The 72,089-nt window shown below is 37.7% G+C and overlaps 1 protein-coding gene across 2 annotated transcripts; it reads right to left on the bottom strand.

The window, feature by feature from the left end:
- Positions 1-16,837: 16,837 nt before the first annotated feature.
- On the bottom strand, positions 16,838-56,728 carry sh3pxd2aa (SH3 and PX domains 2Aa). 2 transcript variants are annotated; one of them, XM_073841881.1, is made up of 9 exons: positions 56,683-56,728; positions 51,303-51,431; positions 36,523-36,636; positions 34,824-34,907; positions 29,831-29,948; positions 28,457-28,836; positions 27,183-27,232; positions 26,971-27,090; positions 16,838-26,434 (listed from the first exon to the last, which is right to left on the bottom strand). In XM_073841881.1, the coding sequence occupies exons 1-9, from the start codon at positions 56,723-56,725 to the stop codon at positions 24,482-24,484; spliced, it is 2,991 nt and encodes a 996-aa protein (XP_073697982.1). In that variant the 5' UTR covers positions 56,726-56,728; the 3' UTR covers positions 16,838-24,481. The 2 variants fall into 2 exon arrangements, with proteins under 2 accessions (XP_073697982.1, XP_073697981.1); XM_073841880.1 differs by lacking the exon at positions 56,683-56,728 and having other exon boundaries at positions 51,303-52,008.
- Positions 56,729-72,089: the final 15,361 nt, after the last annotated feature.

Raw genomic sequence — 72,089 nt, 5'->3', positions numbered from 1 at the left:
ATTTTTTAAAACTACTTTTTAATCTATAACAGTTCACTGAATAGTGTCAATATATAATGCAATATTTATGAGATATAGGATTTTTTAATAACATAGCTATGTCACATTTATTCAACCCCTATTTAACATTGCTGTTTTTAAGCCACTTATTTTTATGGTAGGAAGCAAAAGTGTCTTAAAACTCAGTTAAGCCTTAGAGACACCATTAGAAAACTGAATTAGCTTGAGCCATCACAAACACATAAACTAGACCAAGTATGTGCTAAAGTTGAGTAGCAAATATGGCAAAGTCAACTGTGCTCTCACAGAAGTTTTACTACATTAGAAAGTCTAAGGTTACATGAAGATTTCCAAGTCACTAAAGTTCCTAAATACACTAGCTGGCAGCCTTATTCCTAGCTTAAAAAGTGTTGTACCAGAGAAACTTTGTTGAAGAAAAAGTCAAATTTTAGAGCAACTGAGAAAAACGTGCAATGTATTGCCAAAGACTTGCAAGATGACCTAATGAAAGAAGAACAAAACATTTCAATGCAGAATATAAGAAGAACACTAGAGAATACGGCCTTCATGTTACCCTTACCAAATGCCACCCTTAACCAAGAAGAACATAAAAAGCTGACATGAATATGCAAAAAAACCTCAAATTAATCTAAAATAAGCAGCATGTCTGGTGCACGCTGATGAGCAGAAGAGCACCATCTCCATGGTCAAAGATGGAGGTGGACCAGTCTTATTACAGGGGTGCTCGACTGTATAAGTGACATGGATTCTTTAAAATATCAGGCCATTTTGGCAAAGAATTGTGATGCTTTCAGTGCAGAAACTGAAGCTGCATTATCAATGGACTTTCCTGCAGGAAAATTAAAAATATACATCCAAATCTACTGAAGCTTGGTTCAGGAATTAGTCATAGAATGTTCTTGACTGGCTCTTTTCAGTCTTAAGATTTAAATCTCATTGAAAGGACTTTGAAAATCAAAGATTATCAGTGATCTGGAATCTTTTTCAAGTGAGAAATAGGCTGAGATTGCAGTGACAGAAACTTCTAAGCAGTTGCTAGCAGTTTTTTTTTTAGGTTATACAGAATAAATTATTCTTCCAAATGTGACTTTTGGGGGTGAATAATCATATATTCATCAACTTTACATTCTTAGAATCACTCAAATGTGTATTATTAAACTTTTCTAATAGTTTACTGGTGTCTTTGTTGAATTGTTGTCATAAAATTTTGCTCTGCAGCAAAAATGTCTTTCAGGTCAATTTTGATTAATTTCGACTGCAACTGTATAACAATGAGGTTGTATAAGATCTGAACATGTATGCAGTAAAATATAACAAATTACAGAACTAGTAGCTGTTACAGCTGTATATAAGATATGCGTTTGTATAAGATATAAAAGTGAACAAATAATGAAATTTAATATGGACAATTGTAGACAGCAACAACATACCAATCTTTCCAAATGCCCCCAAAATCAGTTTATTTAGGTTTCTTTAGATTTGAGCAACTTTCACAAACTATTTACTGGTAAATTACCATTAAGAGATTATGTGTAAACAGGACCTTTTCAAAAATACCAACAAATTTGTTCTGGCAATTTACCAGTAAGGGAAGTTACCGGCAAATTACCCTTATTATGCTGTGTGTAAACGCAGAATGAAGATTACCGGTATGAGCATGTGCGAGTTCAGAGTTCATCTAATGCAGTTGACGCAATTACTGTGTTTGAAGTTGTGTAATACAATGTCCCTGGGCTAAAAGCACTGCATGTGAACGTTTCACACAAAAGTGAAAACATCAACAAAAGCAGTAATTGTTTACCACTGCATTTGTACAAAAACAACACTGGGAGGCACAGCCCTTATAAGGTCATTTCTGGTTAATGATATCATAGAATTAATTAGTATTTTAAAATGGTGCTTTACCAACAAAAAGGCATGTGAACAGAGCATTATTGTATTTACCGTTAAAGTTGTTTCTGTAATTTTACAGCAATCTGCTGGTATTACTGTATAAAAAAGGCTTTTTAAATTGCAATGCAAAATCCAAACAATTAACCACTTCAGACTTTACGGTCAACACAGACATTGCAGACAAAAATTGTGCCTGTGAAAAAGATGTTATTGATTTTTCTAGCAATATAATACAAATGATTACAGCTCAAACTTTTATCACTCAAATGTCATTCTGAACCCAGCCAAGTGGAAAAGGCATCAAGCGCTTCTTTGTATAAATATATCATAACATTTTTAACCGACAGAGTTCTCCAAACTGGCTATGCAGCAATACAGTCTCAAATGCCCAGTCACCACTCTTAATCTGCAGATTTATATATTTGGCACAAGTTTTTCTTTTTAAAACCCTCCTGTGGTCTCTCCGTTGACCTTTGCATGGCAGACACCATCATTAGTGGCAGGCCTGTCCTCACCCAGACACGGCTCGGCCACACGGAGAGCCTGCCTCACTGCCTCAGGTGCTAATGACATCACGGCTCTCTGCTGTCCAGCGAAAGGTCACGGATGATGTGCATTTCACTGCAGCCCTTTCAGAGGATCCCTGGCCAAGCACATTCTCACTCGCACACACCATGCTTCCAGTTTTATTGCACACAGCATTGGAAGCCCTTAGACAGACTCTCAGAATACTCTTGCAGAAAGTCTGATGCAAAATGGCTGAATAAATAGAAAACGACAAGATTGTTCAGTATTTGCCATACGCTTGTTTGATTTAAATTATGGTGGGCTTAAGGAAGCCTGTATGGCTTTGTCATTTAAGTAAAATCAAGTAAATATATCATACCGAATATAATTAGATACACACAGGTAATCCTGAGTGCATGACTGAGAGTCTGACCCAGTTCTTAGAGAGCATGAGCCACACAGTGTGCCGCCAGATGATTATGACTCCTTAGAGAAAGGATGAAAGAGAAAGTGACTGTTTACAAATTAGGCCAATCTTCAAGAATGATAAGTTAAAGTTAAGGTAAAGTTGGCCAGGTGAATATTCTTTCTTTCTTTCTTTCTTTCTTTCTTTCTTTCTTTCTTTCTTTCTTTCTTTCTTTCTTTCTTTCTTTCTTTTAAGCTCCTGAAATATAAATAATCGTTTTTCTTTGGTCAAAGCCAGTTGATCAGTATGGATGCCCGTTTCCGCCACTGAATAAAAAATTAAAAAGGTAATTGCAACTCTGACTTTTTTCTCAAAAATACTAACTCACAATTCTGACTTTTTGTCACACAGCTGCAAGTTTACATTTCACAGTGCTGAAATTTTTTTATCAGAATTGTGAGATATGAACTTGCAATTGCAAGTTTTTAAGTCAGAATTATAAGATATAAACTCACAGTTCTGACTTTTTTCTCTGAATTGATTAATATAAAAAAAGTCAGAACTGCATGATATAAACCCGCAATTGCAAGTTATAAAGTCAGAATTGCGAGATACAATGTTTTTCTTGCAATTAAGAGCTTATATATTGCAATTCTGAATTTTTTCTCAGAATTGTGACCTAGACTCGGAGTTGCAAGTTATAATGTCCAATTCTGAGGGGAAAAAAGACTGATATTTTCTCAGAATTGCGAGTTCTGCGATTCTAAATTTATAACTTACAATTGCAAGTTTATATCTCAGATATATATGATCATTATTATTATTTTTTTTACAAAACATTTTTAAAAAATTAATGGAAAATCTGAGAAAATCCCCCACCCCAACACCTTTTGCTAATAAATGCTGTATTTTTTTCCTTTAATATTTTAAGATAGTACATTTAATGCATTTAGGCACAAAAACACTACATCAAAAAAAAGGAAGTACTGCCTATAATGTGATCTTTACCTCCGTCCATCAAGAAAGAGTACAGAAACACACAAAGCCTGCCAATTTGCCTGACAATTTCCTGAATACAAAGGTGGCAATTTGTCTGCGCTATTTTTGAAAACAGTCGCAAGAACGTTCCCACACCTTTAAAGTTGCCAAGGCACCAGCCTCCACATCGAGAGTTGCTTGACAAGGTAATCAGTAGCCGGCTCAGCCGCAAATAAGCCTGACCGCACTCTGTTAATGCTGCCAGAGACATGTTCAAGGTTATTACTGCTGATACAAACGGCTCTCTGCTTTATTCGCCTCTGAGAGGTAAAGCAGGTATATGAGAGTGAGAGATAGAAAGACTTGAGAATCATTGTTTCATTCCCTTCCCTTCACTTCTTCAGAGTAATCCATTGTCATCAAATAATAAAACAGGCAGGGACATTGGAATCAAACCTATAACGGTGGGATTTTCTGTTCTATCCTTTCAGTGGGATTGCCGTGAAACTTGGAAATGTCAGCAGCACTTTTCTGAAATGCATGTCATATAGGCAACATTTCAGCCTCAAAATATTGATCCTCCATATGTCAGTCAATCCATGGGTGACTTTATTAAAGCCAGAACAAGGACACTAATGAACAAGTTATAGGGTCACTGCATGAAACAGAGGCCTTTTTCAGTTTGATAGTCTTCTTTAGACTTTCTACTAACTATAACTTACTACATGCCAAGATTCCAGTCAGTATTAGTGATCTCTCTGCCTAATATCTACAAACACTTTATTTTGATGGTTCCCCAACACTCTACTTTTCTTCTGAAGAATTCTAATGCCAAAAGCAAAATGTGTAATAATTAACAGTTTTAAAGCTTCATGTATCATACATTATAAGAACAAATGTGTGGACTTAATCTTACTAATTACATATGTCTGTGGTTTCTCCTGGCCAGCAGGCACAATTGGCCAGTATGGCCTTTGAAAAAAGTCAAAATGTACCAATTAGGTACAAGCTAATTGCTCTATTTATATTAATGACCCAAGGACTATCCTATTTTAAATATGCCCTGAGCCATTAAATACAAGTGTATTTATAATTTCTCAATTATGGTTTTAATAAGACTTTGAACTGGGCTTGTAAAGATCTTGGAGGAAAAAAGCCAGCCACTTAAAACAACTACTTTAAGTCCAAGAAGAAGCCTCTGCCAACCCGTTGCATCAGCAGTTTAGGGTCACCTAATTAATATTCATTATCTATGCAAAAACTCTCTTCAGATAATTTCAACACCCTTGCATTTCTAAGTTTTAAAGTGCATATTATGACATATTTTAAAAACTCTTAGTTTTTTACTAAAATAATTGTGGAACAATGTTTTCTCCTAAGAACATAATGGCCCTAAATGTTCCAAACAATCCAAACATAATATCCAAACAACCTGTGATCAGCTGCTTTCCACTAATCGGCCCTCACCAAGAGACCTCAAGAAGGATAAAATTACTGTCTAAGTCACTGAGCCACAAGGAGGAGAAATTTATATGTGTTTTTAATTGAGATGGAGAAATAAATGTCGCATTATATCACAGTTAGTAAAGCTCGCCCACTTGAAAAATTTTCATATTCCAGGAATTCATAAATCACTACTTTGGAATCGGTTAGCTTTTATTTGTCATGTGAATTCTAGTCAGCATGAAATGAAAATTCACCTCATCTATTTTGCAAATGCTTGTAATTGATTGTTTAGTTAAAATATAATTCAGTCTTCCAGTGAAATGATAAACCTCTCTCTGGTGATGTATGCCTTCTTCAGCCACTTGGTTCATTCAAAGGAGTAGTTCATGACTGTATTCAACAATTTCTTCTTCTCCCTTTCAGTTTCAGACAGTTCATTGGAGTACCACGACGCATAAAGAAAAAAGTATTCTCATAGCTTCATAAAATTAAGTTTGAAGCACTAATGTCGCATGGATTGTTTTATCAATGTCCTTACTACATTTCTGCGCCTTGAATGTTTCAGTTGTTTTGCTGTCTATACAGGGTCAGAAAGCTCTCAGATATCATTGAAAATATCTTAATTTGTGTTACGAAGATGAACAAAGGTCTTACGGGTTTGCAATGACATGAGGGTGAATAAATAATGGGTTAGTTCAGCCAAAAATGAAAATTAGCCCATTATTTACTCACCCTCCTGGCATCCTAGGTGTATATGACTTTCTTCTTTCAGACGAATCTAATCAGAGTTATATTAAAAATTATCCTGCCACTTCCAAGCTCTATCATTGCAATGAGCGGGTGTTTCTCTTCATCAGTCCAAAACAAGTCCAATAAAGTGCATCCATCCATAATAAAAAGTGCCATACACACTGCTGGTCCTTTGCTGGTTTATGCTGGTCCTTAGCTGGTTTAAGATGGTCCTGGGCCAGCACATGACCAGCATAAACCAGCAAAGGACCAGCATAAACCAGCACAGGACCAGCATAAACCAGCTAAGGACCAGCATAAACCAGCACAGGACCAGCATAAACCAGCTAAGGACCAGCATAAACCAGCAAAGGACCAGCATAAGCCAGCTAAGGACCAGCATAAACCAGCACAGGACCAGCATAAACCAAAAAAGTCCAGCATAGACCAGCTAAGTACCAGCATAGACCAGCTAAGGACCAGTATAAACCACCTAAGGAACAGTATAAACCAGCTAAGGACCAGCATAAACCAGCAAAGGACCAGCATAGACCAGCTAAGGACCAGCATAAACCAGCAAAGGACCAGCATAAACCAGCTAAGGACCAGTATAAACCAGCTAAGGACCAGCAAAAACAGCTAAGGACCAGCATAAACCAGCACAGGACCAGCATAAACCAAAAAAGGTCCAGCTTAAACCAAAGGACCAGCATAAACCAGCAAAGGACCAGCATAAAGCAGCTAAGGACCAGCATAAACCAGCGCAGGACCAGCATAAACCAAAAAAGTCCAGCATAAGCCAGCTAAGGACCAGCATAAACCAGCAAAGGACCAGCATAAACCAGCTAAGGACCAGTATAAACCACCTAAGGAACAGTATAAACCAGCTAAGAACCAGCATAAACCAGCAAAGGACCAGCATAAACCAGCTAAGGACCAGTATAAACCAGCAAAGGACCAGCATAAACCAGCAAAGGACCAGCATAAACCAGCTAAGGACCAGCATAAACCAGCAAAGGACCAGCATAAACCAGCTAAGGACCAGTATAAACCAGCTAAGGACCAGCAAGAACAGCTAAGGACCAGCATAAACCAGCACAGGACCAGCATAAACCAAAAAAGGTCCAGCTTAAACCAGCAAAGGACCAGCATAAAGCAGCAAAGGACCAGCACAAACCAACAAAGGACCAGCATAAACCAGCAAAGGACCAGCATAAACCAAAAAAGGTCCAGCTTAAACCAGCAAAGGACCAGCATAAACCAGCAAAGGACCAGCATAAACCAGCTAAGGACCAGCATAAACCAGCTAAGGACCAGCATAAACCAGCGCAGGACCAGCATAAACCAGCGCAGGACCAGCATAAACCAAAAAAGTCCAGCATAAGCCAGCTAAGGACCAGCATAAACCAGCAAAGGACCAGCATAAACCAGCTAAGGACCAGTATAAACCACCTAAGGAACAGTATAAACCAGCTAAGAACCAGCATAAACCAGCAAAGGACCAGCATAAACCAAAAAAGGTCCAGCTTAAACCAGCAAAGGACCAGCATAAACCAGCAAAGGATCAGCATAAACCAGCAAAGGACCAGCATAAACCCAGCATCAAAACCTACCTTACCAGCATATGCTGTTTTTTCAACAGGGATTAGAAGTACAAACGAGGATTTGTAAAGAAAAATGTTGGAGGATTTCGATATAAGCCAAGAGAAGACTGGCTTTCCTTTGCTAAAGTAAGGAAACTTTGCTTCCTTTGCTCCTGTAAACAAACACAGTTTTTTTATGAGACTCACAAGCGCATGCGCAACACCAACATCCTACGTCATCTGCCCGGATCAGCTTCCATGTACAACAGTTGGCGCAATCTAGATTAAAAAATGCATTGATTTACTAGAGGAGGCCTTTATTCATCCCCTGGAGCTGTGTGAGGCACTTTTTATTATGGATGGATGCACCTTATTGGACTTGCTTTGGACTGATGAAACACCCGCCTATTGCCATAATAGAGCTTGGATGTGCCAGTATAACTTTTTAATATAACTCTGATTGGATTAGTTTGAAAGAAGGAAATCATACACACCTAGGATGCCTGGAGGATGAGTAAAAAATGGGCTAATTTTCATTTTTGGATGAACTATCCCCTTAAACCCCGCCAGTGACTGCCAGTTGTCCAGAATCAATGATAGAACCAAGATACATGCAGAAGTACACACAGTTCTCTTACAAGAGGGAACGAGTACTGCGTAAGAAGTATCTTACGCTAGGGGAAAATCCTTTTCTGCGAGATATTGAAGCCAAAAATTATCCTTAATTTTGAAATAATGTAAAGCGCGTTGCAGCAGCATACAGACATAGGCGAAACAGCTTGCGCGCCTATTGGCTGCTCTGCGGCAACTGCAGCAGCCTATTAGAGCGAGGCCTGACGCGACGCCAGATCCAATGGGGGCATTTTGCGCCCTTTGCGTCGCTTCGCGCCCTTTTCGTAGCTTCCCGCCTAAAAGGGCGTGGTCTAGACCTATAAATATCGCTCATAGGCAGCTATTATCTGATTTTTCATCCTTCAAGCGAAGCACACGCATCGCTGGAGCCGGATAAGAAGCCGCCGTTTGACTGCAAGCATCTCAGCGGGACGAGCCACTGAAGCTGCTGGCCACGCCGCCTTCCGTGCATTCCTGCTGCGCTTTCCGGCGCCTATATCCTTTATAATCTACAGTGTGTGTCGCCGCTGCGATACACACTGTTTCTCTAAAAAGAGCAAAGCGTCTTTTTAAAGATGCCTTCATACGGCTCGTGCAGATGCCAATGGTGACTCTGAGGACTTGCCTTGCCTTCTTCACTGAGACTGCTCCCCCGCCCGCCGCGGTGTAGCGCCGTAAAAAGCGCCGTGCCCAGCGGGCCCCGGACACTTCCCCCAGCCGACAAAGCTCGCCGGTTCGCCCGCATGCTTCATCGACCTCGTCAGCCTCTGTTCCGGACATAAAGCGGCCGCTGTCTGCCACCGCTTCCATCGACGCCGCTGACGAGGGGGGCCATGAAGGAGGAAGAGGTTTCTGATTCTGATTTCCGTTTCCCGCCAAAGCAGGAACGCGCATGCTGCTCAGAAGAGGCGATAGCAGCCCACTTATGTCTGCCCTCCGCTGGACGGCGTGCTAAGTCGGCCCTCCCCTCTAAAGCTTGCCGTCAGACGTCAAACCTGCTTCGCCGCCGCCTAGCCGCGTCAGCGCTGCGTAACATGGTCTCTCACCGTTGCTGAGAGGCACCCGTGGTTAACGCTTTCTGACGTTTTTCTCGTCTGGCCGCCGCCCCGCCGGACGCGGCCCGCGGCCCAGGATTGAGTTGAAACCTGAGCCTCCGAAATCGTCCTAGCACAACTGGGAAAACGACGGTGTACGAGTCCCGCTGTTGCCGGACCCCCACCAAAGTTATTCGCTCGTCCAGTTCCAGGAAATGTGACTGTTCCAGTGTTTTCTGCAGCCAACAAACCGGCTCCGTCGCCCGTTTGCCTGCACACAAAAGTCGTTCCCACGGCTACACAGATAAACCCCCAATAAAGTGTATTGTCTGGTGTCCCGGCCACGGCCGATGGTGTTTCATGTGTCGTAAGAATGCCCACTAACCAGTGCTCATCTCTAACGTTACACACAAGCACAGCGCACATAAAATCGACACAGATCGATTGCGCTTCACAACCGGCCACGGCCGATGGTGTTTCACGTGTAAGAATGCCCACTGCAGTGCTCATCTCTACACACAAGCACAGCGCACTTAAAATCGACACAGATCGATTGCGCTTCACAACCGGCCACGGCCGATGGTGTTTCACGTGTAAGAATGCCCACTGCAGTGCTCATCTCTACACACAAGCACAGCGCACTTAAAATCGACACAGATCGATTGCGCTTCACAACCGGCCACGGCCGATGGTGTTTCACGTGTAAGAATGCCCACTAGCAGTGCTCATCTCTACACACAAGCACAGCGCACATAAAATCGACTCAGATCGATTGCGCTTCACACGTGGTAAATATGCCCGCTTCACAGTGGCCACAGACACCACATTATGCACGTCAAACGGTTTCTGTGAAAACGAAACCAAAAGTGCATTCGCTCTACGCAGGCGAACGTTGTTTGGAGTGTGTTAAATGTGCCCGCTGCCCCACAGCCACATCCACACACAGACATAATAGTTCCCGCTATCAGCGTGCCCCATGCCTCAAATATCACGAGCACGTTTTGCATGAAATCAGCGTGCATTCGCTCCATGCAAGCGAACGATGTTTGGAGTGTGTTAAATGTGACTGTTCCAGTGTTTGCTGCAGCCAACAAGCCGGTTCTGTCGCCCGCTTGCCTGCACACAAAGGTTGTTTTCACGGCTACCCAGATAAACCCCCAATAGAGTGTATTTTCTGGAGTCCCGGCCACGGCCGATGGTGTTTCACGTGTAGTCAAAAATGCCCACTCCTCCAGTGCTCATTTCTACACACAAGCACAACCTGTCATACAGACCCTGCGAACATAAAATCGGCTCAGATCGATTGCGCTTCACATGTGGTAAACGTGTCCACTTAACAGTGCTCACAGACATCACATTATGCACGTCAAAAGGTTTCTGTACAAACGAAACTAACGTGTATGCAGGCGAACGGTGTTTGCAGTGTGTTAAATGTGCCTGTTGCCACACATCCACATACACACACAGACATAATAGTTCCCGCTATCAGCGTGCCCCACGCCCCGAATGTCACGAGCACGTCTCTGGTGCCACAGCATACCGAAACCACTCCGTTAATGAAAGAACGGAGCGCGCTTCGTATTCAGCCTCTAGCTATTCATGCAAACGCATTGGAAAAGCTTCCAGGGGTCTCGAAATGGGTGCTGGACATTATAAAAGGAGGCTATTCGCTACAGTTTCACCGACGCCCGCGCCGCTATACAGCGCGCGTCGAGACCACAATGCAGACAGAAGCAGCACACCTGCTTCGAGCCGAAGTGGCGAAACTATTGAGCAAAGGGGTCATAGAGCCCCTTTCTCAAGCTCAAAGCGAAGGGAGGCTGTACAGCAGATATTTCCTGGTACCGAAAAAAGACGGGGGTCACAGACCCATATTAGATCTAAGGCAACTGAACAAAGCGTTGGTGAAGCGTCGGTTCAGGATGCTCACGACCAGAAAAATCCTCGCGCAAGTTCGCCAAGGAGACTGGTTCGTGTCAATGGATCTGAAAGACGCGTATTTTCAAATACAGATAGCGTCACGTCACAGGCGATTTTTGAGACTCGCCTTCGAGGGCCAGGCATATCAGTACACAGTCCTGCCGTTCGGTTTGTCCCAGGCACCCCGTACATTACGAAGTGCATGGACTCAGCGCTCGTTCCTCTCAGACTGAAAGGCGTGCGCATACTGAACTATTTGGACGATTGGCTGATTCTAGCGCAGTCTCGCTCAGTGCTTGTACAGCATACGACCATGTTACTCGATCACCTCGAGAATTTGGGTCTCAGAGTCAATTGGGCGAAGAGCTCACTATCCCCCAGTCAGAAAACTTCCTTCCTGGGCACAGAATTGGACTCGCTGTCAATGATAGCGCGGCTGTCACCACAGCGCGCAGCAGACATTCAGCGCACAGCGGGCTCGTTCCGCTGCGGCGCGTCTGTCCCGCTCAAAAAATTTCAGAAAATGCTGGGTCTCATGGCCTCAGCGTCATCAGTTCTGCAGCTGGGTCTGCTATGTATGCGCCCACTGCAGTTCTGGCAGAAAGCGCGCGTCCCGCGTCAAGCGTGGGCGCCCGGTCGGCTTCGTATCACGGTCAATCAGTAATGTGTCACAGCCCTGAATCCGTGGAGAGCAATCGACTGGTACCAGTTAGGTGTAAGCCTGGGGACTTCCTCGAGAATAAAAGTGGTGTCTACGGACGCGTCCACCTCGGGATGGGGGGCTCTGCTCGAGGGCAGACCGTCTTTTGGCCAGTGGTCAGAACGGGAAAAGCTCCTGCATATCAACTGCCTCGAAATGTTGGCAGTACAGAACGCGCTGATGCGCTTCTGTCCCCAAATAAAAGGAAACCATGTATTAGTCCGCTCGGACAACATGTCAGTGGTTTCCTATATAAATCGCCAGGGCGGTCTCAGGTCCAAAAACCTATACAGACTTGCAGAACGCCTCCTGGTATGGGCTCAGCGCAACCTGCGCTCGCTGAAAGCAGCGCATGTGCCGGGGCTTCTAAACATAGGGCCAGACAGACTGTCCAGGAACAATGTTCCAGCAGGCGAATGGTCTCTACACCCACAGACAGTACAACTACTGTGGAAGAAATTCGGCAGAGCGGAAGTAGACCTGTTTGCGTCTCCGAACAACGCTCACTGTCTGGAATTTTACTCAAAAAGCAGAGACGCGCTGGCCCACGAATGGCCCCGCCGTCATCTCTATGCTTTTCCCCCCGTCTCTCTCCTACCTCAGGTGATAGAGAGGGTCAGCGAAAAAGGATGTTCAATACTGCTGATAACGCCGTTTTGGGAAAACCAGCCCTGGTTCCCAGCGCTGATGCAGCTGACGAGCACTGTCCCGTGGCCGATACCAGTGAGGAGAGTCCTTCTCTCTCAGGCCAGCGGCTCGATTTGGCATCCTCACCCAGAGCTGTGGTCCCTTCATGTCTGGGCCACCAGCGAATATATGATGAACTCCCTAAAGGACTATTAAACACGATCACGCAGGCTAGAGCCCCGTCTACGAGACGGCTCTATTCCTCAAAATGGTCAGTGTTTTCGGGCTGGTGCGCAGCTCGCGGCTCGTCACCCACTAACTGTGGTGTGATGGAGGTGCTTTCCTTTCTACAAGAGCTGCTGGACAAGGGCAGAACCCCGTCCACGCTCAAAGTCTATGTGGCGGCCATAACAGCGTTCTCGAGCACAACGCTAGGTCAGTCAATAGGAAGGAACGATTTAGTTATTCGCTTCCTGAAGGGAGCTAGAAGACTAAATCCCCCCAGACCTCCCACAGTCCCCGTATGGGACCTTTCTGTGGTACTAGAGGCCATGAAAGGTGGACCATTCGAGCCTCTGCAGACTATTGATTTGAAATACCTGTCTCTTAAGACCGTGTTTCTGCTGGCTCTCGCTTCAGTGAAGCGCATAGGGGATTTGCACGCACTCTCTGTGAGCGCGACGTGCATGGAATTTGGACCTAATGACTCTAAAGTCATACTCAAACACAAACATGGTTACGTTCCAAAATCCCTCAACACACCGTTTAGGGCACAGGTCATCGCGCTGTCAGCCCTACCGGTCAATGATGAGGAAACGGACGCGAGCCTCCTATGCCCAGTCAGGGCATTACGAGCTTACGTGTCTCGCTCGTCTGCTTTTAGACAGACAGAGCAGCTTTTTGTTTCGTTTTACGGGCGTCCCAAGGGACTGGCCGCGTCGAAACAGAGCTTATCCAGATGGATAGTTGATGCTATTGCGTTGGCATATGCTTGCTTCCAAGGGCATGCAGTGCCCGCTAGGTGTCAGAGCACATTCCACGAGGGGCGTGGCCTCATCGTGGGCGTGGTCGAGTGGGATTGCCTTGCAAGATATTTGTACGGCGGCGGGCTGGGCCTCTCCGTCTACATTTATAAGGTTTTACAACCTGGAGGTTCCCGCCTTACAGGCCAGATTGCTGTCAGTCTAGATGTTCAGTGTTGTCTGACCTGATGTTATCAGCTCGGAATGCTGCGTCTACTGAGCACAGCTCTAGGGTCGACAGTGAAAGTGATAGCACAAGATGTGTCTGAGCAAACTGTGTGAAGACCCTTATTCTTACGTCAGCTCAGGCCGTAACCCCGCCCTGTATGTACGTTTACTTAGCGTCTGAGTGACGCTGCACTATGTGGAAGAGTGCGGCATTGCCCCTCCCTCTTCCCCGGACTCCCTGTGAGTTCCATAGGTGATTATGAACTGTATGAACCCCGGGCTTTCGCCCTTGGGTCTTTGGTGTCAGATCTCAGCATGCACGGCGTTTTACACTGGGTCCCCTAGCGTAAGATACTTCTTACGCAGTACTCGTTCCCTCTTGTAAGAGAACGTACTCGGTTACTAACGTAACCTCGGTTCTCTCTAGAGAGGGAACGAGTACTGCGTATCTTGCCGTGCATGCGCACGCTCTGGTTGCTTTGATGATGAAAAACCAGATAATAGCTGCCTATGAGCGATATTTATAGGTCTAGACCACGCCCTTTTAGGCGGGAAGCTACGAAAAGGGCGCGAAGCGACGCAAAGGGCGCAAAATGCCCCCATTGGATCTGGCGTCGCGTCAGGCCTCGCTCTAATAGGCTGCTGCAGTTGCCGCAGAGCAGCCAATAGGCGCGCAAGCTGTTTCGCCTATGTCTGTATGCTGCTGCAACGCGCTTTACATTATTTCAAAATTAAGGATAATTTTTGGCTTCAATATCTCGCAGAAAAGGATTTTCCCCTAGCGTAAGATACTTCTTACGCAGTACTCGTTCCCTCTCTAGAGAGAACCGAGGTTACGTTAGTAACCGAGTACGTTTTATACTGAAAATACTCCGAGTCCTTCCTTACTGACGCAGTCAACTTTTATTTCCACTCAAGTATATTCAAATATGGCGCGTCTAGATTGGTCACCTGAAACGCAAGAACCAATGAGGTTTGACGTCTACGTTACGTCAAACCTGCCGCAACGCGTCTGTCCGCGGAATATGAAATGGAACAAAACAGACGCTGTGTTGCTTACTAATTGAAAAAAATAGTAACTGATAGTAACCAAAAACTTATAGTAATAAATGAATTAACATTTAGGCCTACACTGATGCTTCTGGGCAGTTGGGAGACGCTTGCATTCAAGGTACACATTTGTATCAGTTCTTGCTTTCCCTGGGAATCGAACCAATGACCTTGCCATAGAGTGGTGCAGGGATAACGTATTTTTGTGCAAAACACAGAAACGAGTTAGCATTTTAGCACTTTTTTGTCAATATGTTTATATATGTCTATCATAAGGTCAGTCTCAAGATATTTTCATTCTTATTTTATTAGACTGCATAAAATACATAAGTAATGCACCCCTGGTGTGTTAAAAGCTCTTACTTGTCTTGAAAAAGGCATTTGCTCACATGTGACTACAGAGGTTGATTAGGACAGTAAATGTCATCAAACTGAAGAGGAAAACTGTTTATAATGTTTATAACTTTTTACTTCTGCCAGTTGTATAGGGTTAAAAAGTAGTAGTTGCGTTATCATGATGAACAAAACGTCTAAAAATGATCAACTTTTGTTGGTCACAGAGCTTATTTTCTGTGTTAGCTAATCCAAAAGCCAATAAATACCGGGTGATACTAACTTTCACACTGGCCTAAAATATATCATCACTGCAGCACTCTATTGCTATTGGAAAATTCATCTGTCAACATGAATACAGTACAGTACAGTATTCCACTTGTGTGTTTGTAGTCAGCTGGGTACTATATGCATACAAAATCTAAGTATACACACTGCAGCAATAACAAGAGTTAGCATGCTAGTCGATCATAACTTTAGACAGTAATAGCCTATGCTAATGACCTTATCACATATGTGAGTACTGTCTAGTTATCATCTAATAAATGAAAAATTCAATCTTGGCAGTCCAAATAACCCTGTTGAAAATAAGCATATGCTGGTTAAGTATGTTTTGAAGCAAGGCAGCTGATTTAAGCTGGTCCTTGGTTAGTCATGACCTGGTTTAAACTGGTCCTGAGCTGGACCTGAGCAGGAGCTAGTTGCTTAGGACCAGCACCTGAGTCCTGACCAGTTTCAACCAGCTTATTTCCTATGTAAACCAGCTCAAACTTATATGCAACTATTACAGAGGGTTCAAATGCTTAAGAGGCTACAGAAGATAGGTAGATGTTCCCAGAAGACAAAAAAGGTAATTTAAATAAATAAAAGGTTTCCTTCTGAAGCATTAGTGAACGTTTGAACCTTCTGTAATAGTTGCATATGAGTCTCTCAGTTGTGTTAAAAAAAAGTGTTTTCAAAATCATACAATTATTGTTGGAAGGGTTCAAATACACAAAAATGCTGGAAAACCAAAGAATTTGTAGAACCTGAAGGAGAACAGCAGGCAGTTTAACTGTTCAGGACAAACAATGGCCTCATGACCTATCACTAAACAAACAAACTAAAAAAAAAACACAGCTGTGGATCATTCAGGTAACAAAAGGTCTAAGAACAGTATTAAGAATCAAGGGGATGTAAACTTTTGAACAGGGTCATTTTTATAAATTCAACTATTTTTTCTCTAGTGCACTATATGTAAACATCTTTTGTGTGAAATATCTTATTCAGGTCAGTACTAAATAAACAATAACATGCATTTTGCATGATCCCTCTTATTTTGGTAAAATAATTAACATTTTGCCGATTCTGAAAGGGGGGTGCAAACTTTTGACCTCAAATGTACCTTTAAAAACTGTAACTTTTAAAACTCAAATGATGTTAACAATCACTGTAATTTTACTCCAGTTTTTCACACTGGAAATGGAAGGCCAAGCATTGTAGCACTGCTTTGTAAGATATTGTACTTCACAATGTTATTACACAGCTGCAAATGTAATTTGTGCAAATGTCATTTGTGTTATCAATGTCAGGCAAACTTTGTGTGTGCTATTTGCTATAGAAATTTGCTATGCTATCCAGATTATACATTATTTTTAAAATCATTGCTCCATCATTTTCAACTGAAAAAGATAAATAACATGTTGGATTTAGAAACATGATCCCTAAATCCTTGACTGCCTAACACTTGACTCCTAAATCTCTGCATATAAATCTATGGAAGATGAATGTTCTGTGCTAAATGTAGACCAAAGCATGACAGTGAGATATAAGAACAAGGAGGATACATTTTATTGTGTTTTCCTTTAGGACAATGCAAGATACAATGTAAACATAAAAAGGTACAAAAACAAAACGTAAAGTTAAAAAAGACACAAAACAAAAATGCTGAAAATTAAAAGCTGAAGCTGTAGACCTTTAGATCTCGAAAAGAAATGCATACAAAATGTAGATTTGGCTGAGCGCTGAATAACATCAATGCAAGGCCTTTTCTCAATGTTCAAGAGCACACTTTTTAATACATCTTATGACAAGAGGGGTTTGCAAATATCCAGCCTAACATTCATAACAGAGAAACATTGTGGCATATCATTTAATATAGGCATTTTCACTTCCTGTCTGAGAATTCAACTGTGCTTGAAGAGCAGATTAATGAAAATCTTTTTATGAGATATTAATGAAGGAGTCCATGCTATACAGTAAGCAGTCTGATAAGCGCGTGATGAAAGCAAATGCAAATTTCCGAGTGATGCTCATCAAAACATTCTTTTAAGCAAGATGTTACTGGCCCCACGTGCTGTTTTTTCGAAACTGTTAATTAAGAGAAGAAGAATGGTAATTAGTGCAGACAGCCGAGCAGAGACAGGGACAGAAAACAGCAAGAGATTAGACCGCCGCAGCATGTTCCCTTTCTGCACTTGTTCGCATCAAAGTGAACACATAAACACACCCTGCCGCCTCACACCAAACGCTGATGCATTTGATCATAAATGCAAATTAGCATGGAAAAAGTTAAATAAAACCTACCAAACTCCTTTCAAGCACTTCATACATCACAGCGAGCACACATACAACTCTCTCCAACATAATCCATGCCTAACATAGGCCTACTTCCTTATTATCCAGATAGGGTTAGTCAGATTATCACTCAAATTAATCGTTTTAGTAGAAATATAACTAATCAGACTTTTCCCAATTTTAAAATTCCCTGATATATCCCGGGTTTCGCAAGCTCTGTAAATGACATCCGACACAATGCTGCCCTCCAAAGGCAAAGTGCAGTAACTACGCGAACACTGAAACTGAGAAAAATGCCTTTAAAGTTTTTGACAGCTAGTCAAACACTCTCGTTTCTCTGAAACGGGACAAAATTGAACCAGGAGACTTTGCCACGAGACAAAACAGTTGTCACAAAGTCCATTTTAAGCCTTAAAGGAGTAGTTCACTTTCAGAACAAAAATTTACAGGTAATGTACTCACCCCCTTGTCATCCAAGATGTTCATGTCTTTCTTTCTTCAGTTGTAAGGAAATTATGTTTTTTGAGTAAAACATTTCAGGATTTCTCTCCATATAATGGACTTCTATGGTGCCCCAGAGTTTGAACTTCCAAAATGCAGCTTCAAACGGCTCTAAACGATCACCGCCGAGGAAAAAAGGGTCTTATCTAGCAAAATGATGGGTTATTTTCTAAAAAAAAAAATTACAATTCATATACTTTTTAACCTTATTTGAGATTTAAAAGTATATAAGTTGTAAATGTTTTTAGAAAATAAGTGATCGTTTCGCTAGATAAGACCCTTCTTCCTCGGCTGGGATCATTTAGAGCCCTTTAAAGCTGCATTTAAACTGCATTTTGGAAGTTCAAACTCTGGGGCACCATAGAAGTCCATTATATGAAGAGAAATCCTGAAATGTTTTACTCAAAAAACACCATTTCTTTACGACTGAAGAAAGAAAGACATGAACATCTTGGATGACAAGGGTGTGAGCACATTATCTGTAAATTCTTGTTCTGAAAGTGAACTACTCCTTTAACTCAATTTTGATCAAATGTGTAGTTACTGCGCTTTGCCTTTGGAGGGCAGAATGGATCGTTCTTACAACTTTTGTAGTAGACCAACACAACATATAGACGCCTCAGTAAATCAAGCCATTCGCTGACGCAGGAAGCTCAAATGATTCCTCTTGATGATGTTAATACATCTCGACATGCTGTGAGCCATTAGAGACACGATCAATCTATCTCGGCATCTGATCCGAGCCCCCGGCAGCACGACATCCACAATCAGTGTGACATTTGTATTCACGGCGCTCTTCTCAAGCATCTGTAATTAACCGAGCACTCGGGTAATGCGATTTCACAGCGCGTGTACTCCTGACACCGCAGTGGGTGAGCTGGAGATGAGCAGTCCTATTCTTTTACACATTCTGTCAGCAACTTTTTAATTGTTATAAAGAGGTCTGCAGCGCCGGCGAGCTGGGTGGATATCCGTTCGCAAGTTTCTAAACCTTGAGAAACAACGGCCTCGACTAAGCTGCTCGCCTGAATTAAGTTGCAGTCAGTTTTCCAACAGAAACAACTAGTGTGTTTCTCGAACACTGCGCCTCACCAGTGCTATTATGACAATGTGGTGCCAGTGTGACATCATAATGAGCCACTGCTAGCGGAAAGCTGCTCTGAAGTGCCAATTATCATAAAAAGGCTTGCTTTTCTTTCCACAGCGAACGCTTCTTCAAGTCCACTAGAGGAGTTTAATCATGTCTAACCTTAGCTGACTGGATTCCCTTCTAACCAAACATCATAAACAAAACATTCCTTCTATTCACCTTCACTTTCCACCATTTAAGAACTACCGTACGCAAACCACCACGGAATACACCAAACAAACAGGCAAAATTCACCTCACAATCTTTTTCGTAAAGCAACATTCTACTATTCCGATTTAGGGGCTTAAGGAATGTTCCAGGTTCAACACTAAGTGTTGAATACTTTGAAAACCAATCACATCACTGCAATTGATAAATATACTAATTGAGTTGGTAAATTTTTGTAAAATCTGGTTATACCTCACTGATATTTAGGTTTAAGGATGGATCTTCATACATTTCAGTTTGAATTACATTGTATGAATACATGGACCTTCAAATTCAAGTTGGACCTTCATGCTAAGATTTTCCTAAAAATTATATGTTTTCGAGTGAATCATCCACATGAACATCGTACAAGGCGGAACTTTTCTAAAAACGATGTTTTCATACAAATGACACCATACAAATTCAGTGACCTTCGAATTCATGAAGGTGGATCTTTGTAAGATTTTTCTATTATATGTTTCTGTATGAATCACATCGTTCAAATTTGTGGATCTTGGAGTTCGTAAAGATGGAGCTTCATGCTTTTCCTAAAAATTGTGTTTCTGTAAAAATCACTTTGTATGAATTCATGGACATTCATGGTAACTTTTTCCTAAAATTCATATGAATCATCCATATGAACATCGTACAGATTCATGAACCTTCATGCTAACTCTTGAATGCATGTATTTTCGAAGTCATGAATGTTAACTTAAAAAGGTATGTTTTCATACAAATCACACCATACAAATTCAGTGGCCTTTGAATTTATGAAGGTGGACCTTCATGCTAACTTTTGAATCCATGTACTTTCAAATTTAAGAATGCTGTTTTTTTTAAGGTGTTTTCATACGAAACCCAAATTCAATGACCTTCGAATTTATGAAGGTAGACCTTCATGCTAACTTTTGAGTTCGTAAAGATGGAGCTTCATGCTTACTTTTTTCTAAAAGTCATACATTTTCAGTAAAAATCATATTGTACGAATTCATAGATATTCATGATATATTTTATCGAAAAAATTGGATGTTTCCATATGAATCATCCACACGAACATTGTACAAATTCATGAACCTTCGAATTCATGAAGGTGAACCTTCATGCTAACTTTTGAATTTATGCACTTTCAAATTCAATGCTAACTTAAAAAAAAACAAAAAAAAAACGTATGTTTTCATACGAATCACGCCATACAAGTTCAGTGAACTTTGAATTTATGAAGGTGGACTTTCATGCTAACTTTTGAATTCATGGACTTTCAAATTCATGAATGCTAAGTTTTTTGTAAAAAACATGTTTCTGTATGAATCGCATCATGCAAATTCATAAATCTTTGAGTTGCTGAAGGTGGAACTTCATGCTGCAATTGTACAAATTCATACAAAATCAAATAGTTACATTTTCCTCAAGAGATTAGGTTGAATGAAATTATTTTCAACACCATGTCACAGAACCTGGAACATTCCTGTAAATATACCCCATACATTCTCCCATATAAACATAAAACCAGAAATCCTAATATCTTAATGTGATTATACAAAAGGAAAGCAGAAAAGAAAACACAGCATTAAGCAAGAAACTATCGCAAACCTACATAAAGAAAGGTTCAACTTCCCTTGACCAGAAACTCAAACTCTTTTCAACCAAAGTGAAAATCTCTCAGAGAAAGCGTTCCAATTCAAAGGCATTGTAAGCTCAGATAACAATGAATTCAGACAGGAAGAGAAGCAAATATATATAATCCGTGTTATTTGAAGGTGTGAAAAGTTAAACCTGGATTTTCAGAATAAACTTACAGCTAAAACAGAACTTGTTAGCAGACTAAACAAAATTGGAAAAATAAATCCGACAATGATACAGTATGTAAGTCGATTGTGATTTAGGATTGAGTTTGCCATGGAAACAGTGGAATGTAGGGGGGCGGATGTGGAGAAGTTGGCAGTGTGTGGTGCGGAGCTCATATAGCTGCTGATGGTTTGGCCCCACCATCTCAAATTTGTTATTCGACAGGCTAAACTGACAAATGCCTCGCAGAATCAGATATGCCCATGCTTCCCTATTATTTCCATACTGATTCACCATGGGTCTGTGAGGTCACTAAACCTTAAAGCAAGATGTGGTTCAGTAGGTCCAAAGAATGAATGCAGAAGTCATGGTTGGCTGGTAAACTGAAGGTGTCCATCTATCAGGGCATTTTAACATTCAGCATAACATATTTGAACACACACTGATATATTTTGACTTGAAGGATTTAAAAAAAACAATGGGACAAAACCAGGCATTTTTTGACATTGTCAGAATTAAAGTAAAAACAAAGATTTCTTCAATACCATGATTCTTAACTGGTGAGATGCCTGTTTTTGTATTGCACATTTCCTCATTCCATCTGAGTAATGTCAAAAGTGAACAGGAGAAAAAAAGAAGAAGGAAAAAAAAAGTAAAACACAATACTGTTCCTGAAAAAAAGCACTAAAATTTAAATAAATAAAGAACACATAAAACAAAGCTAGCAGATACACAAGTAATATGAGATAAGAACTAGTTTGACACTTAACAGTTCCCTTGTAAATCGTATAGGCGCAAATGAAGAAAAAGCAAAGTGTTAATGGAGCTTAGCAACATCCATCACAAGCGCTGCGCTGTAGTGAGTCGACACATTTCTATAATGCCATCGTCAAAAAGAGAGTTGCAGTTGAGTGCAATGGCTTCGTTTTCAAATTCAAAAGTTATAAACAAAATCACCCAAATTAGAATTTTAAAATCTCATTATTGCTGTTTTTTCAAAACGAGTACATTTAAATGAAACACTCAAATCAAATTTGGTCCAGTCACAATTAGGGATCCACATATACTATATAACTACAGAGCCCTGCTGTTTTTAATTATAAAATGTTATGTTGTTTGATCGTTCCCATTTTACTGTTGGCTTTTAATTACAAGGATTGATTGATTACCGTTCCGATTTTAAATCTCTGGGAGTGATATGATGTTAAAATGAAATTAAAGAAAAGGTTTAAATAATCTGGCATTATATGCGGATCAATAACGAGAAAGGAAGTGTCCATAGTTGCTAAAGGTGCAGCAATCAGCTTGGTTGAAAATGCATTTCTGATTAAAAAAATTACTACTTCCAATTTTAAGACAGTAGGAGACATTCTTCATCTGCCCTAATTAATAAAGGCCTACATAAGAGACAAAAAAATCATCTTGGTAGGAGAAAAAAGCTTAGAATATAGCAGTAGCCAATTACTACAGAACTACCAAGAGTTTCAAGTTTAAAAAAAAGTGTCAAATGACGATAAAATGGCATCTTCTCATAACAGTATTAAAACATTTTTAAAAAAAAAAAACATTAAAATTATAAATAGAACAAAAATAAATTAAATGCTGATGAAGTGCACTGCATCTTTAAACCAGTGCATTCAAGAAAAAGCTCAAATGCATTGATTCACAACAAATGAACGGCTTCGTTCATCATTATTGTCCATGTGTGATCACACAACAACCAACAAACAAGACAAAATAAACATTTTTCTGCTAAATATATAACTGCAATCTAGCAGGTAATTAATGTTTTAACTGTTTAACACTAAAATACTGTCCAGCAGAAAACTAAATCAAATAAAAGTAGTGCTAAACTCAATTAAGAGTTGGCACTATTCATTAGAAAAATATTTCAGCAGTCTTGAACATCAACTGTTTGATGCTGTTGTTAATGAATATTATTTGATTGAATAAAGGGGGAAGTAATCATTCTGAATTCAGACATGTATAAAGAAGATTAAATTAAAGATTGGACTATGGACTAAGATTTTAATATTTTAGTCGAAACACTATGATAGTAGTTTAAACTGCTTATTGTGTAACTTCAGAGTCAATACTGCCCAGCAATATCGTAAAGTAGAAATTAACCTTGCATATTAATGTGCTTTTCTTTGGGTTAACAAAAATCAAGTGCTTCCAGATAAAACAATTAAATATACTTTGTTCTCAGTTCTGAAACCTCGTTTAGGTTTTGCTGAATACACTGTATTTATTTGTACCCATAAAATAAATACTAACTCTAAAACAAACTAGCAAATGTGTCTGCAATTCGTCTTTGGTGTGATCACATTTTGGGCTCAATGTTATGTCACTACTTCCCTGGGATAAAATGCTGAACGAAACAAAAGATTTTCCAGTCCTGATTTCTTGAATGAACAGATTTAGCACATACAGAGCAGCAATATCTAAAGTCCTGTCCTCTGAAGCTGTCTACCCTCCTAATACAAACAAATGCACTTTGTAAACTAAACTTGGGTTTAAACCCACTAATTAAGTGGGCATGAGGTGATCTATGCATGTAGCTTTCACAGAATATTTTCCTTTAACATGTTTTATTCATTTTGGCCTGAACGGGGAAGACAAAATAGACTTAAACACTGACGACCCGCCACTGATCGGGACAGGATGCGACTGTTTTGATGTGTTAGGATGTTACAAGAAAGCAGAAATACATCTCTAAGGAAGGTATAACACAAACATCAACACAAAACAAATTCTTAAAAAAAGGATACGTTTTTAAAAAACGACAATCAAAGTTATGCTTTGTTTCTTTGAGCGCACTCAATGCTAAGATAACATTTGATGTTGGTTTTTTGTTCAAAAATTTTGTAACAGGAATTTCTTGTTTTCAAGTGCTTCAGATTGGATTAGCACTTTCTGTTATGCACCTATGCTGAAATCATCTTTCTCTCTCGTTAATGTTGTAACAAAAATAGGTTTGTTGCTTTCTGTACTTGTAGGCCTATGGCACTAAGTTGAAGTTTGGTATTTTCGTTGCTTCACTGGTATTTGACCGATTCCTCTTAACATTCAGTGAAAGATGTTCGAAGGCACCCATTTGGCATAAAGTTACGGCAGGTATTTTGCTAAACATTCACCTGCATGACTCTTGTTTTAATGTAAACTCCTTTCTAAAAGGCTCGTGTCCCTCTCGTTTCAACCCAAAAGTCCTTCAGTCAGTTCGTCTTTTTACATTTTGATTACAATTGTGCATGTTTAAAACATTTTTGGGGAATTACTTTTTTCTCTCCAGGTAGTTAGACGGTACCCAGCCTTTACGTCCCTGCAAGCCATCGAGAACCTGGCAGTACCACCATCCATTTGGATTCTTCTCCAAAACTTCAAGACTAGTGCCCTCCGAGAAACCCATAGTCTCTTCGTCGCCACGGTAGTCAGCAATAGATACGTAAACCTCTCGAAGGTTGTTGTGAATGAGGTGCGTCTTCTCAATGGGCTTGGGTCTTACTGTAGAGATCGGAATTCCATTTCTCTGGGCAATCAAGGGGCTTGAGCTTCCGGCAGGTGCTGTAATGGTGGTCCCAGACCTAACCCGTACGTCGGTCACCGGCTGTGGTCGGACGGCTGTGAAGGAGGAGTTTCGCCTTACGCCACCTGTGGACCTCAAGTGGTCGCCTGCACCCAGTGATTCATTTCTTCTCAAAGACCCTGTATGAGTATGGATGTTGGTGTCCTTTAGAGGCTGTGGTGGAGATACAAACACTGACTGTGGTCGCACTGCTGCCTGACGGACGCCGTTCCTCATTCGTACGCCTGAACCGTTCAGCATTGCGGTTGGTTTACTAAAACCCCCTGGTGGTTTGGATGGGATTGGTGGGCTCGGGTTGCTCATACTCCTAAGGTTCTGCTGGTTTAGATTGTTGAGGGCCTGAACACGCTGCTCGTTTTTCTCAAGGCTGTTGGACTTGTTGGTGCTACCGAGATCAACAAGAGGACCATCTCGGGATTCTTGCAAACCGACGTCATGGGTATGCTTGACTGGCTCCAAGTAGAAAGTAGGTGCCCATCCCTCATCATTACCCCAACGGACATACCACCATCCACTTTCTTGCTTCTCCAGTACCTCAACCTCCACACCAGCTGGGAAGCTGACCTCCGACTCTTGGGCTCGTTCGTAGGCATCTGTGGTTCTGTAGAACACACTTTCATGGTCGGATTCCCCACCTCGGCTGCCTTTGGAATACACGCTGGAGAGATCCGAGGTACTTCTTGAGGAAATGGAATCCTCAGAGGATACAACGGAAGCAGTTTCAGAATCTTCACCACCACGTACTGCACGGATCGCGCTTTGCCGAAGACTTCCGGTGGGCCGAAGCTGGCGCCGTAGGCTGCTAATGTCCATTCTTTCGGGACTTTGTGGCTCTGACTTTGTGAGGAGAGGTTTGGGTCGCACTACTGGTTTGGGCCTGGCTAAGGGACTTTGACCAACCCGGATCTCCACATCTTTTCGCATGACAGGCTCTCTTTTGGGATTGCGTCCCGATTCATCTGATGATGATTTGGAGCTGTGTCTCTCAGCACGGCCAAGAGAGTGACTCCGGTTTAGATCTGGCGTTACCTTCCGGAGGGGCTTCCCTCCTCCAGAGGAGGACCCGAAGGGTTTACGACCCAGTGTGAGACTCCTTGGGGTATCTGAATCGCAACCACTGGCAAAGTCATCAGAGGAGAACCTAAACCCTTCATTTTCATAAATCACCTCGTCCTTATTAACATTCTCCAATGAGTTTCTTTTCCTCAAGGGGGAGGTCATCACTTTTAGTAAAGGCGATGCTTTGCCAGCCTGTGCAATTCTTTCGGCAGCTGCAGGGTTGCTTTTGATTTCAAACTTACGGGGCTCCGGTTTGGGGGAATTATTCGTTTTTAGTTTTGGAGGATTGCTGTCCAGATCGGAATCAAAACCAATGGCGGGAACGTCATATTCCGGCTCCTCGTAGACACGCTGATTGGGGGATTCTGGAGCTTTGGAAGCAGAGCCAGACAAAGAAGGTGATTCCTCAGAATCCTGTTTCTTGACTGGTGGAGCAGGGGGTGGAACTTTAGGGCGGGTAAGTGTGCTGGTTCTCCGGCTCAGGTTAGGCTTCTTGCGTTTATCAATAAAGGAGCAGGGTGCCCAGCCCTCCATATCCCCAATCTGGACATACCACCAACCACTAGAATTCTTCTCTATGACCTGAAGACCACATATTATGTGTTAGCATAAAACAATACCATATATTTATTATACAGTGGGTTTCAAACATCACTAATGAATATGCTTACATTGAATATCTTACATTGAATGTCACAAATTTGTTTGCAATCTTTGTGTGCATAAAGTCCTTAAAGGGATAGTTCACCCAAAATATCAACCTCATGGTTTTCCAAATCCGTAAGGCCTTTGTTCATCCTTGGAACACAAATTAAGATATTTTTTAAAGAAATCTGAAAGCTTTCTGATCAACTGATTGATTCATGCTCTGTGGTCAGAAAGCTCTCGGATTTCATTAAAAATATCTTAATTTGCGTTCCGAAAATGAACAAAGGTCTTGCGGGAACGGCATGAGGGTGAGTTATGAATGACAGAATTTTCATTTTTGGGTGACTTTTTGGACTCTACTGTATACAGTGTATTTATACTTTTTTAATATTTTCATCAGTCAACAGACGTTCCTATTTAGTTTTTAAAAAATAAAATCACAGACAATAGTAAGAATTTATCTGCCTTACATCAGCCTTTTGTCCTCCACGGAAGCTGATGCCATCTGAGATACTGGATTGAAACTCTGCTATGGTGTAGTACTCCGCTTCCACAGTAGGGGCCTCTGGAGGTTTGGGCAACTGGAATGCCTTAAGCATTGAAAGAAAAACAGTACAGTCTAATAAGTAAAAGCTGCACTCTATGAATTTAAAATAATAATAAATGATTTTGGTCCACTTACCAGATTTGTATCTCTTCGAGGCGGAGGTTTCTGTCTGAGGTTTGGAGATCCTGCCAGTTGAATACAAAACATGTTATTAACTGTTTCTCAGCTCAAGATAGCTCAGCAAATATTGCTGTAGCTCAAATCTAGGACTCTAGGAAATTAGGAGAGTTTTCATTTTTTCCTTTCACCAACACATTTTTAGTGTTTTCAATTTTAAAAAAAAAAGTCAAATTGGAGCCAAACTGGATTACAGTGCCATCAGTAACCCTCATTATGAGAAGTTTAGAGACACACTCAAGCATGCGTTCACAACAAGCACATTGTACAAAATAATCTGAGGAAAATATTGTAGTGTGAGAAATGTGATGGCCTGGTTATGACCGATTAAGTAGTGAGAGCAATGATAAGCTATGGCCAATGAGAAAATTTAGAAGCTTAAAAATAACATTACATTTCTAACCATTGTCTCATGATTTTTACAGGATAAACTGAAGTCACATTAGTCTATGCATGTTTTACTAAGACTAGGAATTAGTAATTTTGGGGATTTGTTAGGAGCCTGTTATGGTGAAATAATAGTGTTTGCATCATACCATCCACAACAAAACAGATTTACAATAATGAAACTAATGTAATGTGAGCAGTACAGCACTATGGGATTTTTTTTTTCAGTTGTACAATTTGGCATTAGACAAATAAATAAGCACAAGAACAAACAAAGAGCAAACAAACAGCAGTTGACAGGCTGAATGTTGAGCAACAGAGACAGCAAATGTGTCACTATCAAGGTACACAACACCCGGACAAAATGTTAGGAAACATCTGTTTACCACAAAGAAATGTTACCTATGGCATCAAATCCTATGTGCAGAAATAACAGGAACATAAAAATATTCATTATATAAAATATGGCTATATAATTATAAAATTATACAGAAAAACATGATACTACATTTTAATTACTACAGCATAAATAATGTGGGTTACATTCTATTCTATTCTGAACATGTAAATGTGCCAAAAATATAATTGTATGGGTCAAAATTATTGTTTTTTCTTTTATGCAAAAAATCATTAGGATATTAAGTAAAGATCATGTTCTATAAAGATATTTAGTAAATTTCCTACTGTAAATAATTCAAAACTTAATCTTTGCTTAGTAATATGCATTGCTAAGAACTTCATTTGGACAACTTCTGATTCTTGTCCTATACTTAGACCCTTATTACTGGTTTTGTGGTCCAGGGTCACATTTAGTTGTGTATGTAATAACCCAACTCTTGACTCACCTATCTCAACTCTGTGTGGTGCCACCCGGGCTATAGCAGGTGACCCCGGCTCTGCCCTGCTCTTGTTCTCCTGTGGGGTGGCGCTAGATCCACAGTTCATTCCCAAACCAGTGACCACTGTGTGTGCCACTCCAGCCTCTGGGGCGTATGGCATAGGTAAACTGATTTCACTTTTAGAGATGTGGCGCTCAGGGCTGGTGGGCTCTCCGTCAGTTTGAATGTCCTTCTCGCTTACAGCCTTCTTGTTGAGGAGGTTACTAATCTCCATTATGTTTCCGATGATCTCCACAGGGCCAGTCAGAGTCTTCTTCCTTGGGGAAAGGTCATCTTTCAGTTTCTTCAGGTATGAGGCCGGGGCCCAGCCCTCTTTACCCTGATACCTGCAACACATAAGTAGCATAAGTAGCAGTATTTTTTTTCCAGACAGGGAAATAATAACTAAATGAATACTAATTTATTGTATAACTGCATGCATTTACAATTCTCATACTGACCACTAGAGGTCAGCATAATGTTTTAAGTAAGATGAAGTCAATGTGCTCTTTACTGACACATACTGTATCGGTAACATACACACTTATGCAACATATAAACATGTAAATCGTATTGCAATGTGGAAATTAAAAAAACTGATATGAAATATTATCTTAAAGTAGAAGTTTACTTCCAGAATGAAAATTTCCTGATAATTTACTCACCCCAGGTCATCCAAGAAGTTCACGACTGTCTTTCTTCAGTCAAAAAGAAAGATTTTTCTCCGTATAGTGGACTTTAATGGGAGCTAACAGGTTAAAGGACTCTACATGATCCCAGCCATGGAATTAAGGGCCTTATCTAGCTAAATGACTGGTCATTTTCTAAAAAAACATTACAATTTTTATACTTTTAACCACAAATGCTTGTCTTGCACTAGCTCGACCTCATGCATTACAGGCAGAAATACCGACCCAGTGTTTCCCAAGTGAACATGCAAAGAAAGTCAAACGCTCTTTTCAAAAAAAAGGTAAAACATCGATGTCAGCTGATATTGAAGATGGAGTTATTACGCAATGCATGACAAGCATGTTTGATAAAAAAGTATTTAGATTTCATTTTTTTTAAGAAAATGATCCATCTTTTTGCTAGATAAGACCCTTATTCCTCGGCTGGGATTGTTTAGAGGCCTTTGAAACTTTATTTTGGACCTTCAACCAGTTAACCACCATTGAAGTCCACTATATGGAGAAAATTCCTGAAACGTTTTCATCAAAAAACTCAGTTTCTTTGTGACTGAAGAAAGAAAGACATAAACATCTTGGATGGCATGGGGGTAAGTAAATTATCAGGAAATTTTCATTCTGGAAGTGAACTGCTCCTTTAAACATCTCTGATTACCTGATGTACCACCATCCCTCCAGGTTCTTCTGGATGACCTCCACGGTTACTCCTTTCTCGAACCCGATCTCATCCTTTCCCTGACTGGTATATGCCTGGACAGTGACATATTTCTCCTCTAAAAAGAGATAAGTGGAAAAGAATGAGAAAGGTTTTTTTTCCTGTACTTGGGCCTTTGCCTTTTCAGTAGCCTGAAAAGGAGCTTGACAAATGCATTTTAGGACTTCCTTTGAGAAACAAAGAGCAGAAGTAAACCACAAAGTTTGCAGTAAGACCCTTCCAAGACTTGCCGTTCACCACAGGAACAATAACACAATCATCTCACAATCTGTCATTAATATTAACATTAACAAATCCTCCAGGAGACAGTGGGACTAAAGTAACTAGAGAAACACAACCTGAGACACAATAATAATTGTAAGCTTCCAGGATTTTTTTTTCTTTTGTAACCTTTTGTGACCCTGGACCAAGTCTTGGACCTGGTCTTAAGTAGCACGGGTATATTTGTAGCAATAGCCAAAAATACATTGTATGGGTCAAAATTATCAATTTGTTTTAATGGCTGTGTTCTATGAAGATACCTTGTAAATTTCCTACTGTAAATATTTAAAAACTTAATTAGTAATATGCATCTCTAAGAACTTCATTTGGACAACTTTAAAGGCAATTTTTTTGCAAATAGCTCTGCCAAATATTGTCCTATCCTAACAAACCATATATCAATATATTATTTGCTTATTTATTCAGCTGTCAGATTATGTATAAATCTTGATTTAAAAAATCACCCTTTTGATTTGATTTTACCTAGTAGGGTCACTCACAAGTCAAAAGAAAAAAAAAACTATTAATTATAATTATGAATGTGAATCCTTTTTAGGACTATTAAGACTTTTTGCATTGTCAGAACCAGTTTAATACTTCAGTTTTGTATTAAAGCCTCCCGAGATCCTATAAAGTATTTCTCTTCTCCAAAAGCTCACATAAAACATCATTCAATATTGTTTTTACCTCTGATATAACTATGTTTAACATCTACATATCACATCAAATGTCTTTTCCTTTGCGACTAGAGCTTACAGTCTGCTCAGAGCAATGCTATAAATTTAGATGTAAAAAAATAGTGCTGATAAAAGATATATTAATAGTGGGAGAATTTTTGAAATAGAAAACCAACAAAAACAGAGATGAATGTGCTATATCTAGTTTTTCTAAGCAGTGAATAACTCAGTCTGCCAACAACAGATGAGATGAGGTCAGAACAGTTAGTCACTGTCTTTCGACACTTAACGCTTTCCCAGAAGCAGACAAGCTGGGAACTCTGATAATTGAACATACGGCAGAGAAGAAACTACCCTGTGCTGATCTCATCCTGAACTTCTGACCTAACACCAACACTGAACTTAAGATTTTAAAGAACGGATCACAGGCGGCACCTTTTGAGCTCCACAGAAGGAAGTCCTAGTGTTGATAGATAAAGACCAACAGGAGTGAGAGATGTAAAATGCAAGAGCCAAAAAAATGCATCAAAAACACATTTTCTAACAGTCAGCTATATTTTCATGGACTGGTGGAAAAAGTCAGGTGGGTCCAGAACACATTACTTCAGTCTTGCATGCACTTGTGGAGCGGTGTGCCAACAAAGGAATTTTTTTCCCTCAGCCTCCGTGACCTAAAAACCACTGCGATATGTACAAACGAGTTAAAAGAGAAAGAGATTGCGGACACAGATCATTCTAGCTATCGCATTGATCTTTCTGAAACTTGCTTGCTTTAGCATTTCATACAAGTAAACCAAAGGCCTTGCTGTCTGAATCTGAGCTGTTCCCGCTGCTGATTTCTACACTTTCTGAATACTTCATCCATAAATGAAAACTCACTCTTTTATCATTCTGAACCCTTTACAATTCTTTGTTCTACCATAAAACAGAAAACGCTGACTGAAAGTGAATGGTGACCATGTTTTGTCAAGCTCCAAAAATGAGCTATATTCAGAATGTACTAAGAACATGTTATAACTTTGTATGAGCAAAACACTAATGAAATTAAATCATTATGGTGTATTTTTGTTCTTTCTGAAGCTTCACAGCGCCTCGTCCCCATTCACTTTATGGAAAAGAGCAAAAGAGCCACTCTTACTGTGGAATATGGAAACATAATAGCTACAATTTTAAATAAAATAACAGGTTTGTAGCATTAGAAGCGTAAATGACCATTTTCATTTTAATTTGAATGTATTTAGTAAGAACACTCTTATAATAAAGGTTCCAAAAGGGTGTTTTCGCAGTTATGCCATAGAAGAACCATTCTTGGTTCCCCAAAGAACCTTTCAGTGAACAGTTCTTTAAAGAACCCTTTTGAAGAACATTTTAAAAAATCTAAAAAACCTTTTTCATCTATAAAGACCGTTTTCTACATTTGAATGGTTCCATGGATGTTTAAGGTTCTTCATGGAACCATCCATGCCAATAAAGAACCTTAATTTTTAGGAGTGAACTTGCTTAGTTGTAATTGAGGATCCAATGGCTCTACATTTTAATGAGTTAGAAACCATTGCGTTAAAAATGTGTTTTTTTCTTTTATCCAAGATCATTAGTGTCTTTCAAGCAGCCACTCTGTAACAGTCACTACCTCTGACCTGTTTTGAAGGTTGCAATTTGTGTTTATGGAGAAACGTTCCCTCTGAAACCACTGGCTGTCTCCAGATCATCCGTGGTGCTCTCTGACTCATTAGTATGTATACAGTAAAAAAAAGTCAAGATTAAATGCAGTCACACACAGTGAGCCAATGACCTACTTCCACACTTTCCACTGTGAGTTTCCAACAACTCCAATGATGCAGAGCAAAGTAAGGAAGAAATAATGAGGGAAAGGCAGCCACAGAGTTACTGTAACAGTGTCACATTCAATCCGAAACCAGAATCTACATGAGTCCCAATCAAAAGAGAAGAGAAAAACCATCCATGTACAATTTGACCACGATTTCATCCAAAATACCAGTTGCCAGGGTTATTCGAGATGGTTTCTGAAGAACGGACGTTTGGACACAGTCATCCCACAAGGCTAGGGATTTCATATCTTAATAGTGTCAGGAGACATTCACCCAATCCCAGACAGGTTATTACTTATCCACCTGCCAATACAGCATGGAAAAGCTCTTAGCATGTGCTTCCCCCAGTTCCATATCCAGCATGCTCTACTTAGCGCCATGTTCGTGGTGTATGCATGTTTGCATACTCCAAGGCTACACGAATGGAAAACTGCGAGCTTGGAGGTCCTTCTTTCTTATGACTCAACTTGAAACAGTGGATCTCCACGGAGACTCCTCACCAAGCAAACACACATTTCCAGCAAAGGTCTAGACATTAATCTTCATTTGAGGTCTGGGTGTTTAGAATCAAACACTGTGATTTTGAAAGGTCAAACCTCATGTGTGATTCAACTCATCCTCGTGTTTAGAGTTTATGCACTGTTTATATCAAGTATTTGCAGGATGCCAGATCTGACTAATTTCAGCATTCTGAATTATGACATTCTAAAGATTTTAAAGAATGTTCTTGTCCATTCAGTGAAGGTCAACAGGGGTCCAAAAAACATGGGTCCTCATCGACTTTTGTTGTATGGACTTTTTTGGAGCTCTATAACAGAAAGAATGCCATACAGGTTGAGAATACAGTGCCTTGCGAAAGTATTTACACCCCTTCATTTTTTTCACGTTTTATGTTGCTGCCTCATGTTAAAAATTTACAATCTACACTCCATGCACCATAATGACAAAGCAAAAACAGAATTGTCACAACTTCATAAATGTATTAAAAATAAAATAAAAATGAAATAAGTGCATTGCATAAGTATTCATACCAGTAGTTCTGTACTTAGTTAAAGCACCTTTGCAACCTCAAGTCTTTTGGGTATGATGCAACAGGATTTGCACATCAACATTTGGCAATTATCTGCCATTCTTTGCCTCACCTCCTCACCTCCATCAGCTTGGATAGGGTCTGGCAGACATTTTCAGGTTTCTCCAGAAATGTTTGATTGAGTTCAAGCCCAGGCTTCAGCTGGGGCACTTTTTGTTTTACCTCAGGGCTTGGTTCTTGGTTTTCTTTAATTAATCATACCCATTCAATTGAATTTGCCACAGGTTAACTTCACTCAAAGTGTATTAACGTCTACAAGCAATATGAATGCTCCTGAGTGAACTTTTAACTGTCCCAGATAAGGGTGTGAATACTTATGCAATTGACTCACTTAAGTTTTTATTTTTAATAAATTTGCAAAGATGTTAATAACCTGTTTTTGCTTTGCCATTATGGTGTATGGAGTGTAGATTGATGTGGAAAAAAAAGTCATTTAAAGCAGTTTAACATAGGGCAGCAAAGTAAAAAAAAAAATATTAAGGGGTATGAATACTTTCGCAAAGCACTGTAGCATGAGAAAGACTAGATATCCTGACCGAATCTTAACTTAACAAAAGTAACTTGGTCAGTAGGCTTTAATAGAAAAGAATTAAGATCAAGCTGACCAGCATTTTTGATCCACCAAAAAAAACAAGATTCTGGAACTCTGTACTCTAATGCCATACATGAAATTTCTAATCTAGATATCACACAACAGTATTTCAGAATTACATTCTTCAGAACCACTCTTCATCCTGAGAAAGATCTTAAAAATAACTTAAACTAAAACTGTTTTCTTCATCTAAAAACTTAATCATCTCATTTTGAATTCATACACATAAACACAAGCAGATACATAAAGCAAGCAAAGTATAATAAAGATTTTATGATGGCTTGCATATGAAACAGGCCACCCAACATGCTTTGGGAGCCAGATCCAAAAGTTGGATCTAGAAAGCGAGTGTTTGTGTGCGCTTTCAAACTAATCACAGTGGTACCAGCACAAACACACAAACGCACCATGCAGATTGGTCACACAAGTAAGTGCTTGCATGTGATCATTCTATGCAGGCATGCGTGAGTGAATGTGTGTTCACCTCGACTCTGTTGGCGGTTGACTATCCCCCCTAGTGTCCATCTCCGGTCGAGCCTCTTCAGATGAGCCTTACGCCTCTTAGTAACTGACACGGATGAATGAGGGCAGCAGAAAGAGAACAGAGACATGACAAACTCAACATAAATAACTCAAGAGGAACACTGGGATTAGTATAATGAAGACACATTATTATATGAAAGAGTTTTGTGATTGGTTAGGAGGGCTCTTGAATGCTTGAACGATGATGGCAAAGCAATGGAGGACCTGGATTAATACATGTGTTATTAGATTTTAGTGGCATATTATGGGATGGTAAAGTCTAAAAAATGTATGGGGTTTTTTACTTTTTATGGTGTTAAAGAATGGAAACTTCATATATTTTACAGAGGCTTTACTATTCATCAACTCTGTAGATCCATAGAACTTAAGAAACAGTAGATGATCTAGTTCAAATAAAGTTCAACCTGAAAAAACTGCAGCTACATCCAGAAATGAAGCCGTTTTGGCCATATAGGAAGGTAAATTACCCCTCAGGGTTCAATAAATTGTGTGTATGTGCGAGGATGTATCGATCTATCTAAGACAAAGATAGTAGCAAAAGCTTTATCTCCAGCCTGACCACTCCTAATCTTACACATTGAGCCTTTTAGAGGCATACATTTCAAGATAAAAAGCTAAAAATGTGGTTGGCTAAGACAGGAAACTCAACCCAGGAAATGCTGATGGCAGTGTTTACAGGAGAGAAGGACATATTTATAATGAGACTACAAGGTTCTTTATGTGTGTTTTATTGAGTGAGATAAATAGGTGTTTCTTCAACTTTGGACGATTGATTTTTTACCGAAGTTGACATGAAATGTGAATTCACCATTATTTATGGTGAATAACTGAAAAATTTAGAGTCAGAAAACAACAAACCTCTTTCTGGTAGGGTATGAAGGACAACTCCAATCCAAACTTAGTCAGCCTAAACCCGCCATCATTTTTGAGTGCAAATTTTACAAACAATGCAAACATATTTTTTAATTGGGTGTATTTATGATACATTAAACATTAGCTATGACAGGAGTCAGCCATTTTATTACAAAATGTTTGAAATCTCTGTCATTTCAACCACATAATGCCAGTAAATACAATATGTAACTTAAAATGTAGTAAAAATGGCACGGTGGTGAGGACTGTCATTAAATAAATAAATACTAAAAATAAATATTAAAAAATAGTTAATAAAAAATTCTAATAATTTGAAATGTCTAAATGTTTTCTAAAAAAAAAGTACCAAAAAAAAGACAAGTACCCAGTGTTGAAGAAGCACCCAGATTCAATGTGGTGTTCAGTTATGACACACTATGAAATACAGCCAATGTACTAGTGCATCCGTTTAGAGAAGTTATTTATTATGTATACATTCTAAGAGATGATAGCAACGTATTCCTTCATTCCTTCATTTCTCCTTCTGCAATCGATGCTCTCTCACAGTCCCAAAGCCCTCACTCTTTCTCTTAAACAAGCAAGGAAAATTTGGTGAACAGACTTTATCCTCAATTATTGATATTTTGGGTTCTAGGGTGTTGATTGTTCAATAAATGCAAAACAGATCACTTTATACTGGTGTTGGTCAATATTTCTTGGGGTATGAGAGTTTTTGTGCACATATTCAAAAAGGAAGTATCAGAGAGAGTATATTTAGTGTGTCCTACCTTCTCCAGATCTAGATGTTCCCAGGTCCAGATCATCTCTGGTGCCGCTTTGAGAGTCCAGGTACGTGGCAGGAACCCAGCCTTGTTCTTCAGCTGTGCTGACAAACCACCAGCCTTCAGACACAACAGAAGAAAATAACATGAAATATTATTTTCTACCTAATACAGTGTCAAATACTGAGCTTGCATATGATGAAATGATCCTGTTTTAACCACCTGGACAGGAAGGCTAAAGTTTTGGTAAAAAGTTTACATCCCCCTTTCAGAACCTGCAAAATGGTAATTATTTTATCAAAATAAGAGGGATCATACAAAATGCATGTTATTGTTTATTTAGTACTGACCTGAATAAGATAGTTCCCATAAAAGATGTTTACATATAGTCCACAAGAGAAAATAATAGTTAAATTTATAAAAATGACCCTGTTCAAAAGTTTACATACACTTGATTCTTAATACTGTGCTGTTACCTGAATGATCCACAGCTGTTTTTTTGTTTAGTGATAGTATTTTTAGTCCCTTGTTTGTCCTCAACAGTTCAACTGCCTGCTGGTCTTTAGAAAGTTTATTAGGTCCCACAAATTCTTTGGTTTTTCATTTTTGTGTATTTGAATCATTTCCAGCAATGACTGTATAATTTTGAGTTCCATCTTTTCACACTGAAGACAACTGAGGGACTCATATGCAGCTATTACAGAAGGTTCAAATGCTCACTGAGGAGGTAAATTTCACTTATTTTATCTTCTGTAGCCTCTGAAGGGCAGTACTAAATGAAAAAATATGATATTTAGCAAAAATAATAAAAAAGTACACATCTCCATTCTGTTCAAAAGTTTTCATCCCCCGGCTCCTAATGCATCGTTTTTCCTCCTGAAGCATCAGTGAGCATTTGAACCTTCTGTAAGTTCCCTCAGTTATCCTCAGTGTAAAAAGATGGATCACAAAAACATACAGTCATTGTTGGAAAGGGTTCAAATACATAAAAGTGCCGAAAAACCAAAGAATTTACAGGACCTGAAGATTTTTTCTGAAGAACAGCAGGCAGTTTACCTGGTCAGGACAAACAAGGGACTCATAAACGGAGTAATTTTCATAAATTCAACTATTATTTTCTTTTGTGGATTATATGTTTGTTTTATGTGAAATATCTTATTCAGGTCAGTACTAAATAAACAATAAAATGCATTTTGTATAATCCCTTATTTTGGTAAAATAATTAACATTTATATTACAGACTATATTCACAGAAAGAAAATGATGCATCCATGCCTTGCAAATAAACACTAATGCACAAACATTTGGTTTTCTCTAATCTGATGGGAGGCAATGTTTTGGCTCCAGTCATGCTCACAAACACAGTTTCAGGCGATGTGTTTATGAATTCTGTGCACTTCCCGTGTAACATTTGGGATCAATTAGACCTGACACTATCATAAATATCAAAGCAGGGTGGACATGGTTTTATTTGTATTCGCAGTCAAACATGAGGAAGGTTGGATGTGTCTGACATGTTCTTAGCAGCTAACACGATGACATGTTTTATGAGCTAAAATGCGTGTGCTTGTGTGTTTTGGGCCAAAATAGGCTCATCAATTAAATTTATGTCTTTCGGTTCCTCCTTCATGTGTCTGAATAAGTGCTGAATTTGTTAAATCTAGTGTCAACATTGTGATTTGTTTCCGAAATGTGGATTCTGACAGTCTCCACTATAACTCAAAGATGATTCTAAGCAGCTTTAAAAACAAAAAAAGATGGACAAAGACAATAAGTATTATACCAAGAGAGACCGGTGCAACCTTAATGAAAAGGTCATTTGGGTAAATCATTTGGGTTATGGAATTAAAATCATATATTTGTACACACATAAAAATGTAGAGCCAACATATATGAACGGCAATAGATGAAAATTCAAAGCGGTTCTCCAGCTGAAACGCAGATCCTTCTGAACGAGCCTGTTGCCAAGGTAACAGAGTATTGCTGGCAAGCTGTTCATAACAGTGTGATGTCATCAGTCAGCAATAATCCAGCTCTGACATCATAGTAGTACAGAAGCAGGTCTTTTGACAGGGCGCAAAGTGATTAACAGCAAATGTTCTAAACGCCAACGTGGGCCAATAATGATGTCAGAATCTCTACACTCCAAAGTACACTTACTCACCCACATCAAACATGTGCAAAAATACTTAGTATATATAAATACTATATATATAACTGCAATAACTGACAAAAGTGACAGCAGTTATTTTAAATTTATTTTAAAAACATTTCATGATATTACTGTTTTTGAATGGTAACACATTTGTTTTTGCATTATGCACTAGACCTTTCAAAACCTTGGCCCCATATCCAGCTGATCATTTTAAATGACAATTTACTGTATCTTTCCTTTAAACCATACTTTGTACAGTGGCTTTCTAACTGTTCACAGTGGAATTCCTGTATATCTTTTGCGATGGTGAAGATGCCGCAGCGACCTGTGGTGGACGTAATTATCATCTTCAGTGTGTTCGGAAATAGACTGTGGTCTTGTCTGAGACCATAAACCAAGATCTATATCCAGAGCAAAACTCAAAGTTGAGACCCAGACCCAGAGCGTGTTTATGTGGTCTCAAAACCACACAATGAAGACTTCAACTTTGGTTTTTTTACCATAATACTCAAAACAAAAAATACATCCAAATTCAACGTAGGGGACTTTTTGGCTCATTTATCCAGAAAATTAGCCTCCGATCTCAATTGAAAGTCAAACCTAATATAGTCAGATTTTTTTTTTTTTCATTCAACAAAGATGCATTCAATTGATCAAAAGTGACAGTAAAGTCATTTCTATCTTTACAACTCTTGGATATGACAATGTTAATGTATCTGGTCTTAGCCGACTAGATCTGGTACGCTGCTAAACTGCTGCTGCTGTTGGTTATTGCTGTTTTTGTAGATTATTGCTGCTGCTGAAAAGCAAAAACAGGAACTTGATAATGCCAATACATATGCTTCTGCACAAATAGCATATAAATAACCTGTAGTAGATCTATACAGGTGGAGCTGGGGAGGTGGAGGGAACTCTGAAAGCGTGCTGTGAAATGCTGTCATGAATGCTGGTTTTGCCGGTTGGTCATGGATTTCCATGAATTTAATCATATTTATTGTTTCTTTTTCCAAATCCTCACCATCTCACCCTCTAATTTTGCAGGATTATTTTATTTTCATTCACTTATAATCACTGTTTTTCGCATTTCTTACTGTGGTAAACATGTGGAAATTTCATCATGGGTTATCTAGGGAACACATAATTGAAACATGGACCGTGGCCACAAATCAATAAATTGAAGGTGTAGAATTAACAAGTTATAGAAATTAATTATACAGTGAGGGTAAAAATTATTTGATCCCCTGCTGACTTTGTTTCCAATGACAAAGAAATGATCAGTCTATAATTTTAATGGTAGGTTTATTTTAATTAAAAATCCAGAAAAAAGCATTTCAAAGTTATAAATTGATTTGTATTTTTGTGAGTGAAATATGTATTTGAGTCCTTCGCAAAACCACTCCAGGACCTTAATGTGCTTCTTCTTGAGCCACTCTTTTGTTGCCTTGGCCGTGTGTTTTGGCTCATTGTCATGTTGGAATACCCATCCACAACTCACTTTCAATACCCTGGCTGAGGGAAGGAGGTTCTTACCAAAGATTTGAAGGTACGTGGCCCCGTCCATTGTCCCTTTGATGCGGTGCAGTTGTCCTGTCCCCTTAGCAGAAAAACACACTCAAAGCAAAATGTTTCCACTTCCATGTTTGATGGTGGGGATGGTGTTCTTGGGGTCATAGGCAGCATCTCCTCCTCTAAACCTAGCGAGTTGAGTTGATGCCAAAGAGCTTGAGCATTTGACCACAACACTTTCACCCAGTTCTCCTCTGAATCGTTCAGATGTTCAATGGCAAACTTTAGAAGGGTCGTACATGTGCTTTCTTGAGCAGGGGGACCTTGAGGGCGCTGCAGGATTTCACGGCGTAGTGTGCTACCTGATGTTTTCTTGGTGACTATGGTCCCAGCTGCCTTGAGATCAATGACAAGATCCTCCTGTGTAGTTCTTGGCTGATTCCTCACCGTTCTCATGATCATTGAAACTCCACGAGGTGAGATCTTGCATGGAGCCCCAGAATGAGAGAGATTGACAGTTATTTGGTGTTTCTTCCATTTGTGAATAATCACACCAACTGTTGTCACCTTCTCACCAAGCTGCTTGACGATGGTCTCGTAGCCCATTCCAGCCTTGTGTAGGTTTACAGTCTTGTCCCTGACATCCTTAGACAGCTCTTTGTTCTTGGTCATGGTGGAGAGTTTGGGATCTGATTGATTGATTGCTTCTGTGGACAGGTGTCTTTTATACAGGTAACAAGCTGAGATTAGGAGCACTCCCTTTAAATACTTTTTTCACTCATTAAAATGCAAATCAATTCATAACTTTTTGAAATGCATTTTTGTTGTTATTTTGTCTCTCAAATCAGCATATTAGAATGGTTTCTGAAGAATGATGTGACAACCCTGGTGAAAAAAAAAACAGCTAAAACCAGCCTAGGCTGGTTGGCTGGTTTTAGCTGGTCAACCAGGATTGTTTTAGCTGGTCAGCAGGCTGGTTTTAGAGGGGTTTTGGCCACTTTGGCTGGTCGGGCTGGGAATCCACCAGTTAAAACCAGCCTGACCAGCCTGGCCAGGTTGGAAGACTAGCTAAAACCAGCTACTTCCAGCTTGAACCAGCTAAAACCAGCCAACCAGCCTAGGCTGGTTTTAGCTGTTTTTTTTTTTCAGCAGGGAATGAAGACTGGAGTAATGATGCTGTAAATTCAGCTTTGCCATCTCAGGAATAAATTAGATTTTAAAATATATTCAGATAGTAAACAGTTATTTTAAACTATTAATATTAAACAAATTCAGCCTTGACAAGCATAAGAGACTTCTTTTAGAAACATAAAAAAACTTGCAGACCCCAAACTTTTGAACAGTAGTATACTTTTTAAACCACAAAGATACACTGGATCATTTAAAAAACTAAATAGTGATACCAGTAGTTGGAAGTCATATACAAAGATCAGAAAACTAGTGCAACATTCAAGTCAGTGTGCCAAAAGATCAAAACAGTGCTTACATACAGAAATCTTAAGATGCATTTGAGTCAAATAGACCACACTGATCTATACCACCCTGACACAGCAAATCTTTCTCACAAACGCACACACACCCGAGCAGTATGAGTTTGCTAATGAATTTGTGAGAGAGCTGAGAGCAGGTTGTGGCCACCCTGCCTGACTAACCCTCTTTGAATGACATACTGTCTCCCTGTTTGTGCACACCAGGAACCGTCTACGGCAAGCACAGAGGGTCAATTGAAACAAAATGCAAAATGGCAAGGGTTGCATGCAGTTTAGCCATCACAAAGATGCTTTTCATTGGATTTGGCTTGTGTTTGTTTATCTATTTGCGTATATGCTATAGGTGTGTTTCATCAGCCTTCAGTACAACCTTTCATTAAAAGCTGAAAAATGAATATTACTTCATGAAATTGGTTTAAAATGATGTTTACACACATACTGTAAGATGAAGACTCTAGTCTTACGTCTAGCCAATAGGTGTCAGTATACATCCAAGACAGCATAAACAAAATGACCAAATCCTAGACCTCCAATCAAGCTATAATCAATAGGAACAGTCAGAGACACTGACATGGCTCCTCTGATCTGAGTTCAGCTGGGAGCTTGGATTGATTCTGTGTGTTGTGCCTGCCAAGTTTCAAAGCTAAACTCTTGCTTAACAGAGCAAAAAACAAATTCTTTCTCCAAAACAAAAGACACGCAGAGCTCAAGACAGACAGCAGGAATGCTTCTTTGATGCTGAAACGATGTACTCCTCTGAATTCCTCTGCGGTTCAGGACGTTACGATCGTCTCACACAAAAACAGACAACAGAAGCCCTTCTGCTGAGATACAGGTGGGCTTGTTCTTCAAAGCAAAACAGACTAATAAATCTTACACTGCGTATCTGCTTCTAAGAAATGTTTCTTCTGACAGCTGCATGTGTGTGCCATGAACTTTGTTCTGATACACATGGTAGGGTAGTAGGTCATGTGAGCTTTTGTTTATGTACACGGTTAGATGAGATGCAGACATGTTGGCACGACCACAGCAATTCTTGTGCAGTTCAGAATGTAAACTACTGGCTCAACCAATGGTATAAGAGGATGTTGTGTATATTCACTTTTGTTGTATTGAATAGACTAGAGCAATGTGAGCATTCTTCAAAATATGTTCTTTTGTATTCAGTGGAAAAAAGACTAACATGAGTTTGCCTTGACAAAATCGATTATTTCACCTGATATTTGTGTGTACAGTTGAGGTCAAAAGTTTACATCCCCCTTTCAGAATCTGCAAAATGTTATTTATTTTACCAAAATAAGAAGGATTATACTGTACAAAGTGCATGTTATTTATTTAGCTCTGACCTAAATAAGATATTTCACATGATATAGGTTTACATATAGTCCACAGGAGAAAATAATAGTTGAATTTATAAAAATTAACCCATTCAAAAGTTTACATCCTCTTGATTCTTCATACTGTATTGTTACCTGAATGATCCACTGCTGTGTTTTTGATTCCATGTTCATGAGTCCCTTGTTTGTCCAGTTAATCTTTTCACACTGAGGACAACTGAGGGACTCATGTACAACTATTACAGAAGGTTCAAACGCTCACTGATGCTTCAGAAGGGAAAACGATGCATTGGAAGGGGGGAGGGGGTGAAAACTTTTGAAAAGTATGGAGATGTTTACATTTTTCTTATTTTACCTAAATATCATATTTTTTTCATTTGGTACTGCCATTCAGAGGCTACAGAAGATAGATACTTCTTTCCCAGAAGACTTTTAAAATCGTAAAAGTTTTAAAGACTTTGAAATTTAAATTTCAAATCTTTAAATTCAAAAGTTTTTACCCCTGGCTCTTAATGCATGGTTTTTCCTTCTGAAGCATCAGTGAGCATTTGAACCTTCTGTAATAGTTGCATATGAGTCCCTCAGTTGTCTTCAGTGTGAAAAGATGAATCTAAAAATCATACAGTAATTGTTGGAAAAGGTTCAAATACACAAAAATGCTGGAAAACCAAAGAATTTGTGGGACCTGAAGGATTTTTCTGAAGAACAGCAGGCAGTTTAACTGTTCAGGACAAACAAGGGACTCTTGAACAACTATCACTAAACAACAACAAAAAAAAAACATAGCTGTCGATTATTCAGGTAACAACAGTATTAAGTATCAAGGTCATTTTTATAAATCAAACTACTATTTTTTCTTGTGGACTATATGTAAACATAGTTTATGTGAAATATCTAATTCAGGTCAGTACTAAATAAACACATGCATTTTGTATGATCACTCTTATTTTGGTAAAATAATTAACATTTTGCAGATTCTGAAAGAGGGATGTAAACTTTTGAATTCTCTCTCCTTCAGACTACTCGCTTTTCACATCTTCAGCTGTTTTTGATTGTTTTGTTTAGCTTTTAGTTTGAAAGTCTTTCAACAAATCAGCAGCATATAGTGTAATACACTAAAAGTCTGAAAATACAGACTTGATTATGATGTCATAATGCCCACAGGCAGCGCTGTTACCAACATAAATGGGTTTCAGACATTTATTTGTCCATATCCTGCTGAATCACACTTTCTGATTTAAGCTCATGTGATATCATTTTGATGTTAAGCTCTTACGATCCAAAAACACAAAACACAAATACATTCCAAAATACAAAACGACATTAAACTGAAATGAATGAGAAGAAAGTAAAGGCAAGAACTGCGAGCGGCTGGACGAAAAAGACAAAAGAGAGAGTGAACAGATGTTTGGCCTGAACTTCAAAGCTGAAATTTTCACCACACATTCCCTCCATCCACACCAGCTAGACGGAGAAAGAAAAACAGACAAGCAAAAATACATGTGCCTTTCACTTTCTTATTTTGTAGCAAACAAAAATTAAACATTAAACAGAATGCAGAAGAGAGCACAGCAGACAGCAGGATGCTTAAAATAGGTCCGGAAGTGAAAGAAAAAAAAAAAAGAAAAAAAAAAATCCAAATGGAACACATTGCTTTTATTAAGTTCACACTCAGGCCTAAAATCATTTTGACAGAAGAGAGAAAAATAAAAATAAAAATCACATGTTCACTTTGAACTACAGCAGGCAAAAAAAATCTCTTAAAAAATTTTCTGCAATTATTTACTTTTTTAAGAAATGTATTTTTATTCTGAAAGGACACATGAAATTGATATTTATGACCCTGGACCACAAAACCAGTCATAAGTGTCAGTTTTTTTTGTTTTTTTTAATTGAGATTTATACATCATCTAAAGGCTGAATAAATATGCTTTCTATTTATGTTGGCCGAGATACAACTATTTGAAAATCTGGAATCTGAGGGTGCAAAAAAAGCCTTTAAAGTTGTCCAAATTAAGTTCTTAGCCATGCATATTACTAATCGAAAATTAAGTTTTGATATATTTACGGTAGGAAATTTACTAAATATCTTCATGGAATTCAGTTTTGCCATCACAGGAATAAGTTACATTTAAAATCATAATATTTATTTGATTAATATTTCAAATAAATGCAGACTTGGTGAGTTTAAGAGACTCAATAAAAAATAAATTAATAAATAAGTCTTACTGACCTTAAACTTTGAACAGTAGTGTAAAGTGTTGGATTCAGTCACTTCTATTGTGATTAGGAACAGCAGTAGGCAAAAAAAACTAGGTTTTAGAGCAGAGCATTTATCTTTCATTAATAATAAAATGTTTTATATTTGACATATGCATTTGGAATGCCAAAAAGAATCGCTGTCCGTTCTCATTTTTTATCATATTATTATCAATATTATCAGTACAACTGCCTGCAATAAAATGTCATATGTCTGATTACTACTCTAAAAGAGCTCAGGTTGAAATCACTGAAAGGATATTTCAGCTGACGTTCTCTAAAATCCAGGCCAGCACAATGTCTGGCCGACATTCGGTCACACTCAAGTTCTTTCCTGAAAAGCTAGAGTATCAGGTTTTGGGCTTAGGACCAAAATGGGTTGTGGGTAATCTGACAAAGCCGAGGCGGTCGAGGGGGCTCTCTTTGGTCTGAACTTCAAAGGCTGATGATGTCAATCGCTCATGCGCACTGATCTGAGATCACTGTTGTGGTTTTTATTTCAAGAGCTCCAGTGGTTGAGATTTGTTCAGGAACAGCTGGTCTTAGATCAGCATAAACATGTTATTTCTTTCCTAGACTTGTTTTCCTGGACTGGCTCACAGAACAGAGAGTGATGTTTTTGAGGAAACTGGCAAGTACGGTTCAGAAAAGTAATCACTTGAGAGAACGAGTTGGAGATCTTCAGGAACAAACAATATATATCAAAAACACACACATGACAAACTAATAACCAGAAGAAAGACGAAAAGCACAGCATTTGAATATGAGTGCATTCAGATGTGGAAAGTCACGAGGATGAGAAAATGATGACAGAATTTTCACTTTTGTGTATGCGAACATAAAAAATACAATTAAAGATCAAAAGTTTTGGACCCCATTGACTTTATATGATTGATTTATCATTATACGTGACCCTGGACCACAAAGCCAGTCTTGTCGCACGGGTATATTTGTAGCAATAGCTAACAATACATTGCATGGGTCAAAATGATCGATTTTATGCCAAAAATGAATAGGATATTCACTAAAGATTATTAAAGATATTTTGTAATTTTCCTTCCATAAATATATAAAAATTAAGATTTTTAAAGGAATAATTCCAGGATTTTTCTCCATATAGTGGACTTCAATGGGGATCAACGGATTGAAGGTCCAAATTGTGGTTTCAATGCAGCTTCAAAAGGCTCTACATGATCCCAGCCAAAGAATAAGAGACTTATCTAAAGAAACGATTGGTGAAAAATAAAAATGTATATACTCTTTAACCACAAATACTCGTCTTACACTAGCCTGACCTTACGCATTATGAAGTCACGTTGGAAAGGTCACGCTGCGAACGTGCAAAGAAAGTCAAACACCCATCACAAAAAAAAGTAAAACAATGTCGGACGATTTCGAAGTTGGAGGAGAAAATGAGATTACCCTACGCTACCTTTTTGAACCAAAGTACACAGATGAAGAACTAACCATGTGACTTTTCAAACGTGATTACATAATGTGTGAAGTCTTTGCAGAGCTAGTGCATGATGAGCATTTGTGGGGGGGGGAAAGTATATACATTTGTATTTTTTTTTTAGAAAATGAAAGATGATTTTGCTAGATAAGACCCTTCCTCAGCTGGGATCTTGTAGAGCCCTTTGAAGCTGCACTGAAACTGCAATTTGGACCTTCAAACCATTGGCCATCATTTAAGTCCATTATATGGAGAAAAATCCTGGAATGTTTTCCTCAAAAAACATAATTTCTTTGCGACTGAAGAGAGAAGACATGAACATCTTGGATGACATGGGGGTGAATAAATTCTCATTTTTATTCTGAAAGTGAACTAATCCTTTAAAGCCATGACAGCTATTTCAGCTTTCTTACTATCAAGACTATTATCTCAATGACCTTAATCTATTAAACAATAGAGACAGATGTGACACCAGTTTATAAAGATCTTTCAGACGCCCTCAGAGCTACATGCAAACGAAAGTTTGAACTTTTTGGTCCAGGTTCAGCGTGGCTCTCCATGGACCGGATCTCCAATGGGAGCGAGGCCAAGATAAACTAGTCTACCCGAGACTGTGAGGCAGCTCTCTATTGATTCTGTTTCAGTAAGCGGGGGTTACAGGCTGAATGAATGGACCCAGGGGAGAAAGAAGTGAGAGGATGGGATGGAACCTCACAATATTGATGGCACAGAGCAATTTTCATAGTAGAGCATTGTTTAGGAAGCACAGCAGCCTTGGGAAAAAGGCATTAAGGACATTGTTAAAATAGTCCATGTGACATCAGTGGTTCAACTGTAATGTTATGACATGGAACAGAAGGAATTCTTGAATTAAATTGCTCTTTTTGTTATTTTCGTAGCTTCATAACATTACGGTTGAACCACTGATGTCACACTGACTATTTTAACAATGTCCTTACTACATTTCTGGGCCATAAAATGTTTCAGTTGTGTTGTTGTCTATGCAGGGTCAGAAAGTTTAGGTCTTAGAGGTTTGAAACATCATGAGGGTGAAGATGTGGCATATCAGATTTAACATCAGTGACAGCAAATGCCATTGACAACCTATTCCACAAATAACCATCATATTTATTCTTGTTCTTGTTCCGTAGAAGAATACCATAATAATAATGACAAAAACAGCATGCTGACCCATAAACTCTTGATAGCTTTGACGGTGTTATATATATATTACAAACATTCAGCGAAAGCTTCTGAATGCATTCTTTTGGTATTGGTTTGGGATGCGTGACACTGTAACCGCTCTGTAAGACTCGGAGGCCCTGCAGGATCCATTAGCCTATTATGGGACTAGGGACAAGGGGGATTTTTCCATCGTTCCCTCTCCATGACCTAGAGGGAAGCCAGAGCAGGCCGACTTCTGCCAATCGCTTCTTATAAATGCAATTTCAGCCACATTAAAAAGTCGGTTTGAATGATATCCAAAGGTAATAAATATGCTGCCTCTGACAGATACACTAGGGTAGTCATTTAATACTATAGTACAGAAATATGGAAACCTGCTGAAGAGATTGGATTTTGGAGGATGGGCTTCCAGTGCTGAGATATCAAGCTGCTGCAGCTCATCTTCAATTTCAGCAAGTGCTTTGAACATTTGAGGAATTCTGGAGTCAACGGAGGACAGACGGTTCACTTTAGGAATTGGTCTAGACTGCTTTAAGTTGATTTAAATAAAATTGTTAACTTAAGAATAAAAATTCTGTTATCATCTTTTCGACTTTATAATAGCTCAAACACTGTTTCTTCTAGGTGAGCTATTCCTTTAAACGATTTTGTGTTTAGATTCCATTCTTTTCCCATTCAGACACTGTCTGCTTCTGTTTCTCAAGCTCATTAATCCTGTAGCCCTGCGTGGTTCGTCTCTTCCCAACCAAAGTGAAGTTGTCATGCTTTGCCTGCACTGTAAAACAGCTGGAGTTTAACTAGGGCTGAGGAAGCCAAGTGTTTCTTACTCAACCACATTCTGAGCCAGAGTCTTACGCTTGAATCTCTCTGAATCTTTTGTGATTAAATGACTAGTCCAATTTTGAGAATCAATCAGTATAATTTATTGTACCTGAAAATTTGTACTCAGCTTAAATCCAAATTCTGTCATTAATTACTCATCCTTATGTCATTCCAAAACTTTAAGACCTTCGTTCATCTTCATATCATAAATTAAGACATTTTTTTATGAAATCCAAGAGCTCTCTGACCCTCCATAAACAGCAACACAACTGAAATGTTCCCTGGCACAGAAAAGTAGCAAAGACATTGGTAAAATAGTCCATGAGACATCAAAGAAACAGCAAAGAAAACAAAAATATTGACTTTATTCAACAACTCCTAGTTTCTCCTAGTTTCTGGACCTGGGAACATTTCAGTTGTGTTGCTGTCTATTCAGGGTGAAAAAGCGCTCTGATTTCATTCAAAATATCATAATTTGTGCTCCGAAGATGAACGAAGGCCTTACAAGATTGGAACAAAATGAGCATGAGTAATGACAGAATTTTCATTTTTTGGGTGAACTATCCCTTTAAATAAATAAAGCAGTGATCTACAATAAAAAGAAAAGCATAAAGAGCCAGTTACTGTACATTAAGATCGATAACTTTGATGTCTTTCCAGCTGATGAACAGTGTTTAAAGCTACTTTTAAAAGTAATGCATTACAATATCATGTTACTCTATAGAAAGGTAACTAATTGCATTACTTAGTTACATCTTATGGAAAGTAATGCATTAAGTTACTTTTTGTCTTTGGGCTGGGCTTGCTTATTTGAAAAAGTAACTCAGATATTTCATTGTAAAATAAAAGTAATGAGTTACTTTTCTAGTTACTTGAAAAAGTAATCTGATTACATAACTCAGGTTACTTGTAATGCGTCACAAACAGTGCCGATGAATAATAAAAACACTGACAGTCAGTCAAAATCCACCCAACTTCAAAGAATAAATATGTGACCCTGGACCACAAAACCAGGCATAAGGGTAGCTGAAAATACGCTTTCCATTGATATATGAATTGTTAGGATATGACAATATTTGGCCGAGATACAACTTTTAAAAAATCTGGAATCTGCAAAACAATCAAAATATTGATCATTGCCTTTAAAGTTGTCCAAATGAAGTTCTTAACAATGCATATTACTTATCAAAAAATAAGTTTTGATATATTTGTGGTAGGAAATTTACAAAATATCTTCATAGACTATGATCTTTACTCAATATCCCAATGATTTTTGGCATAAAAGAAAAATTGATCATTTTAACCCATACAATGTATTGTTGGCTATTGCTACAAATATACCTGTGCTACTTATGATTCGTTTTGTGGTCCAGGGTCACATATAATGTTATAGTCCTTTGGTGTGGATACTAATAATTAGCATTATAGTATTGTTCTAGTGTTCCTTTTTATTCAACTATGATGGTCTAATTTTAGTAGTCATCATTCAGTGGAAAAGCAAAAATATTTCCTCTAGATATTCAGAAAAATGGGCCAATATGTTGTCATTGCATAACACAAATTCTACGAAGAAAAGAAAACCCTTGTCTGAATTTACAGCATGAAAACACCCAATGTCAACAGAACAGGCAGCAATCAAACTTCGCCCAAGAGACGGAGTCTAGACTAGTTTAGACAAAGCATTATGAAGGTCAAGCTCTCTTTGAGTTGGTCTTACTCAACGATGTTGTTAAGTTCAAACGGGTTTACTGGATCTTTGCTCATCTTGAAAACTCCTGACAACTCCTCCTAATCCTCCCCACCCTCTTCTGTGTGATTTAAAGGAAAAGATAAAATGATTACTCACACCAGCAAGATGCTAGTTCTTAGGAGCCTGTTTTTTATCAGCTCTCTGGATGTGCAAACAACGCTCAAATGTTTGGCAACCATGCCTACAGTTCATAACATTGGAAGAGTCAATGTTCAACCTCTACTGTACAAGGCTACGAGATAGGCCAGCATGAACAGTTTGCACTAAGTTTGAACATTTACAGCATTAGCAAGGACATTAATCTGGGAAAAGAGCAACCACAGGCTTTCCATCAACACTTTCCATTGTTGTTGTCAATCTCTACATTCTACACAAACTCTAACGGTGTGACCCTGATTCATTAGCACACGTTTTAACCCACTAACTTCTCATGCTTATCTCATGGAGATTCCAGATCAATCTGGCTTGCATCCCAGAGATCTACAAGGGCTTCAGACCAACAAACCGTGAAGAAAACTGGCCATACGACACCTCCAGGTGGAGCTAAGAGCCAGACTGTAGATTTACAGAGAGAGGGGGTTGTCAAAAGAGGAAACCAGGGGATCTTAAGGACAAAGACCAAAGGAGGAGTTACACATCAAAGAGGAAGAATGTATCAGAAAAGACAAGGAGGCTAAACACAGAGCAGCTTGACATTTCGATCGTTGAGCATGTGAAAGCATTCATGCGTGGAGGCATTCTACGTGTTTGTGGTTTGTGTATACACAAGCTTTCGCCAATAAAAACCACGTGGCAAGCCAATTAGCTCTTGTGTGCGTAAGGGACTCACCGCTTTCGCTCTTCTCGATTACATCCACCATCTCTCCAGCTTTCAGGCTGATCTCGGAGTTCTCCTGCCGCTCGTAGTTGGCCACCACCACGTACTGCTCCAGCACCATGGGCTCACTGCTGTCCAGTCCTGCCGGCGAAGGGAAGAAACAGGCTGTCAGCCACCGTCCCGCCATCCCCGCACTTCCCCCTCCAACCCTGCCCTGCCAGCGACCTCCGGCTTGACCCCTGTACACCGCCATCCGCACTCCGCAGCCTAGCGCAAATCAAACTCCTGCTGACTGTGCATGCTCCGCAAAGACGGGCCATTTAGACGAACCTTCGCCCTCGCTGGACGCGCATTTGAATGGGGGGAAAGGACGATTACAAAAAAGCAAGGCGAGGTAGACTTCCTTCAGGGACTCGAGAGCTCGATAGGGTCTTGGTGATGCTGGGTCTCCATAATACAGTGGAGGAACCAGGGAGGAATGTAAGGAAGGGAAAAGAGGCTGGGAGAGAGCTGTTTACGGTTGGGGACGTGACTCGCGAGTGGAGGGATAGAAAGTTTTTCTTTAACAGACGAGCAAGAACAGGCCTCCCTCCCTCTCTCCTCCCTCTCTCCGTCCCTCCTCCTCCCATCTGGCTGAAACGGGGAGAGAGAAAAACGCCAATCAGGGTAGACTGCTCTCCAAGCCTTAAATAGAAACATATGAGTGGGCCGAGTAAAGAGAGAGAAGCTGTGTTTATGTGAAACGCAAAAAGAAAGCATTTCGGCTGGGGTTAAGCCACGCTCTCTTTCTCTTTCTCTGTCCTTCTTTCTTTCTTTGTGTATTTCATCTGATAATCTCTTTAACCTGTTCTTCTTCATCAGTGACTATCAGTGACTTAGAGGGATAATTCAGTCAAGAAGGACAAATCTGTAATTATTTACTCCGCCTTATGTTGTCCTAAACCTGTATGACTTCTCTAAAATTACTCACACATACAATACATTGAATTGAGCAAGAAGTTGATGTTTACATTGCTGCATAAAACAATTTAAATTCTGTTTGTTTGAACATTCCATTCATCATAGAATCTTGGAAAATATGTTTTCACAAAAGTATTAAGCAACTGTTTTCAACATTGAGCACCAAATCAGCATATGTGACCCTGGACCCTAAAACCAGTCTGAAGTAGCATTGGTATATTTGTAGCAATAGCCATTTATAGGTCAAGATTATGCCAAAAATCATTAGGATATTAAGTAAAGATCATGTTCCAGTACATTTTCTACTGTAAATATATCAAAGCTTAATTGTGATTAGTAATACGCATTGCTAAAAACTTCATTTGGACAATTTTAAAGGCGATTTTCTCAATATTTTGAATTTTTTGCACCATCAGGTTCCAGATTTTCAAATAGTTCTATCCTAACAAGCCATACTTCAATGGAAACTTTATTTATACAGCTTTCAGATTATGTATAAATCTCAATTTCAAAAAATTGACCCCTATGACTGTTTTTTTTTTTTTTTGGTCCAGGGTCACATATTACAATGCTTGTTGAAGGATCATGTGACAAGATTGCTGCTTTGCCATCAAATCTCATTTATTAAATCATAATAATATTGCAAGAGACGCAGACTAATGGCAACATACTGATTACAGAACGTTGCTTCTCAGACGCTGCAAAACTCAACAAATGCTGATTTTAACACGTCCAGTCTGTGAAAACAAGTGACGACCAACACCAAAATACTGATTCGACAAAACTGGACAAACATGTCTGTTTCTGTTTGTCTGCGTCAGTCAGTGCCTTATTAAAGAGCATAATATGATATATTTCTGAGTTACACAAGATATTTAATGAAAAATACACTAGAAAAAAACGGAAGTCAGTAAGACTTTTTAACATGTTTGAAAGAAGTCTGTTAATGTTGTTTTTAAACTAAAATATCCAAACTATAACACATCAAACGTTTCTGGCTCATGCATTCCAAGACATTCTGCATATAGTTGCTAAAACTTCAAGTGCTGTTTTTTCACTTCTGAGAACTGTTATTGTAGTTTCGTTATATGCACTTGAACTTCAAACACTGTGTGGTTGCCTTCTCTCAGTTTTTCTCATGGTGTGGTCTTCTGGAAACTAGAGGCTTTTAATAGGAAATGTTTCAAATGTTCATACAGAAACATAAAAATGTATCATATTTTTAACAAATTAGCCAAAGAGGTGCTGAGTACATTTGCTGTACCTCATGCAAGCACACATAAACTCTTCCTATGGTGTTAAAGAGTTAGTTTACCCAAAAATTTACATTTTTAATCTGTGATTAATTACTCACCCTCATGTTGTTCCAAACCCGTAACACCTTCGTTCATCTTCGAAAAATAAATTTAGATATTTTTGATGAAATCAGACAGCTTTCTGACCCTACATAGACAGCAACACAACTGATACGTTCAAGGCCCAGAAAGGTAGTAAAGACATCGGTAAAATAGTCAATGTGACATCAGTTGTTCAACCATAATTTTATGAAGCTACGAGAACAACTGGTTGAACCACTGATGTCACATGAACTATTTTATTAAAGTCCTTACTACGTTTCAGAGCCTTGAGTGTGGTAGTTGCGTTGCTGTCTATGCATGGTCAGAAAGCTCTTGGATTTCATTACAAAATATCTTAATTAGTGTTCCGAAGATGAATATAGGTCTTACAGGTTTGGAATTACAAGACGGTGAGTAATTAAAGGTTGTATCAGCGATTTCTAGCCTAAAACATAAGTGTCAATTTCAGCTTACCTTTCTTCAGGATCCGCTCGCTGCCTGCCCCATAAATTGTCTGTGAAAAAACCGCGTCTCTCTGGTCAGCCTAGGGTCCGAGATATGCCAAAAAAACAATCGGTACTACCAACCTTTCCACACAAAAACAAACAGTGTTCCAACCAATCAGCGTCAGGGATTTGGTGTTGTGGACTTTCGCTCCGCCTCCCTCACATCCCTGCACCAGTAGGAAAGTCCACAACACCAAACCCCTGACGCTGATTGGTTGGAACACTGTTTGGTTATCTGTGGTGTGTTGATAGCGCCGATTGTTTTTTTTGGCATATCTCGGACCCTAGGCTGACCAGAGAGACGCGGTTTTTTCACAGACAATTTATGGGGCAGGCAGCGAGCGGATCGTGATGAAAGGTCAGCTGAAATCCACACTTTATGTTTTAGGCTAGAAATCGCTGATACAACCTTTAATGACAGAATTGTTATTTTTGGGTGAACTATCCCTATAACATTTCCAGCTCATGCATTCCAAGACTTTCTGCATATAGTTGCTAAAACTTCAAATGCTGTGTTTGTACTTCTGAGAAATATTTTTGTAGTTTCGTTATATGAGCTTGAACTTCAAACATTGTGTGGTTGCCTTCTCTCTATTTTTCTCATGGTGTGGTCTTCTGGAAACTACAAGCTTTTAATAGGAAATGTTTCAAATGTTCTTAAAGATACATAAAAATGTATCATATTTTTTAACAAATAGCCAAAGAGGTGCTGAGTACATTTGTGGTACCTCATACAAGCACACATTCCTATGGTGTTAAAGGGATAGGCCATGAACTCACCCTCATGTTGTTCCAAACCAGTAAGGCCTTCGTTCATCTTCAAAACACAAATTAAGATATTTTTGCATAGACAACAATGCGACTGAAACGTTTAAGGCGCTGTAGTAAGAACACCGTTAAAATAGTCAATGTGGCATCAGTGGTTCAACTATAATTTTATGAAGCTACGAGGTACATGGTAGTTGCATTGCTGTCTATGCAGGGTCAGAAAGCTCTCGGATGTCATCAAAAATATCTTAATTTAAGTTCCGAAGAAGAATGAAGTTCTTACAGGTTTGGAACGACATGAGGTTGAGTAATTAATGACAGAATTTTCATTTTTGGGTGAGCTGTTCCTCTTATTTGGACACAAACCATGGTAAACCCATGGATTGTGTGCCCAATATATGTAAACACCATGGTATACTGTATGAATACACTTTGATATTGGCATTTAACATTGTCACTGTACCATAAAGTTTGCTCTTGTTATTATAACTAAATCTGGTCTTGTAGAGTCAACGTCAAGCTGTCATCAAGCCAACAGGATTTCTTGTGTTGCTAGTGCAATATGTTTTAACACTGTGAGCTTACTGGGGAATGCTGTGGTGACATAGTTCTGTATCTTGTCACTTTTACCATCAGATGGAACAATTTAATTAGCGATGCCTCACACTTCATGGCGCCATGTCATGCAAAGATAAAAAAACATTTTGTGTTGCTCAATTGAATGCTTGCAGCTGTGCCGAAGTGAACTGTGAAATATATTTCTGACATTTTAACACTGTCTGTGCCAATCGCAGAAATATTTCACTTCGATCTGACAGTCACCACAACACCACAAAGAACACAGTGCTAATTCCAAACTTTCCGCTAGCATCCGTTTACTGTTAGCTTACCCCTGCGGAAAAATCCATCATAACCCGGTAGCTGCATTCTGGTTTCTTGTCTAAACTGGATGTTAGCTAGTCCACGATGGTTGGCCAGCTACAAAAACCTAATTTGACTAGCTAACGACCAGCTAATGATGGATTACGAATGTTTTTAGAAAGCACGTACACAAGCAAATGCTATGTGTTACATAATCAGTGTGTTTTCTTTATTTCGCAGTAAATTGCCCAATTACAAAGGGTGTGTGTGATGATTTTGGTGAAAACACACTCCACATGGGCTTTAGTTCTGTAAGCGTCAGCATTTATTTCCGAAAACAGAGCGCATTCTTTTCTGAAATGTTTATTTGCAGGCCTTCGTCTGTAAGACTTCCCAGGAGAACACTGAGAGAAGACCACAAGCACTCATGTCATGTTTTCACACTGAACGTCTTCCTCTTCGCTTCTAGCCTTACAACACCTATTCTAAATATTTCGCCTTCTAGCATAAACTTTATAAGCCACAAGTAAACCTGCAGACCTCTGAGAAGAGTTTTACATCCTTATGTAAATGTCTTGGGAGAACAGTTTATGCCTCTTCAGCCAGTTCCCACAGGCATGCCCATGCACACACTACTTGTCTATTGCACGGACTTGCATGGGCTTATTTACCATTATTAATCTCAAAAGTTAAATTTTGGATTGCTTACGTCAGACTCAGTGTTTTATCTCGATTAAAACCGTGTATCACGTTGCATTTTCTAATGGAGTTACCAGCCAAATGGTGATTAATGGCTATTCACGTCTTTGCCAAAGTCATCACATTTGGCACTTGACGAGTGTTCATTTTGGATCCCGGGCAAGAGCTGTTTTAGGAACCGTTTTTGTAAAAACTAGAAAATTATTATGCTGAAGTATTGCAAAAGGAAAAGTGACAGACAGTGCATGCAGACATATCTACCTGAGGCCTCAGACTTTGTTGGACTGTCCTGAAGGCCATACATCCAAACTGAGGACAGCGGAAAGGAGGAGAGAAGGAAAAGACAGAGGAAAAAAGCAGTGCAAATGTTAGTCAGAACAGAGTGGAAAAAGACACAACAGACAGCATTGCATGTTTTCATCAAAGCTGCAAAATCCAGCCAAAAGTAACAATTTGTAAGCACAACAGTACAGCTCACTTCCTTCAAATCTGTGATTTGTATGCAGGCCGTTAGCATTAACTTAGAAATCCTAATCCTAACACTTGGTAACTTTAAATAATTTAAAAAAATATACAAAACATAAACCCCATTTTAGGACCATTAAAAATTTTTGAGACGTGATTTTTTTTTAAGCAAGCACATTTATTATTTAAACTTTTTTTCCATTGAGTTTTTCTTTACAAAGTTTTCATTACTGTAATGCGAACAAATGCCAAACTCATCGCTGAGTCAATGGAAGCCCCTTTCCACCCCTGAATAAAAAACAAAAAAGGTAATTACGACTTTTTATCTCACAATTTTGACTTTTTTTCTCCGAATTGCATGGTAGAAACCCGCAATTCTGACTTTTTCTCAGAACTGTAAGGTATAAAGTCAAACTTGCAACTTTATGTCGCGATTCTGACTTAATAATGTCAGAAAAGACGAGTAAAGATGAGTTTGTCTTGCATTTCTGACTTTATATCACACAATTTCAAAGTTCATATCTCACAATTCTGCCTTTTTTTCTCAGAATTGAGTAATACAAACTTGCAATCCTGACTTTTTTCTCAGAATTGTAAGTTTTAAACTTGCAATGGCGAGTTATAAAGTCAGAATTTGCGTGATGTAAACTCGAGATTACGATTTATTAATTCAGAATTGTGAGATATAAACTTGCAATTCTGATTAAGTCAAAATTGCGTGATATAAACTTAAAATTGCAAGTTATAAAGTTGGAATTGCATGATATAAACTCAAAATTGTGAGTCATAAATTTAGAAATGCAAGACAAACTCATCTGCATAGAGAAGTCAGAATTGTTTGTTTCAGAATTGAAAAGTTTTTTCTCACAAATCTGACTTCATTTCTCAGAACTGCAAATTTAAATCTCGCAATTCTGACTTAATAAATCTCAATTGCGAGTTTTTTCTCTTAGAATTGCGTAATACAAAATTTGCAATTCTTTTTTTTTTACTTCTTTCTTAAGTTTTCTTTTCTTCAGTCAGAATTGCAAGACTAACTCATTTTCAGAAAAAAAGTCAGAATTGTGAGCTTTTATGACATTTCTCAGAATTTAAAGTTTATTTTATTCTTACAATTCTGAGAAAAAATGTCAGAATTGCAAGTTTGCATCATGCAATTCTGACAAAAAAATGTTGAGATAAAAAGTCGCAATTGGCTTTATTTTTTTATTCAGTGACGAATAACGGGCTTCCATAGCAATCAATATAATGCTGTGATTAATAAAAAAAATGAAAACAATATAAATACAAATTAGTGCAACATACTATATCACTTAAATAAGTATATTTTTTCCTTACAAACAGGCTTCATTTACTTTATGCAAAATCTTTTTCAGGCTTTCCGGAATTGATTTATTTTTTAATCTTAATATCCTGCAGCCTAACACATTTCACTAGCATAACTGGAACTGGAACTGCCAAATACCCCAGATAAATAGCAAATAGTGCAGTGAATAGACAACTTAAGAGTTATTAAGTAAGCCGCCATCTGGTTACAATACCCATAAAGCATCACATGGTGTTGAAAAACAGTGTGACTGCGTGTGTGTGTGTGTGTGTGTGTGTGTGTGTGTGTGTGTGTGTGTGTGTGTGTGTGTGTGTGTGTGTGTGTGTGTGTGTGTCTGCTCTGACAAATCTATCGCCTTGAAAGCAAGTATGTCTGAGTTTAAGGGTGTGAGGTCATGACAGAGTTTCCTAATATCTTCTCTGTTATCACACACACACACACCAATCTCCATCAGGAAATTAAATGTCACACGTCACTATCGGTAAAAATATGAGAATGCACCGGGGAGACGTCTCGGGCTGACGGGAACAATTACTTTGTTTCTATAACTTATTTCTTTTCAACGCTTCAGTGGACTCCCCACAAAGGCCCTCACACACATGCCACCAAAAAATGAGGTGTAATATAACCTGTGTAAACAATGAACATGCTCAGCACCAGCAGAATTCAAGATGTAGGTACTTGCTATGTTGCATTTTTACCCCACAGGACGAACCTCACCCAATATCCCTCCACCCTTCCGTTCCATTCAACATCTCCGACTCCTAATCCGTTCATTCCTGACATTTCTTCCCTCCTACATTCAATGTGATTGTGAGCTGAATGTTAACACAATAAATAAAAACATAAAATTTGATCCGTGCAGTTGTTAGCCTTTCATACCTATAGGGAATGTTTCCCACCCAAACCCTTATCCAAGCACTGAAGAATTTTACCAGGAGAATTGGTGAATCACCCATAAAAATGTCAAGTAAATGCCATGGTTGCTTCAAAGGAGCATTAATAACTCCAACCATATCAGATCTAAGTTAAAAATGTTCTACATCTATGATAAATTATCACTAATAAACAATCAGTTGCATTGCTGTCTATACATGTCAGAAAGCTCTTGGATTTCATTAAAAATATCTTAATTTGTGTTCTGAAGATGAACAAAGGTCTTTGGAATGACATGAGGGTGAGTAATTAAAATTTTTAATTTTGGGGTAAACTAACCCTTTAACTTTAATAAGTAAATATGATAGTTGTTTTAATAGCATTTTAGATGCTTTTGAATAAATCTTTGGTATTGAAATTGGTAGGGCTGCCAGCAACGACTATTTTCATATCGATTAATCTATCGACTCATTTATCGATTAATCGACGAATCCAAACGACTAATTTCAAACAAAAAAAATGTTACTTAGGCACAAATTAATTTTTAATAAAATCAATTAATTGTAGATGATGTTTTTGATTATTAAATTTGAATTGAACTATTAAAATGGAATCCAGAAAAGTAATGGAAAAGAATTTGGTAAAAATAAAACTGTAAAACTCAATTAATTAGACAGACTAATTGATAAAAAATAATAATAATACATTTAACTATTAAAACAGAGTATAGAATATTAAAACAGATTTCATAGGGCCCTTTAATTATAATTAGGCTTTTTGTGGTAATAAAAATGTAGATGTAAGTGAACAATAGCCTTTAAAATGACTTAAAATACATATATAATAGCACTGAGGCAATACAAATTTGTTCAAATCAAAAAACAAAAGCAAGAAATCATATGGGTTTATTGCACAAAACTGTTGAAATACATAATCTATTATAAACAATAGAGCTAATGTACAATATGCATTACAAAAAAGGCCTGTAGAGGGCGCCAAACGCCTGCCGATTGTCTTTACACTTCATTGCCCGATCTAATCCTTGTTTAATATTGACTAAAAAACATTTAAGTTAAATGTTTACTTAATCTTTAATATTTGGCCGTATTTTTAGTACATAAATGCTATGGCCACAATAATTTAATGAATATGTGAACATCAAAACGTGTAAACTCAGAGTGAGGGTTTAAACTTTTATTTTGAAATCACGATTAACGCTTAGCATGATGGGAACGATATTGATGTATTCTCCTGAGTTTGCATCGGTTTATAAATGATTTACCTTACAAATCAGATGAAATGGCGCATGTTGCGTTCCCAGATAAATGCTATAATAAACCCAAACTCACAAACTCAGAGATGGAGTATGAGATGCTCTACACATGTTAATGATAACAGTTCCTGTCTAGGGCTGTTCGATTCCGATTCCTGGTTCTGGAATCGATTGGATTCGATTCCAAGAATCGATTCCTTTGTTGTTTCCGATTCTTTGTATGAAAAGTTGCCTTTTCATAATATGAAGTTAATTTGTAAAAAATGAAGATTTTTCTGTAGCTCTGACTGATTTTAAACTGTAATTTTGTCTGCATTGCCCATGAAATTAGTCATAACCCACAGCTCAGCAGTGGACATGCATTTATTGCATGAATAAAACAAGACACGATGTGTCTAAAATAACAAAATTAGCAAACACAAACAAAATAAACAGAACTTTAACAACAACCCTGATATAAGAGCTCGTGGCGTAGCTGTCAATCAGATGCGCTCTCGGCCACTGATATGTGCTCTCTGCCTTTTTCTTTCAGAGTTATCATTGGCTGATAGAACGGTTAAAAATAGCGTTTATTTAAGATATATAAGATATATAATAATATATTGCAATATATAAATCACGTTATGATCTATTCTGTCGTGCTCAAAACTGTGGACCACATGAGCCAGTTCCCCTGTAAAATAACTTCAGAATCATTTTTTGAACTGGTTCATTTAAATGATCTTTCCGAACAAATCTTTTCATGGAAACGAATCAGACTTATAATAACTATTAGCGAGCAAGAGGCAAATTAATGGGTGCTTCTCAAACAGATGGCTGCATCCTTAAACTCAGACGAGTTTAGAAATGATTCTTTTTCATTCCGTTTATTTTCATCAATCGACGTTCAGCAAAGTTTGATGACTAGCAGCCGAGATATGCAGCCTTGATGGGATGCAGCCTTCCGTTTAAGAGGCACCCATTTATAAGTTTTGTTGAACTAAAAACGGCTCTGAATGAGGAGTCAATTCCCCTTGATGGGACTCTCGATTCCCAATGCCTCAGAAACGATTATTTTTGGAATTGATTCCCAACCCCATGTGCAACAGCATACTGTGAATGGAGCTGCTGAGAGATGCATGTACAGTACAGACCAAAAGTTTGGACACACCTTCTCATTCAAATGAATGAGAAGGTGTGTTCAAACTTTTGGTCTGTGCTGTATATTTTTCTGTTTATTAAAGTTTTTACTCTACATTTGTGCAGTTTTCAGTGGGTTAGTGATATTTTTTAAATATATATAAATTAATAAATAAATATTTTTTAATGGGTTTTTAAACAAAAACAGCTTTTTATGTAAAATTCACTTTATAAAAGACCCACATTTCTAACTTTAATTCATGGGGATAACATGGATAATTTCACATGGTTTAGTGTAAGATTTTTGAACATCTTTTGGAAAATCCAGTTTTAAAAGTAAAAAAATAACTTTTACCAGTAGGTGGCTGCAGAGCTCCACTATTTGCTATTTGACCACCTGAAAGATATTTTTTTCATTTTTTTCAGTTGAATTCATATCTACAGTACAGACCAAACGTTTGGACACACCTTCTCATTCATTTGAAACTTTTGGTCTGTACTGTACGTTAGGGATGGCTCGATACCACAATTTTGACTTCGGTACGATACTAGGATCTAATACCTTGGTATCGATACCAAATCGATACCATAGGTAAACAAAAAAAAAAAAGGAAAACAGGCAAAAATAGGTGAATTGAAAACAGTTTTATTAAACACAGTGCTTGAAACTCTATGAACAACTTTGCAAAGAAATTGTTACAAAATAATAATAAAAACTACAATTTTGATTTTAGAAGAAACAAAACTGAAGAGATCTAATTAAAATTAAGTAATTTCTTAATATATTTTCAGTCTTTATCACAAAGAAAATGTGAATGCAACCAGAATGCAACAACAACAACAACAACAACAACAACAAAACCCTACAGAGTAGAGGATACAGGTTGGATTGTGATTTTGGGACTGAATAAAATGGGTTCACATATATATATCTTTTCAGTCTTTATTTTTTTGCTAGCTCCTTTGATAGCTGCAGAGCGCGTTTCATCTGTGTGATCCATTGCCGTTTGTCTGTTATCACGCTTGCCGGTTTTACGCCAGTTTGCGGAACACTGCCGCATAGTGGTGAAAATCGGAACAGCGGATGAAATACCGAACTGAGCAAACTTTTGATATTGTACCGTTTAAAAAACAATAAATACCGGTATTTTCACAGTACCGGTATACCGCACATCCCTACTGTACGTAATGTACATTACGTTTTTAAGTGGGTTTAATATACAATTCAGCCTTGGAAAACAGTCTAATAATGCGTTTAATGGATTCTCATCCATTAAATGCGCCATTTCCGGTATTTTGCAGGTTAGTCGACGCGGGCAAAATGAAATCGAGGACTTTTAAAAATCAAATAGTCGATTACAATTGACGAATGGTGACAGCCCTAGACATTGGTATATCTTAGCAAGAATATGATGAAATGTTTTTGTCGTGTCAAACTTCTGATGAACCTGCACTTTCCAGCTCAGGGTTGATCTTGAGGTCAGCTGTACTTCACTACTAAAAGCTCCATGGAGTTTGAATTAAACTGACTCAAGTGCCTTGGAGGTCAAATAATTTACAAATGCTCCACACCCGTGGACAGATCCATCCCTAGAGTGAAGCTCTTCACATCTGACAGATATTAACTTTCCACCTCTCTGACCCTTCCTTCACACAGAAACGCTGAAACACTCACTGTTATGAACATATACTCAATCTCTCACACTCCCACCCATGATAAATAGACACAAGACATCGCTCACACACACACAGACTAGTGATTAAGCTTAGGTCAGTGGTGTTGAAACCGAGCGAACGTCTGTTTTGGTTTCTCTCACTGTAATTTACGTCTCTTTCCTGACCTCAAACAGTCGACCTCCCTCCATTACAGGAAACGCGTATGTCTTTCTTACTTTTGTGTGGAAGGAATTGTGTTTCACACATGCTATAGTATTACCATAAACATATCGGAAGAAAAATACAACACTTATATATAGAACTTGTTCATTATGGACATCTTTGTAGAAAGACAGCAACTCTCTGATCTATTTAGTTTTAGACATCTCCTGGAATCCCTAGAACGCTGGAGATAGTTTGGTTGTTATGAAAAAGACAGTTATGTTGATTTGAATATAATGAACTGAACCAGTTGTTGGCTATTAAGGCTCAGCATGTAGACTGCAAAATCAAGAAAATATCAACAAACGAAAATCAAACCATATGCGAACCAACTGAATTTTGGCAAATAGAGGTCACAAGAGACAAAAATACATCTATTTTTATATCTCTGTGGTATTTTTGAAGACATTTTATGTCCCAGGGGTTGAAAAAAATATTTTTAAAAGCTAAAAGTCCTAAATTAAAAGTCTCATTGTGCTGTCATCAGTTATTTTTATCAGTACTTTGACTTTTATGCAATTTCATTGTTTTAGCCTGGTTCTAGACCCAGACCAGTATTATTTTAGAACTATTTTTATACTATGATAGTTTTTATGCATATTCTAAATTAGCTTTCATTTTTATGTTTTTCATACTAATTTCTGTTTAATTGTTAGTAATTTTATGTGCTTTAGTCATTTGTTTTCCTTTTTTTAAATATCTTATTAAATATCTTATATTTATATTTAGTTAATTTTTATTTTATATATGGGTCAAAGCCCATTTTGGAATTGAGTTAAATGAATATATATATATATATATATATATATATATATATATATACAAATACCTTAAAAAAATAAACAATATACAAATAAATTAGGGTTGTCAAATCGATTAATCGCAAATCCAAAATAAGTTTGTGCTTACATAATAAATGTGTGTACTGTGTATATAAATACACACACATACATGTTTATATTTAAGAAATATATGTAATATACATATATTTATATATATAACTCAAAACATATATATACACACACACACACACACATATACATGTTAATATTTCTTAAAAATATACATGCATGTTTGTATTTATACATACATATAGCACACATATACAGTAGTCAACATTCGAAGTGGATCGAAAAAGTTTATCAAAAGTTGTTCTAAGATAAGAACGGGTATTCTTTTTGGTTTCAGGACAAGTTTGATGAAAGGTTTTGATCCACTTCGAATGTTGACTACTGTATATATTATGTAAACTCAAACTTTTATTTTGGATTTGACAGCCTTATGACTTTACACAATCACATGGTTATTTAATGTAGAAAACTAAAGAGTTTACATTATTGTTTCAACTTTTGTAAAAAAAAAAAATTATAAAAAATGACAAAAATATGGGTGAAATAACGTCCCATCGTCATTCAGAATGAAGCAACATACTTATTCTGGCTTGTACTTATTAAAATATATAAAAGAAAATGTAATCATACTAAATTTTAATTGCTATGCAACGAATAATCACGATTAATCGCATTAAAAATAAAAAAGTTTGTGTACAAAAACTGTGCACACAAATACAGTATATATTTTGAAAATATTTACATGTATATATTTATATTCATTTAATTTATATTATATATAAACATATTTAATATATAAACATAACATATTTTTCTTAAATATTTACATGCATGTGTATTTATATATACATAATAAATATACACAGTACACACACTATGTACACAAAAACATTTCTTTTGATTATGAATAAAGCACTATATATTTAAAATGATTTGTCTTGTGAACAAATACCTAAAACCTGATTTGAAGAATAGTTGCAAAGATTGGTAAATATTTAATATTACAATTAATTTGTTTTTTAAGGAGGGGGGCTTTATTATGTCATCTAATGATTCCTGTCCAGTATGTACTGTATATTTTACATACAAACAAATTGTTAGACTAAATGACTTTTATTTTATCTAAATCATGGTTAAAATGTATAATAGTCATTACTTTTTCCTCAGAAAACAGGACACATTCTACTGTATGAAAAACAAAATTAAATCTCTATTCAACTTTTATTGTTTTGATACTTGAAACCCCTTTTCATCTTTGACCTATACACTAAAAAAAATCAGCTTCTCTATTATTTATAGTTTTCACAGATCAAGATCTCTGGAAAAACTATTATTTGTACAATAATTACATTCATCTGTCAAACAAGCCAACTTCATCAAACAGCCAAACATGCTTAGAACAAATTAGAATGAAACATCCTGTCAGTTTCCAGTAGCTAACATCAGTCAAACTGCATTCATTAAATGTCATTAAAAGGACTTTTTAACCATAAAACCACACTGACCTATTTAAGCCCATTCCTTTCAATGGAACAGACAAACATACACCACACATACATACTCAAACATGGCCATTCCTCTAAACTATCCCTCTTCCCCTGAAACTCCCATCTGTTCCACACGCCTCTCTCTCTCTCTCTCTCTCTCTCTCTCTCTCTCTCTCTCTCTCTCTCTCTCTCTCTCTCTCTCTCTCTCCGTATGGCCCCTCCACTCCTCCACAGAGCCCTGAGTCTTGTGTAAACAAGATTAGCTAGTCCGACGTCACGCTGAACCCACTCTGCCACGTAAACCGGGGCCTGTCTGACTGACCCCATTCCAGCAGAACCCCACAATCCCCCCTCCGTTTTTCCCCTCTCCACATCTGACTCTCACACGAGGAGCAGAATGAGGGAAACGGCAAGTAAAGCGTGTCCTTCCTCGCCAGGGATGAAAGACACATACAGGAAGACATCTGAACAATCCAAGAGGAGTGTCTGTAAAAACATCCAGGTAGCCTAGTGGGTAAAGCTCAGGACCCCAAAGGTTGCGAGTGGGCAAAGGTATGATCTTTAAACTATCACCACTGAGTCTTTAAGATACTTAACCTTAGGCTAACCACAAGGGGGATTGGATTAACAAAATATAAGATGCTTTGGACAAAAGATTAGGGTTGCCAGTAACAACTATTTATCAATTAATCGATTAATCTAAACAACTCATTTCCCACAAAAAAATCAACAATTTAAGAAAAAAAATTTTTAAATAAAAATTAATTATTTGGAGATGCTTTTGATTATTAAAATTTAATGGAACCATTAAAATGGATTACAGACAAGTAATGGTAAAAATACAACTGTAAAAACTTTATTAATTAGACAGGTTTTTTGATTAATTTTTATTTTTTTATTTAACCAGTAAAAATGAAAATGGAAAAAAAACAGAATTTGGAAATAAATCTGTTTTTATAGTACAGTATATTATATATCTCATTCATTTGAATGAGAAGGTGTGTCCAAACTTTTGGTCTGTACTGTATATTTTTCTGTTTATTAAAGTTTCTACTCTACATTTGTGCAGTTTTCAGTGGGTTAGTGATATTTTTTAAATATTTTTAAATATTTTTTTAAAGAAATTAATATTTCTATTTAGCAAAGATGTATTGAAATCATCAAAATGTATACATTTAATAAATGTTGGTATCCAAACAACTGCTGATAGTCATTAACTGAAAAAAATATACTATGGAAGTCAACAACTATCAACAACATTCTTTTAAATATCTTCTTTTGTGTTTAACAGAACAAAAACGGCCGATTTTTTTGTATGATAGTCACCATTTAAATTGCTATATCTCAAATGAATTCAAAGGACAAAAAATGGTTTGAAACATTAAAATCTAGGTCAAAGTGACTCAAAAAGATTGGACAAGTCCCCTTCCCCTATTGTGAGCTGTGAAGGACAGATCAGACGGTTTTGGCGCATTGTACCTAATCCTCAAGGCTCTGAACTTTTGAACAGGTGGTTTATGTCTTCAGGCTGACATAAGAGCAGTTCAGAGAGGACAGAACCAGGCAAAACTGATCCCTATTTGGGGCTTAAGTGTCTCAAACCCATCTGTTTGTCAAGATGGTCTCCCTGTGGAAAACTTGGCCAAAGCCAAACTGAGCTCTTAAGGGTCTTAGAGTTATGTAACTCTTGATATACTTATAGAGTTTACTGTATTACAACAGCCTTAGTGTTAAAAAGGTAAGCAAAAATACTGAAAAGCATAATCAAAAGCAACAAAAAAAATACAACATCAACAAAAAAATATAATTTGATGCATTTGAGCATTGATGAAATTCTGTGAAAAATCTATGAGAAATGTAATTGAATTCCTACAAAAAAGTTTTATCAAAAAAGCTATGGGAATTACAAAGTGTCCAACAAAATCTATTATGTCTAAAAAAATCTATTATAATTGATTGAAATGGCAGAGCATCATCAAAATACCAAGAGAAAAGTACAAAAAAATGAACAAAACAAACAAAAGCATCAACAATCCTTTTAAAAAACATCCAAAAACACCAACTTAAATCATTATTGAATTCCAATATGAAAATAAGGTAAAAATGCTACGTAAAAAATAAACTGATAGTACTATATACAGATAAAAACTGTAAAAGATCTAACCAGACATTTCAGGTAATTTTACAGTAAAATGCTGCCAATATTGTTTTGTAAAAACTACATATTTACAGAAGGTACAATGAACCATTAGGACTATCAGAGCAGTTTAAAACATCAACTTGAGGTTCTAAAACTGATACATAAATGGTTCAGTCAGGGCTCTGCCGTTTATTTGTGTAAAGTCCCACAGCTATAGTGTAATGCTATTGAATTATGCTCTGTGTGAGTGATTATATTGTAATCATATACTGTTAAGGGCCACCTCAGAAGGAAACAAGACCCCTGTCTTCCTGCCACCACAAAGCTATGAAAGTCTTTTAGTGACCTCTTTCTTTAAACTGTTTACCTAAGCCTACAAGGAAACTTTTCTTTAGTTTGTTAGTCTCTATGGCAATATCACAGTTTGTCTCATGATACACATCATTTCAGTTTGATTACACTGGCCCTGTTTCCATTGCAAGGAGAAGGTATGCTTTACTTGCTCTTCCTTTCATAAAGCAGTTAGCAGTTTGCCACTACTTAAGCATTATGAGAACCCATGCTGTATTGTGAATACAGCTATGACTATAACTACGCAAATAAAACATGAACATATATACTGTTGTTAGCGAATATAAGCAGTTTCACTTTAAGCCTATGGGCCAATCACAGCCATGTGGGCCTTCCTAAAAACAACACAACTGCGAGTGTGATATTGCTTTTATATAACACTTTAATGATAAGTTATTATTGAGTAACTTACCCACAATATTGCCAGTTACTTGTTTGCTTTTGCCTCGTCAGTGGAAATACTTCCAAACAAATCCAATATTTTTGTCTCTGTGCAACACAGAGGATGTAGTATTTTGTTCATGAATGAATCGGCATCTTTGAACTAATCAATTGAGTGAATGATTCAATGACTCGTTCATAAACATAGTCATTAGTTTAGCTCCTGAATGAATCAGTGTTTTGAACAAATCAGTTAAATTAATGGTTTGTTTAAAAACAGTTATCACTTTTTTCCTTGCAATTCTGACTTTTATAAACTGAACTTAAATATCAACTCACAAACTTTTTTCTCAGATTTGTGTGATATAAACAAATTCTGACATAAATATAAACTTGAAATTCTGACTTTTTTTCTCAGAATTCTGACTTAAATATAAACTGTAATTGTGTGATATAAACACTAATTCTGACATAAATATAAACTCACAATTCTGATTTTTTTTAGAATTGTGATGTAAACTCGCAATTCTGACTTTTTTCTCTAATTGTGATATAAACTCACAATTCTGACTTAAATATAAACTCACACTTCTGACATTTTTCTCAAATTGTGACAAACTCGCAATTCTGACCTAAATATAAACTCGCAATTCTGGCTTAAATATAAATTCGCTATTCTGACTTTTTATCTCAGAATTGACATAAACTGGCAATTCTGACTTTTCCTCAGATTTGTTATATAAACTCACAATTCTGACTTAAATATAAACCGGAAATTCAGATTTTTTTCTCATAATTGTTATATAAACATGCAATTCTGACTTAAATATAAATTCGCTATTCTGACTTTTTTCATAGAATTGTAATATAAAATTGAAGTTCTGACTTAAATATAAACTTGCAATTCTATTTATTTTTCGAACTGTGATATAAACTTGCAATTCTGACCTAAATATAAACTTGCGATTCTGACCTTATCTCAGAACTGTGATATAAACTCGCAATTCTGACTTAAATATAAACTTGCAGTTCTGGCTTTTTCTCAGAATTGTGATATAAACTTGCAATTCTTACTTAAATATAAACTCGCAAATCTGACTTTTTTACTCGAATTGTAATATAAACTCACAATTCTGATTTAAATATAAACCAGCAATTCTGATTTTTTTTCTCAGAAATGTGATATAAACTTGCAATTCTGACTTAAATATAAACACGCAATTCTGACTTATAAACTTGCAATTCTATTTTTTTTTTCGAATGGTGATATAAACCGGCAATTCTGATTTTTTTTCTCATAATTGTTATATGAACATGCAATTCTGACTTAAATATAAATTTGCTATTCTGACTTTTTTCTTAGAATCGACAAAATCGCAATTCTGACTTTTTCTCAGAATTGTAATATAAACTTGCAATTCTGACTTAAATATAAACACGCAATTCTGACTTATAAACTTGCAATTCTATTTTTTTTCGAATGGTGATATAAACTTGCAGTTCTGACTTAAATATAAACTCGCAATTCTATTTATTTTTCAAACTGTGATATAAACTCGCAATTCTGACTTAAATCTAAACTTGCAATTCTTACTTAAATATAAACTCGCAATTCTGACTTTTTTACTCGAATTGTAATATAAACTCACAAATCTGACTTAAATATAAACTCGCAATTCTGACTTAAATATAAACCAGCAATTCTGATTTTTTTTCTCAGAATTGTGATATAAACTTGCAATTCTGACTTAAATATGAATTCACTATTCTGACTTTTTTCTCAGAATTGACAAATTCGCAATTCTGACTTTTTCTTAGAATTGTAATATAATCTTGCAATTCTGACTTAAATATAGACTCGCAATTATGACTTTTTTACTCGAATTGTAATATAAACTCACAATTCTGACTTAAATATAAACCACCAATTCTGCACTGCAATTCTGACTTTTTCTCAGAATTGTGATAGAAATGTGCAATTCTGACTTAAATATAAACTTGCGATTCTGACCTTATCTCAGAATTGTGATATAAACTCGCAATTTTGACTTAAATATAAACTTGCAATTCTGACTTTTTCTCAGAATTGTGATAGAAATGTGCAATTCTGACTTAAATATAAACTTGCGATTCTGACCTTATCTCAGAATTGTGATATAAACTCGCAATTCTGACTTAAATATAAACTTGCAATTCTGACTTTTTCTCAGAATTGTGATAGAAATGTGCAATTCTGACTTAAATATAAACTTGCGATTCTGACCTTATCTCAGAATTGTGATATAAACTCGCAATTCTGACTTAAATATAAACTTGCAATTCTGACTTTTTCTCAGAATTGTGATAGAAATGTGCAATTCTGACTTAAATATAAACTTGCGATTCTGACCTTATCAGAACTGTGATATAAACTCGCAATTCTGACTTAAATATAAACTTGCAATTCTGACTTTTTCTCAGAATTGTGATAGAAATGTGCAATTCTGACTTAAATATAAACTTACAATTCTGATTTATGTCTCAGAATTGTGATATAAACTTGCAATTCTGACTTAAATATAAACTCACAGTTCTGACTTTTTTCTCAGAATTGCGAGTTATATCTATCAAGTCTGACTTTATTGCACGTTATAAAGTCAGAATGGTGAGATATAAATCCCAGCTGTAAGAAAATAGTCTGTCTTTTTCCTCAGAATTGGACTTTATAATTGCGAGTTTACAAGCTGCAATCCTGACTTTATAACTCTCAACTGAGTGTTATAAAGTCAGAATTGATAGATATAAACTCAGAATTCTCTCAGAATAGCAAGATGCAAAACTCATATTTTGAGAAAAAATTCAGAATTTTGAGACAAAATGTTTCAATTACCTTTTATTATTTATTTTTTTATTCCATTGATTGGAAGCCCTATGCCAGAGCCAAATCTAAATCTAAATAAACAAACTTTTAAGAAATAATGTTTTCATATTGCTGATGCAGGAAGTGAGGCCCATCTGTAATGAAACAAACAATGCTTCTTCCAGGCTTCACATTGTCATGCGAATCATCAGTTTCCAAAACATTTTAAAAAGACATTTGTCATCACAGTGTGGATGCTCTGGTGGACGGGACTGCCAGGGGATATAGGAAGCCCACGCAGGGAACAAGTTTGTTTTTGATAATGACACTTTCCAGCTGCAGTTTCCACCTGCTAAACCCTCAGAGATAATTAATTAGAATGGAAACCGTTGAGCCAAACGTTCAAGATGGGGGACTAAGTCAAACCGCAGAATTTTAAACAAAAAAATAAATCACAAATTTTCAAACTTGCAAAATACATATTTTAGTAATTAGGACAACATCTTCATGATGTTACTGGCTTGTAGCTAACACTGATGAATACTGATGTCTGACAGATGCACATCCAGTGGTCATCTTCAAAACAGAATGGAACAAAGGATGATGATGATGATGATAATGTGAATTCCAGTGATCCAAAAGACTAATGATAAGTGGTTACACATGATTTATTGTCAAATG

Source organism: Garra rufa, chromosome 6 (assembly GCF_049309525.1).
Source record: "Garra rufa chromosome 6, GarRuf1.0, whole genome shotgun sequence".
NCBI classification, from domain to species: Eukaryota; Metazoa; Chordata; class Actinopteri; order Cypriniformes; family Cyprinidae; genus Garra; species Garra rufa.
The sequence above is the reverse complement of the archived record's forward strand: the minus strand, read 5'-3'. Positions and strand labels throughout refer to the sequence as shown.

Bases quoted from the DNA above. Each gene is read 5' to 3' on its own strand.
- sh3pxd2aa (XM_073841880.1), bottom strand. From the start codon at position 51,543: ATGGCGGTGTACAGGGGTCAAGCCGGAGGTCGCTGGCAGGGCAGGGTT. The intron at 28,837-29,830 runs GTAATCAGAGAT...TATGTGTTGCAG, and splicing joins GAGGGATGGTGGTACATCAG to GTATCAGGGTAAAGAGGGCT. The intron at 27,233-28,456 runs GTGAGTCAAGAG...TTCAACTGGCAG, and splicing joins ACCACACAGAGTTGAGATAG to GATCTCCAAACCTCAGACAG.